Source organism: Episyrphus balteatus, chromosome 1 (assembly GCF_945859705.1).
Source record: "Episyrphus balteatus chromosome 1, idEpiBalt1.1, whole genome shotgun sequence".
NCBI classification, from domain to species: domain Eukaryota; kingdom Metazoa; phylum Arthropoda; class Insecta; order Diptera; family Syrphidae; genus Episyrphus; species Episyrphus balteatus.
The window spans coordinates 56,683,355-56,755,443 of record NC_079134.1 but is presented as its reverse complement, the minus strand read 5'-3'; the positions used below and the strand labels follow the sequence as shown (position 1 = coordinate 56,755,443).

The 72,089-nt window shown below is 33.5% G+C and overlaps 1 protein-coding gene across 1 annotated transcript; it reads left to right on the top strand.

The window, feature by feature from the left end:
* The first annotated feature begins 31,200 nt into the window (after positions 1–31,200).
* Positions 31,201–46,625, top strand: LOC129921140 (uncharacterized). Its single transcript, XM_056002832.1, has 2 exons — positions 31,201–34,121; positions 46,397–46,625. Exons 1-2 carry the CDS (start codon positions 31,354–31,356, stop codon positions 46,623–46,625), a joined length of 2,997 nt encoding a protein of 998 aa, XP_055858807.1. The 5' UTR covers positions 31,201–31,353.
* The last annotated feature ends 25,464 nt before the right edge of the window (positions 46,626–72,089 follow it).

Here is a 72,089-nt window from a genome sequence, read left to right as displayed (position 1 = left end):
TTTACAAATGGTTAATTTATTAAACCAATTGTTTGTCTTTCTTTAAGATCTCCATCGTGAGAAAGATAACATAATTTTGAATTGCATTGAATTCTTTATTGAGACTTAAAATTCTATTACAAAGTGTGTTCTTATCTATATCTTAAGTACTACTGCGGCTATAATGTTTTGCCTGCTTTGACAATTTATTTGAATTTTGAAATGCCTCGTGGTCGTGGCTGTCTTTTACATATGGTTTGACTACTCTTGCTCATGGGAGTATATTATTCGTTTGGATTGACGGAGGGTCATTTAACAATATATATACGTACATACAAAAGACTAAAGGGCCCAACCCATAGAATCCGTTGCGTCCGTTCCGTCGAAGTTTTTGACTGACAGCTCGATAAAATACTCACGTTCTTATGGGAAGCGACCCATAAGCGACGGATCGGACGGAGACGGACGGTTTCGACGGAAGAAGTTGCCCAACTTTCTACTTTTTCATCCGTCGTATGGTTTGACATTGGTTGTCAACAATAGATCTGTTCAATTTTCTGTTTTAGAGTGCACACCGGGGAATTTCAGAACTAAATGAACTGCGCTCTTTTCTTCTCCGATTTTATGAGTTGTGAACTTTCAGTATTCATTAGTGAATTAATTGTTATAAAAGTAACATTTAATGATATATCTAATAAATTATATCAATTAAATACTAAAATTCTGTTGTAGAGTTCAATTTTACTATGCCAAAGTCATATCTACAAATGATAATCTGTTATTAAAAATTGTTTTTAACTGAAGAGCAAGTACCTACATGAAATCTAGTCGCGCATTTTATTTTATTAAAAAAAAGAACAACAATAATAGTTAAAAATTTCTTGCATCAGAACTTCCTTAGTGCATATTCAGCGATAAAATATCGAACACACCTCGGAATTTGAAGTGAGCTGTCAAAAAGCAATCCGTCGTATGACGTATTCTATGGGTCACCCCCTTCTGTCCCAAACTTCAACTTCAACGGATGGATTGACGGAACGGACGCAACGGATTCTATGGGCTGGGGCCTTAATACTAATATAAAACTAAAGGACCCGACCCATAGAATCCGTTGCGTCCGTTCCGTCAATCAATCCGTTGAAGTTGACGGATGAGACAGAAAGGGGTGACCCATAGAATACGTCATATGACGGATTGCTTTTTGACAGCTCACTTCAAATTCCAAGGTGTGTTCGATATTTAATCGCTGAATGTGCACTAAGGAAGTTCTGATTCAAGAAATTTTTAAATATTATTGTTGTTCTTTTTTTTTTTATAAAATAAAATGCACGACTGGATTTCCTGTAGATACTTGCTCTTCAGTTGAAAACAATTTTTTATAACAAATTATGAGTTGTAGGTATGACTTTGGCTTAGTAAAATTGAACTCTACAACAGAATTTGAGTATTTAATTGGTATAATTTATTAGATATATCATTAAATGTTACTTTTATTACATTTTCTTCACAAATATACAATTAAAGTTCACAATTCATAAAATCGGAGAAGAAACGAACACAGTTCTTAGTTCTGAAATTCCCTGGTGTGCGCTCAGAAACAGAAAATCGAACAGATCTGTTGTTGACAACCAATGTCAAAGGATACGACGGATGAAAAAGTAGAAAGTTGGGCTACTTCTTCCTTCGAATCCGTCCGTCTCCGTCCGATCCGTCGCTTATGGGTCGCTTCCCATAAGAACGTGTGTATTTTATCGAGCTGTCAGTCAAAAACTTCGACGCAACGGACGCAACGGATTCTATGGGTCGGGCCCTTCAATAACGAAGACAAAGAGATGCCAGAAATGTATATTTGATGTCGTTTTGCAAGAGTTAAAGCGAGAGTTAAAGCGAGAGCGCACTAACAATATTATTTTAATTCTCATTTGGAAAAAATTTACATTAGGCGTGTTTTTTTGGCATCGCTATCTGCAGCCAAATTCGATTTTCCAAAAAAACGTATCCGCAGTTGCCCATCCGCAGCTGTCTAGCTGTCAGATAATAAAACAACAACAATAAAACACACATTTTGTTCAAGATTATTTTTGAGTAGTTTTTACGCATAATTAATTTATTTTTTGAAACGTTAGAAATAAAACAAAATAAATTAAATTGCTAAAAATGGTTTTTCCTAATTTTCAATTTGTACATCCTTCTGCATTTGTTCAAAGTTTGATTTTTTATTTTGGTTTTGCTTTCGGATAAGTTTTTGACATATTAGGGGGGTTCACATTGACCAACTTACCGGACAGACCGGTTGTCATTTGGCCTGATGGCCGAATTATATTTTTCGTTCACACTCATCAGACAATTTTCATCAAAACCCATTTTTCAGCTTATTTTTATTATATCTTCACCCTATTCTGCTCTCAAATAAGAGAGAATGGATTATCACTGTCTGCCGGACAGACATGTCGTTTAATTGACTAACATGTCCGTCCGACCAACAAAAAATCAAAATTTTTTGAAAACCATCCGGCAAACCGGACAGGCCGTCGGAAGGGTGTTCACATTATCAAAACAGCATCAGATCAGACCAAATGGCGGCTGGTCTGTCCGGTAAGTTAGTCAATGTGAACCCCCCTATTGGGATATTTTCGTAGATTTGGGGTCAGTCGTCGTTCATGAAATTGAAGTTTTTATAGGTGGCCCGTTTATATGCAGAGTCGAAAGATCGAAGTTGAAATTCGTATGTGAAATGTGGAAGACTTGTTTTAATTTTGGCAATAAGGGTCAAAATTTGTATAAATAACTTTAACTTAACTACAACGGCCACTTTTGGCAAAAAGTGGGAAATTTATTTACACAATTATTGTTTTTCTTGCGCCATTTATATTTGAAAAAAAAAAACTACAAAAATTGTTTTTGACATCAAGAAATAAGCTTTCTGCATTATGGTTTTTAAGGATTGGGGACAAAATCCCGAAAACCGAAATCCCGAAAACCCAAAATCCCGAAAACCCAAAATCCCGAAAACCCAAAATCCCGAAAACCCAGAATCCCGAAAACCCAAAATCCCGAAAACCCAAAATCCCGAAAACCCAAAATCCCGAAAACCCAGAATCCCGAAAACCCAGAATCCCGAAAACCCAAAATCCCGAATGGGATCCCGAATGCCGAATGGGATCCCGAAATCCCGAAAAATTATATAAAATGAAAAATTTGCGCAAATTTTTCATTTTATATAATTTTTCGGGATTTCGGTTTCGAAAACAATCCTAAATGTGAAATTGAGTTGTTAATACGTAAAAAACAATATAAGTGTATGATTCCGTTAGTATGTATCTCTTTTTTACATGATTTCATATTCTTATTGTTCTCTCAGCAGTGTTTTGTTATGATTGAGTAAAGTTGGAAAAATCGTTGAACTAAAATCAAAAGAATTATGAGTGTTAATATTTAACTTATAATAATTGTATGGTTAAAATGCTTTATAATTGGTTTTCATTTTATGTTTCAGTTAAAATTTCAGTGAAACACAAGTTTTTTAATTTTTCTGTTTTAGTTTCGGGATTTTGGCCTTTCTGGATTTTGGGTTTTCGGGATTTTGGTTTTTCGGGATTCTGGGTTTTCGGGATTTTGGGTTTTCGGGATTCTAGGTTTTCGGGATTTTGGGTTTTCGGGATTTTGGTTTTTCGGGATTCTGGGTTTTCGGGATTTTGGGTTTTCGGGATTGAGGGTTTTCTGGATTTTGGTCTTTCTGGATTTTGGATTTCGGGATTCTGTCCGTCTCCCGGTTTTTAATTTTGTGGTCAGGAAAACTTAAAAAATATTTAACTTATGTCGTTTTCTAATTATATTTGTGTAAAACTCCCAGAGTTTTCCTATTAAATAGTAGATGAAATCTAGTTCTGTAATTGTAAAACAATAACAAATGTTCAGCAAATGTTAAACAGAGAAGTGTGTTTGAAGTGCTTGTACCTACCTATCTGTGAATCTTGATAAAAATCGAGGTTCAGATTTTTGAATCTCGAATCCATATGATCCGATGCAACTGGTCTAGTATCATTGCAAAAGTGTAAAATCTTACAACACAACAACAACAAAATATATGGATTGAAATTTTACAATGGTCTTGCACTTTTGCTATACCCTAATCCTATTGCAAAATAAAAATACAATGAAGTAAAATTATTTTTGACAGATGGCAGCTCACCGTCGCACTAAGGAGCATTTGACCTCAAAAACCGGTCAAAATTATTTAAGACTTTTTTTTAGTTGGAAACTAATAAAAACACATACTTAAACATAAAAAAGTATATTTATCGAAAAAATAATGTAAAAAACACAAAAATATCATAACAGGGAAATAAAAAGTCTGGTATTTGGCTTAGTTTGAGTGACCAGAATGTGCTAGTGTATAGATTTCTCCTAAACGGCTTTTCCGATTTCAACAATTTTTTTTACACAAAATCTACTTATATATCTTAACTTAATTAAGTACAAAATTTTTCAAAAAAGTGTTGTTTTGGGTTTAAAAAAAAAAAATTGTGAGTTACTAAAAAAATTTTTTTTTTTATAAGTATTTTATGTACTAAAATTTTTAAAAACTTAAATAACAAAACAGTTAAATTAAAAGTATGATATTTTAGTCAGTCTGATTCATCACTGTGGTCCAGTCTTATCGTTTCTTCTATTTCTTCATTATCTGGTTCTTCTGGCTCAAAAAGCTCTATGGTTTCAGTTAAAAAGAGTTGGCTTTTGCTGCGTTTCCTTTGGTGATTAGAACTCAGGAGTGGATCGGATGTGAGCAGAACCCTATTCAAAACATCTTGATTGCACTGAGTCCTTGAAAATTTTCTTGCAAAATCATGGCGGTATGAGCGAAAATGCTTATTACGGGCTTCGGCAGCTTCTTCTGATAACTGGCCGATAGGTAGGATAGCGTATTTTATTACTGTTGATCCATGTACAAGGATCTTATGAAGAGTTGGCGTCATTGGATGCCAACCGTAAAGTTGTACATACATTCTTGCAGTATCCTTGCAAAATTCTTCAAATTTCCTTTCATTAATCTTGTGACCAGATGACATCGCTTCAAGGATAATTTTGAGTTTCACAATGAAATCTTTGTTTATGCCTGTTATTTCAGCAGCTAAATCCGGATCGGCGAAAAATCTTCGAGACGTATTCCCAGAGTTTGAATTTCCAAAACCAGCTTTTGGCATATCAATTATCAGTCCAGTCCTTTCCCTGTATTCCTTTTGAATTCTTGCTTTAATTTCTTTAACAGATTGTTTTTCTTCTGTAGTTCGGGCTTGCCATTTTTTTAGAGGAAGTTTATATGAAAGATGTAGTATCGTTTCAAATAAACGAATTCTGGAATGCAGAATCGACAAGCCGAATCTTAATGACTGCGGATCCTCTTCATTTGTGTTTTCAAAATCATTGAAGCTTTTGGACGTTTTTCCACAAATGTAACATCTCATAGTAGATGTTGTTCCAGTTGCTGCGTAGCAAACCTTCCCATTAACCATGGTAGGAAGTAATGTATGTCGCACGAAAGCGGCTGCCTTTGGATGCATTATTTTCGTCCTCCGCAGTTGAGTTACTTGGTCTTCAACGTACTTTATTTCTTCATTCGTAATGTCAACAGTTTCGTGAAGAAATCGAATGCGGATTGGCCGGCAAAAACGGGTGGATGATGGTGTGGGATTTTGCCATAAAACCTTTTTTCTGTCTGCAATGTGTGACTGCAACCTTAAGGGAACCAAGGAGCTTTGGAATATGTTAGAGTCATCTTGAGTGCTATCTTGGAACTTTTGCTGATAAGCAGATTGGTGGGAGCCATCACAACCCCATTTTGAAATAAGTTCCAGGTTTTTTAATTCTTCTTCAGTACAGTTTTGGAGAACATCCTCAAGAAAGAGGCAAAGTCTTGAAACAGTGTGATCAAGTAAATCTTGCAGAACAACTTCAGCACACGTTTCCGTAACTCGTACTGACTCCGGTTTTGGATAGCATAGTTTTTTCGCTTCTCTTATAAGAGTATAGCATGGAAAAACACTCCTGTTGGACTCGTGCAATAAATCCCACTGCCTTCTTGAAAAGTCACCTGCGACAAAGAGGTTTAAAGATTCTTCAGGTGTGTTCTTTGTAATTCTTGGTTTCTGAGCAGCATCTATCAACTTCCTGTACTTTGTGGCTCTGCTTGGTGTTACAGTTGATTCCTTTATGAGCTTAGATGCCGAAACATTTCCAGACATCCGTTGACTTACGCTTGCTGCAAAGGTAAGCTCTTCGACAGGTACCTGCTCACGGATTTCTTTTGTTTTTCGTCGTTTACTGCGATCACTCAAATCCTGAAATTCCTTGCTTGGTCGCCCCGGTTTGATAATTGATATCCATTTATGTATGTGTATTGAAGAATTAAGCCACTCTCGATTTTTTTGAAAAAACCTTTCTTCATTGTATTGGGCGGATCTCCATTTTTCCTTTAAATCATATTTAAAATTCTTTAAATCGTGATGTAATGTTTGAAACTCGTTTTGGGGGCAATTCATCAGGTCTTGGAGTTTTTGTTCCATAAATATCACCTTATCGTCCAACTTTCGGGCTGAACTTTCCTTAAACAACAAATATAACGATTCTCGAGACATCTCAATCAAATTAGCTGACAAATAAAAAAAAAAAATATAAGTTTAAAAATAAGCAAAAATGATGAAAAAAAATGAAAACTTTAAAGTGTGTGTGTTTTTTTTTTTGGAGGAAACATGAGGAAAAGGTTTTTCATTCCGCAACATCTATAAACCCTATAGCTTAGCACCACATAAAAATGTCAGCCCGACATTGCCCGAGGCTCAACAAAAACACCTTTTTAAAAAAAACACACACCCAAAGTCATACTTTTTTTCCGTACATCACATTTAGCATGATAAAACATAAAATAGTTGAAGAATTCAAACAAACTGTAATATTAAATTAATTACATACCTTGTACTTCAGTATCCATAATTAAAATCCACAACAATTCACTTTTAATTAAATATAACAACAACTTGAAAAACTCACAAAATTAGCCGTTTTCACAAAGTATACTTCTGTATTTCACAAGGTCTAACTTTCAACTGCCCTCCCTCAAAATTGGATGGGCTTAAGTACTTTTTAAAAGCAGATTATGATAGCTTATCTATTCAGGTAAAAAAAAAATTAATTACATGGGATTCCCCAAAATTTGTAATTAGGACTTTTGACCGGTTTTTGAGGTCAAATGATCCTTAGTGCGTCGCATCGCCCATGATAAATAGTTTGTCTTTTTTATTCTGTTTATAATGGTTGTCGCTACTCATGTCCCGTAATTTAGTTTCTTTTGATGTAAAATAATTAGTGAAAATTAATTAACCCGAACAAAACAAAGAACTGAATTATAAAAAATGGAAAAAAAGAAGAAGCAACGGTGGAGGAAAAAAAAACATCATTCATGCTTCAATATTTACTATAGATAAGAAGAGGGGCGTTCACGATCTATTGTAAAAAAATAAAATTTTACATTTTTACTAGGACTGTTGCACCAGATCGTGAATACCGCTACTATTTTTGAATCTCAAGTCTCAAATAGATCATGAAATCTGAGTTTTTTTCCACTTTTTCCTCACTGTTCCACCTCTTTTAGCTGTCAGATTCACAAATTCGAAAATTTTGCACCCCAAAATTAAAAGCAATGATGCAGACAACTTATTTCTTGATGTCAAAAACAATTTTTGTAGCTTTTTTTCAAAAATAAAAGGCACTAGAAAGAATAAAACAAATTACTTTTACATATTTCACTAAAAAGCAATTAAAGAGTAGAGTATGTTGTTTCAATCAACGGTAAATATATATATAAATGAAAATGTAGAAATAATTTTATGTGTGCGTTCCAATATTAATTCAAAACAAATTAAAATAAAAGAACGCACTTAGTGGATTGCACATTGCACTCTGCGAACATAGCATCTTCTTATCCGCAGCCAGATTTAAGTTTTAGTTTTATCCGCAGCCTTTCTCCAAGAACAGAAGGGCTACAATGGGAGAGTCGTGGCTCGAGTAAACGATGGTGTCATCGGCACACAATAGTCCTGGTGAGAGCAGGTTATTTCATGCAATTTGACGTGGGAAGTCATTTATAAAGACATTGTAGAGGTGTGGCCCCAAAATGGAGCCTTGAGGAACACCGCTATTGCACTCGCACAAGTTGCTCTTGGAACCTTGGATTTGAATAAAGAAAGATCTATCAGTCAGAAAGCTATGAAGGATGTTCAGGGTATGTGTAGGGATACTGAGGGAGGACAACTTAGCAAGAAGCCCCACCCTCCAAACGCTGTCAAATGCTTTTTACACATGTAATGAACAGGCAACAGTGCATTTTTTTTCTCTAAGATTAACAACTGCATCATTTTGGAATTTGAGAAGCGCGTGGAGGGTGGAGTGTCCCCTTCTGAAACCAAACTGAAAATCAGGGATGGGATCAATCGGGTTTTCGATAGGTGAGCATAAGGTGTTAAAAATAAAATTATTTTCTTGAGGATTTTGCCTGTGTTTGATAAAAGGGAGATGGGTCTGAAATTGTTTATCTCGAAGTCGTTTTGCTTTTTCTGGATAGGTAGCAATCTGGCTGTTTTCCAGGTTTTAGGGAAATGTGCATTATTGATGCAGTGGTTGTAAATGATCGTAAGAAATTCAGCACCCAGCTCTGAAATTTTTTTTAAAGCTAAATTGAATATTTAGTCTGCACCGGTGGACTTTTTGGGCTTAAGTTGTTTGACCAATTCTTTGACTGCATCATTGTCTGTGAATATAGGATTGAGAGCACTATTAACCGAGTCAAATAAGAAAATATGTTCAGGAATATTTTGTGAAGCAGCCCTATTGCCTCCTGAGAGGAAGATGGATTGAAAGATGGTATTTTTTCCTGAAATAGCTATTTCCTTGAAATGGGTTTCAAAAGCCGATATCACACTTGTTTCGCTATAAAAAGATTGATCATTCACAGTCACTGTATTGCAGAAGAATTTTTTTATTACCCACTAATCTGAAGGCTTCTTTAAATGCCAGTGGCCCAGGAGTGATTTTAGAAAGTCTATTGCTGAGAGAGTTGTTAAGCCAGATATTAACTTTATCTCTTATAATATTATTAAGAAGAGAGATTTGAGAGGACAATTCTTTATAGGTTGTGTTTATTCTGTTGTATGAGTTGTGAAAAATATGTTTCAGGCGTCTTTGTCATTGATGTTTAATTTTGTAAAGATTTTCGATATCTTTGGGGAAATTTTTATATTTCTTAAACGAAACAGTTGAGGTTTCTGAATTTTCATTCAACGTTGTCCGAAAAGAACCATTAAAATGAAGAATGTGTGCATCGATTGCTTCGTTTGTGATACAATTAGCTGAGGGAGGGAAGAAATTATGAAGACGTTGATCCAGTTGATTTCGAAACGACTGCCTGTTAGTATTTTTATATGATCTTGAGGAATGCTGTTCCAGAAGACTGATGTTTGCTTCTCTGAGACGGATCTCTAAAAGAAGTGGGCAGTGATCCGAAAATGTAGGGAGTGTTGCAAGAGAAAAGTTTGGATCAAAATTATTGATCAGGTGGTTCGAGATAAGAAAATGATCGAGGAATGAATGGCTCCTCGGAAAGGTGGGAGTATCCGATGAGACCATTGTTAGTAAAGGATTAAAGTTTTGAAGCCAAGCTTCGAATGTTTTCCCATTTATATTATATGAATGGTTTTTCCAATTGGGGCTCCTTGCATTAAGGTCTCCGCCTATAATGGCTCCGTCGAACCCAATAGCCATTTGATCAATTCTGTTTAGCTCAGAAGTGAGTACAGAAACAGGGGAAGAGGAAGGAATGTATACTGAACCGAGCAGGAAATTCTTCGGATTGTTGTCGGAGATGTATTTTATACTAAAAAATGAAAACGGAAGGAAAGTCATTGGACGCGAAATTTACAAGCTCATACTTAATGTTATTTTTTAAAAATAACGCTACGCCTTGATTTTTGTCGTTGAGAATGATGTTGTAATTGTCAAGAAGAACTTTATGCCTCCTAGACAAGTGTTTTTCTTGAACGAAGGCAAATGTACAGTTTTTTTTCTTGGAGAATTTTTAAAAGCTCAATTCTCCGAGAATGTGCAATTAACGACGAAATGTTGTATTGTAATATTTTTAAAAACATCATGGCGAGCAGGAGAGAAGTTCACTGAACAAATCAAGATATGCCAGTCAATTGAGTTGAAATTTCCAAGGTTGGACATAAACTTTTCTATTTTACCTAAAAGGGTTCTCATGTCATAACCGAAAAGGTCGTTGGAGAGTGCCATGAAACTATTCACGATATTATCACCAGACCTTCTAATCGATGGGCCCGAAGAAGCTGGATCATTATTCACAATGGGACTTTGAGTTTTAAAAAGACTTGCATAAGAAACCCCAGGAGCAACCGAGGCACCATTTGAGGGAGCAAGAGAGAGACTCTTTGCGTTAACTTTCTTTTCAGATGCTTCTTGAAGAAGAAGTTTCCTTCTGGCTTCGTATTGTTTAAACAGTTTGCACCCTCTTAAGTTATCAGGGTGATCTTCTCCGCAGTTAACACAAACAGCCTTACTCCCTTGCTCCCTCACCACTGGGCAAGAACCCGTTTCGTGTCTGTTAGTACATTTAACGCATTTATAAGCAAAGGCACAATTTTTTGCCAAATGCCCGAACTGTTGGCACCTTCTGTACTGAAGCGGCCCTCGGTTACCCCTAGGCTTCTTCCAGTATACCCTAGTATGAAATAAATTTTTGGTTTGGTCAACTCTTTAGCACTTGTGCCCGGTTGTAACCGCACTAAGAATAGATTGTAATTAATCTTTTCTTGTTTCGACCTCAAAGTCTCGAATATAGAGACGCTTGAAACATTAGGAAATTTTGGTTTTAATTCGTTAAGAATTTTAGTCGTCGGGTAATCAGACGTAAGTCCTCGAAGGACAACGTTGGTTGTCTTATCCTCCTTAAGGGTGAATGAATATGCTTGAGCATCACCTGAATTTCTTAGCATGCTCATCAACTCCCTGTGAGCATCACTATTGTCGATATATAATTTACTAATTCTACCTTTGTTCACAATTCTATACGAAAAATCTACTGAATTTGCTTGAAAATCCATAACCAACTTTCTAACATTACATTTTTAAGAATTATAAGTGGACAGCACTTACCTGAGTACAAATTAGATTCTACTTCTACAATTTTGTTGATTGAAGCTGCGTCTGTTGAGGTTCCCGCGCCGACAGGATCATCATCGTCATTGATGGATTTTTTTGAAAGCTGTTTGGCCAAGATGTTGCTTTGCTTTCTGTTTTTGACGGTGTGTATATTCACATTGGCAAGTGAAGTAAATTTGTTTTGGTCTTGTTGAACATCCATGGGTTGAAGTTGAGGCGAAGTCACTGCAGCAGCGGGTGGAGTAAATTTTTTGTTCGGCTTGAGGAATCAAGAAGGGATTCATCATCGGAATCCCCTGGAAGTTGTTGGGACGGTTGCATAGCAGATGAATTGTCATCTTTGTTGCTTTGGCTTAAGTTGCCAATATCATTAGAACCATTTGCATCCAAAGATTCACTGTTTGGGATGGAGCCGGACGGCGCACAGTGTTGCCAATATTATTAGAACCATTTGCAACCAATGATTCACTGTTTGGGATGGAGCCGGACGGCGCACAGTGGGGAACCTTGTATGGGAGAGTGGAAAAAACTCCGTAAAATCTAAACTACTGGACCGTTTTTGATGAAATTTTCAGGAATAATAGGAAATAAGAAGATAAATCAACACCAGTAATTTCCGCCCACTGCCCCGCCCACTAAAGTGAAAAATGGCTATTTAAGTTGAAAAAAGTACTTTTGTATGAAATTTATCGAAGACAACGTGACTTGCAGTAACCAAAATATACTTTTCTGAAGGTTTTCGATATTTTGAACTCGAATCTGAAGTCATAAAAATTAATCAGCTCCTGTTTTTGAAATATTACCGTTAGAAAATGCAAAAAAAGTTTTTTTTTAAACTATTTCGGACCTTATTCTTTTATATAAGTAAAATTGTCTGAACATATTTAGTAACGGTTTATATAATAACTGATTTCCTTCTTTCAAGACCTGTTTAAATCTTTTCGATATCTTTTTTACTGCCTGAGATATCTTGAGTTGTTTGGCATGGTATACCTACTATATAAATTATACCGTCACTTTCTCCTTTATGATATATGAAGCCGAACCCACTTACTACATTTTAAGATATCTCGGGAAATAAAAAAGATATCGAAAAGATTTAAACAAATCTTGAAAGAAGGAAAATAGTTCTAATAGAAACCGTTATTCACGTTGTATGGGGAACTGGAAAAAACTCAGTTAAACCTTAACTGAACCGATTTTCATGAAATTTTCAGGCAAGATTATTAAAAGCAAGGGGAACCAACTCCAGAAATTACCGCCCACTGCCACGCCATCAAAAAGAGAAAATAGGTTTGAACACTACTTATGTTTTTTTTTTCATAAATCCAACTTTAAAAAAGGTAGACACAATAGTGTTGAAAATTATTCAAATTTATTTTGAAATTTATTTGTTAATTTGTTGCTTGTTGGAATATCTAAAAATAAAAAAAATAAAAGGTATTCTCTTTTTTATTGAATTGAAAACAAAACAGACCAATATTCACGCTGAATTCAATCGAAACTTTGAATAATCATCACCATTGACTAGAAAGATAACAGTTTGCATCAACTTAAAAAATCTTGTTAAACAAAGAAAAATCATTCGATCAAAATTCTAACGGTTTGGGTTTGAGATATAATAGAGAAAAATAAATATGAAAAATTAGACTGAACTGTACTCAGAAATGAGTATAATTTACTAACCCCTCTCTTTCTCATAAATTTTCAGGAAATAAGATTTTCTTGCAAGCTTAATTGTTTAAGACTTAGGATGAAATTTAAGAAACAATTTGTAGGTTTTAATTTAATTCATATCTTTATTTTAGTTTTTTTCTGCTCTGAGGTCCATTTGCTGAAACGAAACTTAAATAATTTAAGTTGAACATAAGCTCCTATTCTCTACTTTTTCCTCTGCGTAAACTGCCACATAAGAGTTTATTTAGAACATAAATGGTTAAGTTTCGATCCAGCAAACGGCTGTGAATCTAATATTCGTAAACCCCAGAAAGTTTTAAATAAATTGCACAAAACGTTGAAAACCGTGCATTTTTTATGTATTTTTCGATTTTTTTTTTAATATGTACATAGGTATTTTCAAACTAACGTCAGATTTGAATTCATCGGATCAAAATACATATTAAAACATGATTTTTTAAAAAATCCATTTTCATTTTTTATTATAATCTGCTTTTTAGAAAATACGTTTTTCACATTTGCTTAGCTTCAAATTGCTCTAAAAAGTTTATTAGGACGAACTAGGATGAGATTTTTGGTGCCAAATGTTGCTGAGATTCAACACTATCATATGATATGAGTTCACCCACAGAGGCAAACACAGGAAGTAGTTAAAACAATTTTTGAACTCAAAATTCCGGAAAATTATAAGTATTCCGCTAAACTTGTAACTGATATTGTTAAACTGTTTATTTTTAATATATTTACAAAAAAAAGAATTTTTGAAAAGTCAAAATTTAACTGATTTTATACCATTTAAAAAATACTCGTATTTACACAGATTTCAACTTTAAATACAAATTTCTAAATCTAGAAAGTAGACACCATCCAACAAAATAGTTTTTTTTAAAAACGTTTTACAAAGAATAATTTAACTTTCTAAATATTTCTTTTTTGAAAAACTGTGCTTTTTAGCACACAAAATTTAATTAAAAACTTTTTAGGTTGGAGCAGCTTTGTCAGAGTATAAAAAAAAAATCAACCAGTCAGCACGAGAGTCAGCGCCTTTTTTCAAGATAACATAAATCAGAATATAGATAAAGGCCCCAACGCATAGAATCCGTTGCGGCCGTTCCGTCAATCCATCCGTTGAAGTTGAAGGTTGGGACAGAAAGGGGTGGCCCATAGAATACGTCGTATGACGGATTGCTTTTTGACAGCTCACTTCAAATTCCAAGGTGTGTTCGATAATTTATCGCTGAATGTGCACTAAGGAAATTCTGATGGAGGAAATTTTTAACTATTATTGTTGTTCTTTTTTTAATATAATTAAATGCGCGACTAGATTTCATGTAGGTACTTGCTTTTCAGTTAAAAACAATTTTTTATAACAAATTATGAGTTGTAGGTATGACTTTGGTATAGTAAAATTGAATTCTATAACAGAATTTGAGTATTTAATTGATATAATTTATTAGATATATCATTAAATGTTACTTTTATTACATTTTTTTTCACAAATATACAATTAAAGTTGACAATTCATAAAATCGGAGAAGAAAAGAACACAGTTCTTAGTTCTGAAATTCCCCGGTGTACACTCAGAAACAGAAAATCGAACTGGTCTATTGTTGACAACCAATGTCAAAGGATACGACGGATGAAAAATTGAAAAGGTAGAAAGTTGGGCTACTTCTTCCGTCGAATCCGTCCGTCTCCGTCCGATCCGTCGCTTATGAGTCGCTTCCCATAAGAAGGTGTGTATTTTATCGAGCTGTCAGTTGAAAACTTCGACGGAACGGACGCAACGGATTCTATGGGTTGGGCCCTTAAGTCATTGGAAGCCATTTTGAGTGAGGAAGAGAGCGAGAAAGAGAGTGAGAAAACAGATGATGCAAATAATGAAAGAGATAATATACATGAATGACATTTTGAAGATTTTGGGAATAGATAAAAGTGAATCCACTGTAAAGAACATTAAACACCCCCACAATTAAAAGAAACTTGGTTGGAGTGGAAGAAGAAAGGACTACCTGAGAAAAATAAGAAAGATATTTTGTAGGCCCATAATAGAAAAGGGAGTTTCATACAGAGGCTCCAAAAATAAACCCTGAAATCGTTCCTTTGCTGACAGATATTGCCAAAAAGAGAGACCAACATTTTATAAACACCCAAAACTGTGTCGGGACTGCAATATCGGCGTTGGGAGCAGCAGTTTCATTGCTTTTAGATCCACCGAAAGGGGGGTTGGATGAAGACCTGTTTACTGATTACATCAGTCACGCAGGGCAAATCTTAACCAATGTTTTCTTTCAACAGACTGAAGCACGGAAGTTATATATTACTCCACAGCTGAGTAAAAATATTAAACCGATAATTGACTCTATGATTTCCGATGAATGGCTCTACGGCGATAAACTCAAGGAGACAGTAAGGGACGCAAAGGAAATTGAGAAGGCTTGCAGTGACATTAAAGTAAAAGTTTTTCCTAAATCAACAACACGATTCCATGTCTCGGAAAACTACAAGTACCCACCGGTCAGTCAACGTCCGGTGGGTCAGCAGTCCAAACACCTGTTAAAATTCAAACCAAGGACGTACAAGAATCCTAGAGGATCGTCGAAGACATCATCTCGGTCGATGACCCAAATATCGTCAAGAAAGTATTAAATGTAAATAAAACAGCTGGTCGTTTGTCTTTCTAAGTGGAGAGATGGAAGAAAATTACAAGCTACAAATTCATACTAAATTGTCTTAGTGGTTATAAAATACCATTTACTGAGACGCCAACTAAAAATCGGTGTTAAAAGAAAATTTGGTGAGGAATGCGAAGACTGCAAAGGACAGTTCATCTCACCATATTTTTTGGTACCGAAGCCTGATGGTTCCAATAGGTTTATTTTGAATTGATTAGAACTTAATGAATTCATTGAAGCTCCACACTTCAAATTAAAAACATTCGCTCAGCGATAGGCTCAATCTCTTGTGGAGATTTTTTAGGATATATAGATCTTAAAGATGCAAATTTTATTATACCTATTTTTGTAGGTTACAGAAAATGTGTCAGATTTAGATTAAAAGAAAAAACTTATCAGTTTTTATGTTTGACATTTGGTCTATGTAGGTACTAAAGATAACTGTGAAAAGAATATAAATGAAGCAATAAAGTTGTTAGAATACCTGGGCCCTTTAATTTTTTTTCGGACTCATCCTTATCTGGTTGGGGTTGTTATTGTTATGCTAAGGAAGCTTTTGGGTTCTGGAACAAACAAAAAAGAAAGAACCATATAAACTATCTTGAATTGTTGGCGGCGTTTTTTGTAATAAAATGTTTCGCGTCAAAATTATCAAGCTGTGAAATATTACTTCGTTTAGATAACACGACGGCTATTGCGTATACTAATAACGCTGCAGGTGTTCAATATCCACAACTTAGTGAACTCTCAAGGAAGATCTGGGAGTGGTGTTAAAAAAGACAACTATGGTTATAGGCATCATACATAGCATCGGCGTAATATATATATATATAGATTCATCGCGTAATATATAAATATATAGATTCAGAATGGGAACTTAATCAGACAGTTTCTTTTGATCAAATTGAACAAAGATTTGGTCCATTTTCTGTGGATTTATTTGCGTCTAGGCTGAACAATAAATGCAAAGAATTTTCCTCTAGATATCCTGACTCCGAAGCAAAGTTAGTAGACGCTTTAACTACTTCATGGACGAACCAATATTTGTTCAAAGAAAAGGAAGGTACAATAGAGATTGCAATCCCGGGATGATTTTCCGATCCCGGGATTTCGGGATTTAAAAAATTCAATCCCGGGATAATCCCGGGATTTGAAAAATATTTTCAGACTCAACTTGGGAGGCACAAACACAAGTTTTATACATTAATTTTTATTATTAACAACGGACAAAGAACACAAAAAATAATATTCTTCATTAAAACAAACAAAACAAGTAAAACAAAAAAATATAGCTTTTAACAAAAACTAAAAAATATTCCTAACGGAATAAACTATATATTCTAAACATTAATTCATAATTAATTCAGTCTGTAAGTTTAGTTAAGAAGTAATTAAAAAAATAAATTAATATTAAATTAAATTAAATTGGAATTATTTTTATGATAAAATCGAATAAAAAGCAAAGGATCCAATGTTTTGGATCATGTCTGCTTCTGAATTTGGTTCCAAAACTCTTGCAGTTAAAAATGCACGCTCGGGTTCAATACTCGTTGGAGGGATGGACATTAAATATTTATGTGCCTGCAATAAGTATTTTCCTCTTATCCCGTCTTCAAAAAGCAACATCCCTCTTTTGATAGCTTAATTAAAGTCGTTTCATCAGCTACAAGTAAAAACTTGTATTTAGGCCGTGTGTGAATTGCGTTAAATAGTTAACACCGTGTACAATTTTTGACACTATTGGGGTGAATAAAAAAATTTCAAATTGTTTAATATTTGTCTCTGCCTATTTTCTGCCATGAAACTCCTTTTTAATAAAAAAAAAAACAAAACGAAACCATCTGCAAAAAAAATTTAACTCAAATTTAACCAGGTCCCGGAGCCCAGAAAATTTTGTATTCACCTCAATAGTGTCAAAAATTTAACACGGATTTAACTATCTAACGCAATTCACACACGGCCTTAGTACTTGAATAAAGTATTTAAACTGTTGATTTCAATGAAAACATTTCTCTTCCAAAACCAGTTTTTGATTAAACAAAAAAGTGTCAAGAATGGCCCCAAATGGTCTATTAAATCGCTTATAAATGGAGTCTTATTAATGGTATCTCCAAGATAGAGGTCTTAAAATTTAGAAAAATTATAAGGAATCAGGTTCTGTAATTCAAGAAATTGAATCTGTAATTCAAGAAATTGAATCTGAAACTTAAAATATGGATGCATGAAAAAAAGGTAAGTATTTTAAAAAACCTAAAACGTTTTTAAGGGGGCAAATGTGTCGAAGCTGCACTTAGTTGCAATTTTTTTTTGCAGATTCAATTAGATACGAGTTAAACCTTTAGAAAACATAAAATTTTATCACACAATAATGTGAAATAGTATAACTTATCTCCTTATACCAACACAAAAAGAAAACTATTTTTACGTTTAATTTATATTAAGATTCAACTTATTATTTTTTATTTAGTAGACAGTTTCGTATCTCTTTATCAATATTTCATAAAAACATTTTTCTATAGCCACTTAAAAAAAAGTACTTACTTAAGCACTGTCGCTAAATTATAAAAAAAAATATTTTTTTCTTTGGGCTGAAAACTTTGAACTCTAGACCACTGCTGTTAGTCACCTGGAGTTGTAATTAATTTTAAAACTATAAGAAAATGCTAAGGAAGTTATCTACTTTGAGTAGGATATTAATTTTTTACGTTTGTATCAGTTTAAAATTTCGTGTTTTGTCCGCCTAAATTGATTAAATACCCCTATGTGCGCCGCAAGCTCAAGCTATTAATAAAAGCTGTCCTCAGTTTGTTAAAGTTTTCGGCTCTAACTGCTTAAAAAGAAATTTAAGACCACCATCAGCTGTACACAAGTTAGAATCAGAACGGCAAAGAGATTCAACTGTTCATTTAGTGGAGCCAGTACTTCAATAATCTCATTTACCTATAAAATTAAAATCTGTTTCTTCAAACCTTATAGGTTGATTGAGATCGATAAGCGATTTTTGAATGCTTTGTTTAAAAAGTGCAAAGCGTTCAATCATAGTAAGAAGGCTATTCCACAATCAACTAGTAAGGAAATTTCTTTCCATTTTTACATATTTTTTTTGCAGAATTGTGTCTTTTTGTATGCGAATAATTAGCCACCAATCCCGAAAATTCCGGGATTGGAGAGCTATACTGCCGTGCTAAGCAAAAAGGGCGCATATCCATTTTTGTAGTTTTGAGATAGAGATAAATGCATTTTACTGAAAAAGGAAAGAGTTTGTATATGTGCTCAGTTTCAAAAGTTATTTTGAGCAACTTGTAGTAGGAAATATAAACATTTTTTTTTACACAATAATAATATAATATTCAAGCTTCCCAAATGCGTAAAAAAATGTTTTTTTCTTAATTCATAATGTTAGAAAAAAAATGCAATTTTCTATTAGGGTATACAGCGGAGTAATATCGTTGTGCTCATCTTCATTGAATATTTTGAACCACTTGGAATTGGAAATGCGATGTTTTTAGTTTACATATAAATGAGGCATTGTTTCAGGAAGTCAAATATACCCTTAACTCAATTTTGGATTTTTGGCTCATACGCCCTTTTTGCTTAGTACGGCAGTATAATCCCGGGATTTTCGGGATCAAAAAATTGGGCCGGGATCCCGAATCCCGGGATTGCAATCTCTAGGTACAAGCTACTCCACTCTTAACAGTATTAGGTCCGCAATACCTATCACTAATATCAGCTGGAGATATTAACACCGATGGCTAGGTACCTCGCTTCTTAAAAAATGTTTTCAAGCAAAGACCTTCAAAGCCAAAATATACTTCAACGTGGGATGTGGATCCGGTTCTTAAATACATGGAAAAGCTGCATCCCCTTGCTTAACTGAAATTAAAAGAAGCCGCAGAAAAGCTTTCAACGTTATTGGCACTAGCTACGGCTCAAAGACTCCAGACACTAGCATTGGTGGAGATTGATAATATAGAGAAAACTGACACAGAAATAAAAATAACAAGCTTGATTAAAACAACAAAACCTGGTTCATTTTATCCAGAATTGGTATTACCATTTCAAAAAGATAAATCAGAATTATGCGTGGTTTCAGCGGTCTTAGAGTATATGTATGTGTAGATATAACTAAGAATTTAAGAAGTAATGAGGCAAAGACCTTATTTATTGGAACTACAAAACCGTTTGCAAGTGTGTCATCGCAAACAATAGGCCATCGGATAAAATCACTCCTGGTAGATACCAGTCAATTCACCGCATATAGCACGCGTCACGCAGCAGTATCAAATGCATACAAACAAGGTGTAGACATTTCAACAATTAGACGGTGCGCTGGATGGACACCTAATTCCCAAACCTTTTTCAAGTTTTATAAGAGACCTATTCAGGCTTCTTAGTGTAGCGGCTTAGCATTAAAAAAGAACTCCATTGTGTACTTTGTGAAAAAAGCATGAAATTTATATCATTGGTAGTACTCAATATAAGAGTTATTTTGAGATATTGGGTCACCTTGTATTCCATCCAGGAGGATAGATACAAGAGCTTTTCTGTGTTGCACCCGCATTGTTGCATATCATAGTATAGCTAATGAAACCTTTTTATTAATATAATACATGATTTCGAGGTAATTTTTAACGTCCAATCGAATAAAGCCAATACCAATATGCCTGGACCATCATGTTAAAAGTTATTGCACTCTTTATAAATAGCCATTTACTTAAAGAACAAGAGCCAAAATATAACCAAGTGCTCCTTGAAAATAAGTGGTAGGCTGAAGAAATTTTGTATGCACGTTTACTATACCATAGATAAAAATAATAAAATAAGCTCATCAAAATATTTCGGGTTAAAGGGTTTTTTTTTTTTAGTGAGAAAGAACACTTTCGAAATGGTACCATTGCACCACATGGAAATTTTTTGCATTTTTTCGAACCGCATATATATTTTATACATCGTATTAGAATCAAAGATAACCAAAAAATGAATTACATTTAAGATGGAAAATTGAATTTTCTTGCAAAACTTAAATTGCTTGCTTTTATTTTTTATTAAATTTTCATACAAATTAATGTTTTGAAGGAGTGAAGTGCAAAAGTAAAAGTATAAAAAATAATTGTGCAGTTTGTGATAAAAGGATCAAATTGATAGGATTGTTAGTACAATATGTAACCCTCATTTTAAGATATTGGGCCACTTAAAATTTTACCTAGGAGGACATATGTGCCCATGATTATGAAAGTGGACTAAGTCACTTTTTGCATTGTTTAAAGAAAAACTTACATAATAATTTTCTTTTAACGACTTAATTATACAGGGTGTCCCACAGTCACCGCCCCAACCCGAATAGCACAAAACACGATTTGCAACAAGATTTTTGTTGCATTTGTATCATACTGAGGTTATCTGAAACGAATGCCGTTTTAACTCAGTTTTATTTTTGTACCCAAAAAATTTATTGAAACATTTTTGCTCGAAATGCTGTTTAAAGGTTTTAATTAAGTTCAAACTTGTTCCTCTAAAAACGCAGATGTTGTTAATTTATTATAAACAAGTATCTAAGTTAAAAGTTGGTAAAATGTTATATTTACTCTTATTCAATTTCGATTTTGGTTTCTTTCAACTAAAATATTGATAAAACCTTTATGCAGCATACTCTTATTACAAGTTAGTAACTTAATTAAAATGTTTAGTTGCGAATAATTTGAAATACACCAAAAACGGTTAAACAACATCACACAAACTAAGGTAGTGATTAGAATATTTAAGGATAGAACAAATTATTTATGTATATAACATTGGAATGATTCAAGTACCTATAGTTGGTTAAAGACAAATTAAAATCATTTTGTGTATCTACAATACAAATTTTAACAAAGCTTGAATTTTTCAATTTGCCTTTATGATTATACACAATCTACATTTTGTTCGATGACTTTTTTAGATACTTCCTTATTGCGCGTAATGTGGATCGATGTTACTTTTGTTTTTTTATTTTTTGGATCTCGGTCATTTATAGAAAGTTGTCACAGAGTGTGAAATATCTAAAAAAGTTATATTTTACTTTTAATTCTTTCTCTTGCAAAAATCTGAACAAATGCGTTATGTGATGTTTCACACTCAGTTAAACATACATTTTTCGTAACATTCTATCAATGGTTGATATCAAAAATATTAAAAACAGAAATATAACCGATCCACCCGTACCTTGTACCTATACATGCATATCACTTCTTAAGTGGTTTTTTTCTTTTGTTTTGGTTATTGTTATTGTTTCACACTTAAATGAAACAAAACAACCAACATACAACACATAAACGAATTGAATGCTTAATAATTGTTATAATATAATATTTATAACTTTTTACTGACATTGACTGTAGCTCAACTGTTTTGTTTTTCGTTCAAGAGTTTTTATTACATTTAAGTTTTTGAAAGTTTGGTTTAACAAATATAGAACTAGAATTACAACATTTTTTCATGTATTGACGTTGAAACAACAACGAGTTCCAAATGATATTATAGTTATGTTTCTGAGCTCCGATTATTAGTTTTTAATACTTTCATTTTGACAGATGATGCTAATTGTAGTACTTAGTTGAAAATCCATGGAAGCAAAACGAAATGTTATTATATGCCAGAGTTGCCTAAGACAATCAAACAAATTTACAGGCCACAAAACAAAAATCGTAGATTTCTGGATGGACAAAAAAATATTTTAATAATAATACAAATACCAACATAATACAAAATTTAATTTTCACATATAAAAGTCATATCTAATTTTATAATTTTTTTCACAATTCGATCCATATTTCAATAGATGCCTAGGCTAGAAGTCAGAGGTTTTTTAATCGAAAGGGATTGTAGCCATTTTTTTTATTAATTTCATATGTATGGCATTTAAAAAAAAAAAAAGATGGCAATTAGCATTTCGTCGCCTGAGAATTGTTTTGTCGTATACGCCAATTTTGGAATTTTGGGAAATCGCATTTTAAGGTTTGAGCTTCTATAAAAAAAAAACTGGCCGATAGATTTTTTTCAATTTTTAATAGAATATTTTGTGCGATATCTTCTTTATATTTATGTTGTCAAAATTGTCACATCTAGTTTGGCTTTCAAATTATCGGGGTTTTTACCCAAAATCAGTTTGTCGTAAACGCCACCAAAATCAACTTTTTTTCCATCCCATACACGTACGACAAAGTAGGCGCACGTACGACATTCCAATACCAAGACAAATAAAAAAGTAAATTTTCAAATTTCACAGTTCGTTTTTATTTATTAATTAAACATTTAAAAAATAGTTTCTTATTACATAGTAGTAAAATAAATAGATTAAAAACAAAGAATAAAACAATAAATATGACCATAAACATGGAAAAAAAAAATTAAAAAAATTTTTTTTTAACAAAAACTAAAAGCCATTCTATGACTATGAAACATGAAAGAAACAACAAATAAAACAATAAAACCGCGACCTTTTTTCACTTCAAGACAGCGCGCTAGAACGAAGCGCCGCCCGCGACCGACGGTCGACTTGTTGTTCTTTTGTGCTCGATACAAAATCAATAAGTGTACAGCAATAAAACAATAAAACAGCGACCTTTTTTTCGCGAAGAACAATGGCGCCTTAAAAAAATAATTTTCGACCAGCAGGTGTTTTTGCGAGCGGGTGCAATAACAAAACTCACAGCAACCCTTTTTCGCTTCGTTCACGACAGCGCGCGTGAACAAAGAGGCGCCACGGCGAGGCGCCCATGACCTTTGTATATATAATCTATAGTACTATCATGAAGAAAAACAGCGCCACCAAAAAAGTAAGCGAGCGAACGAACTAAAATATGACGTTTGCAGATTTGCAGGGAGGGGAAAAATATGGGAAAAAATGAGTAAATAACAGAAAAGAAGACAACTGCCGACGAAATGAGATAGGTATATATTTTTTATTTAGGTAGTAGGAGGGGTATTTGTGAGGGTGATTTTTTGTGCAATATGAACGACCTTTAAGGAAATGAAAAAAAATATATGTCAACACAGCTGATGTGCTTTAAGGAGAATTTAACGGTACTTTGCGTTGAATTGCTTGAGTATATTAAGAAGGAGTATATTATTGTATTAAATAGATTTTTGGCGCGTATTTGATTTCAGGAGTAGATATTTGAATGATTTAAAATCAGAAAATCTGTGATTTTATTGAGTGCGGTCGTAATCTTGATTTTTTATTCTTGATATTTTGATTGTGTTCAAAGTAAAATCAGTGCCTGTGTTTTCCAAATAGTTTTTCTTAAAACTAATTAATAATAAAAACCTTTTTTGATAATTATTAAGTGAGTTTACGGACTTCGGTAATTTTGATATAAAGGGTGTTCCAGTTCTTTACAGAACAAATTTTTTCATTGCTCTATTTTCACTTTTTGATTTATTTGCTTTTATTATTTGATTTTTATTTAAACCTATTACTTCTTTTTATTGGTCTGGATCTTATTTATTTTATTTTTATTTCTTTTTATCTTGCTTGCTCTTAGTATTTGCTTTTTATTTAATTTATTTTTTATCTTGCTTGCTTTCAGTATTTGCTTTTTATTTTTTGTGCATTAAAACTTATTTAAACCTATTGGTAATACTATTGGTATCTTTATAATTTATTTTATTGCTTACTCTTGGATATTATTTATTTTATTTTTATTTCTTTTTATCTTGCTTGCTCTTAGTATTTGCTTTTTATTTATTTTTATTTTTTTATCTTGCTTGCTCTTAGTATTTGCTTTTTATTTATTTTTATTTTTTTATCTTGCTTGCTTTCAGTATTTGCTTTTTATTTTTTGTGCATTAAAACTTATTTGTAGTTTTTTCTCGACTACTCTTTTTTCTCTTTTTTAATTTTTAACTTTTTACTTATTTATTTTATTGCTTTTTCGTTATTCTTACTACAATTTTTTGATTGCTATATATTCATATTCATTCATTGCTTAATATTCATATTTATTCGTTCGCTTGCCTACTTTTTTGCTCTTTTATTATATTGATACATATTCATATTAATTTATTTCTTTATATTTATATTCATTATTCATTTTTATTATATATATTATTATTATATTGATAATTATTTTAATATATTGTTTTTTCATAAACATTTATTTATTTTTAAAATTCTTGAATATATAATTTCGAATAAATATATATTCAATATTTATATTTTTATTTAAAACAACATTATAAAATCTGGTTCAGTTTCACGTCGCGTAGTCACAAACGTTATTTTTTCAACTTCTTACTCATTCGGGTTTTCCCTTAAATAAATAATTTTTTTTCAATATGGTGCATTGCTCTTACGCGGGGTGTGAAGGAAAAAAACAGCCACGAGGTGGAGATTCCTTCTTTCTTTTCCCACCACCAGATGAAAGGAGGTCACTTTGGATTAGGCATGGAAGTTGTACCAACTTACCGAATTGGCCTATAAAATCATATATGTGTCACAAGCATTTCTATGCTAAGGACATAAGACACAGATCTGGGCGAAAATGTCTTGTCGATGATGCTTTGCCAATATCGCTCGTCTGTAATTGTACAGAACTTGTGAATGACAAATCGTGCAGTCGATTAATGGATGAATGGAGGCTCAAAAAATTGGCTTCGAAAACAACTGCCAAAGCCCCTCGACCACCACGAACAAGAAAACAACCAGCACCAACTACACCAGAACTACCACCATCTGACCAATCGCCCTCGACACCAGCCATTCCGTCTAGCCCATCTTCATCGGACAATTTAGCAAGTACTTCCGCCCAAACATATGTTAGGCCCCGTGTTTCGCTACCATATGTTTCCCCTTCTGTCCCCATAACTCAGGAACAGTTCCCATCCCCACCTCCTCGTCCCAAAGTAGAGCCCAAAAAAATTATTAAACGTCCGCCTCCACGAAAGATTTTTCGCACCCCAATAAAAATAAAAAGAAGTCGCGAGTATAAGTTAGGTGAAGATTTAGAACAGCATATGAAAAACTTCAGCCCGCAACTGAAGACTTTTATTAAAGCACAGCTTTTCCATAAAAGTCATGCACCCTGGGCACCTAAACAAAAAGATTTATTTTTAAATCTTTTTTATAAGTCCCCAGCGTGTTATACTTTTATGCTGAGCGCGGGATTCAAGCTGCCATCGGTAAGTAGCGTTTACCGATGGCATTCGGAAATTCGACTTAAAACCGGACTTAACGAAAGCATAACCGATATGCTTTCGAAAAAATCAAAAGAAATGACGGACATGGATAAAAAATGTGTACTCCTCTTTGATGAAATGGCCATCAAACCTGAGCTCGAGTACAACATAAAAGATGACATCATATACGGATTTAATGATTTTGGAGAGTATGGTGGAAGAGAAGACAAAATAGCCTCCAAGGCCATGGTTTTTACATTAAGAGGTTTGAATAAAAATTGGAAACAAACAATAGCATATTTCATCGGATCACCAAAAGGAGATATGTTATGCGAAATGATAAAAGGGATAATAACAGGTATCATGAAATGCGATCTCAACATTGTGGCAACAAGTTGCGACCAGGGAGGTAACAATCTAAAGGCGTATAGATTGTTGAATGGAACTAATACCCTAGAGGAGAAACCCTGGGTGGAAATAGGTAACAAGAAGATCTTTCTGCTGTATGATTATCCGCATATGTTTAAAAGCGTCCGAAACAACCTGCTCAAACATCAAATATGCTATGGAGAAGACATTGTTGATTGGAAGATCATTACAAAGTTGTATAGAGAAGACGTAAAAGGAACATTTAGAGTTTTCCACAAGCTGACGGACGCCCATATAAACCCAGCAAGTTTCCAAAAATTAAGCGTAAGATTAGCCACACAGGTTTTTAGCGCTAATGTTGCCTCTGGCATTAACTATGCCATCACTTCAGGCTGCTTCCAATCCGAAGCAGAGAAGAAAGTTGCGAGAGATACGGCCAATTTCCTCCAAAGAATGAACAATCTCTTCGACAATCTAAACAGTGGTCATCTTTATTCGAGAAATCCAAACAACAAGGCATTATCGGATTCCAACGAAATTTTAAGCAATATAATTAATGCCAGAAAATGGATATCCACTTGGACATTGGTGGGTACAAAATTTATTCCACCTTGCTTTAGAGGATTAAAGCAAACTTTGCTAGGCATAGAAATGATGTGGAATCATCATAAGAGTGAAGAGCAAAGTTACTTCTTATTAAGCCACCTAAATACGGATGCTGCCGAAAATGTCTTCTCCATGTTGCGGAATAATAGAGGGTCTTATGAACAAAACCCATCAGCCTGGAGACTCATCAGAAACCTGAAACAAATAATCTTCCAGCATTTATGTTCAGCGGAACATTCGGGGTATAAAGATGCTGCAGCCGAACCCTTACTAAAGGCAGCTGAATTTGAAGAGCAAAACGACATAGAACTAGAAAAACTCAATGAAGAGTATTCGTTAAAAGAGCAAGTGGCAGAAAAGCTTTTTAGAAAAAAATTAAAGTATGTGGTGGACAATGTGGATGTTGGCCACACGGACGGTGGTCACATCAACATAGAAAAATTGAAAAAGGTAATAAGGCGGGATCACAATTATTGCAAAAAAATGCCTTTGACTGCTGCGGAAGAAGAAGAGGATGCTGCTTTGGCTGCTGCGGAAGAAGAAGAAAATCCAGCTTCGCCAGCTGAGGGGGGAGAAGAAGAAAATCCAGCTTCGCCAGCTGAGGGGGGAGAAGAAGAAAATCCAGCTTCGCCAGCTGAGGGGGGAGAAGAAAAAAAACCAGCTTCGCCAGCTGAGGGGGGAGAAAAAGAAAATGCAGATTCGACTGTTGCGGAGAAACTGCAGAATGCAGCTGCTGCTTATTACGCAGGATTTGCAGCATATAAATTGAAAGATAAGCTCAAGAGCTGCGAGGTTTGCACTCGGTTTATGATTGAAGTGTCGGACGTAGAAAGAATTAATACAGTGTTGATCGGATTTAGAGCGTTTGAGACTATCACCAGTACTTCGAAGAGTGGAAAACTAACAGTTCCTTCAATAGTTTTTGAAGAAACTGTTAGGAGAGTACAATCAAGGTTCGAAGCAGAATTTTCAAAAAAACAAACTATGAGCAACATCGTACGCAGTTTTTCGTCAGACATAATGAAAGAAGTGCACATGAGTTTACCGGGCTGCAAACCGGACGAAAATACACCAGCACACAAGGAGACAGTCTTAAAATTTATACTAACCGGGCTTGTAATTTTTTCAGTGAAAAACGCCAACAAACAATTGATCGCGGACAAGAAAAAAAAATATCTATAAACTTACTTTTAAGAATAGTATTTAATATTGACATGTATCTATAATGTGATGTAAATTTTATAATATAATAGAAATATATGTAATTTATATTTTTTTTGAACGTGGAGTTTTATTAAATTATTTATCTTTGTAATGCATGTTGTAAATATTTTAAAATAATTAAATTTGTCTTTTTTATCTCTAAAACAAAAATATATATATATGAATTTTCAAAAATTATTTATTTACTACATTATTTACTTAATTTTTTTTATTTATTTATTTATTTGTTTATTTATTACTATAAAGTAGTTAAAACGAGGAATAGGCCTACTGGGGAAACCTCGATAAAAAAAACGCATCTAGTATTCTACCTCTCTGGGTGATGTGGAAAAGAATACTTTTATTTACTTGAGTTACCTTTTTTTAATTTGGCATCATTTCATTAAAATATTATGTTATTGAAGAGCATTTCCCTCTTTTTATTATAAAATCCCAATTCTCAAATTCTAATTTTTTTTTGTACTTTTATTTAATAAAATGATGTCAAAGTAAAAACAATATGAGAAAAAACAGTAAGATAAAGGCACCCTGTATATCTGGATCTAGTACTACAATATAATCTTCTGCACTAGAAGTTGAATATGTAGTATGGTGGTACTAGATTACCATTTTCATCTACTTAGTAAACAATGGGGCTTTTCCAAGTGGAAAAGTACTAGAACAACATCTTTCTCATTGGTGCTAATTGGGCTTTTAAGCCAAACGTCAGTGTCGAAGAAAAAAAAAACAGAAAAAAAACTTTTGACATTTCAATTATGAGGAAAAGAGTGGCGTATGTTTTCCGTGTGTGAATGTGTGTTAATATTTCTACCTTGGTTAAATATGACACTAGCGTGGTTAAATAAAATGGTTTAAAATTAACCGAGGCGTGGAGCAGGTTAAAATGGGTTAAAATTTGATGTTTCTAAAATAGTATTAAAAAATATTAATTTTAGGTTGTTTTGTAGACTCATAAATGTTTTATTGTATTGTTTTCTAAATTTTGTTTTTATTTTCGATTTTTAGCCCTTTATTGAATGGAAATGTAACATTGTTAATTGTAAAAAAATGAGGATAAATATTTGTTCCTGCAGTGGGATAAATTTCTGACAGTTTCACATTTATCTTTTGGTAGAAACATTTATTCTCGGTTTTATATTAATGGCAATTCAATTTCTTATAACGTACCTATGTTGTTTTTATCAATTTAATGTTTTCAAAAAAACACACTTTTTTGCTAAAGGTAGTACGAAGATCGCCCAAAATTTTTGGTAACATTTTTGTTTTTTTATTTTCCGTGTGCTTTGTCAAAAATTATTTTTTTTTAGGAAATATCAGTATTAATATAAGAGGTACTTTTTTGGTTAATTTATGTTTAACTGCTGGTCACAATTTTCAACATGCTTATACTTTCATTTAAAATATCATTTTATAATTTTTATTCAACGTGGCAGAACAACAGTGTCACCCTGTAGTAAAATTTCAACACAGAAAAATTGAAACGTTGCAACGTGGAATTCACAATTTTCATCCATCTAAACCTAAGTGACTAACACTGTCTTAAATCTATAATAAACATAGCATACATGCATAGTAATTTCTCATTCTCTCATTCCATCAGTTAAGAATGTAGAAAACGAAAAAATATAATCTATTTACTTCAACTTCTCCTCCTTTTTTTCTTTTCTGTCAAATTTCAAACAGAAATGTATATCTGATCTCCTTACTTTCATTATTATTGTCAGAATAAATTAATATAACCTTCTCTTTCATACAAAAAGTCCATATTGTAAAGTCTGCACAAAGTCGACTGAAGCGCCCTCGCAAAACCACTCAGGTAGCGAACAAACTAAAAAATCTTCCCTCATGATAGTACTATAGATTATATATACAAAGGTCGTGTGCTTTGTATATATAATCTATAGTACTATCATGAAGAAAAACAGCGCCACCAAAAAAGTAAGCGAGCGAACGAACTAAAATATGACGTTTGCAGATTTGCAGGGAGGGGAAAAATATGGGAAAAAATGAGTAAATAACAGAAAAGAAGACAACTGCCGACGAAATGAGATAGGTATATATTTTTTATTTAGGTAGTAGGAGGGGTATTTGTGAGGGTGATTTTTTGTGCAATATGAACGACCTTTAAGGAAATGAAAAAAAATATATGTCAACACAGCTGATGTGCTTTAAGGAGAATTTAACGGTACTTTGCGTTGAATTGCTTGAGTATATTAAGAAGGAGTATATTATTGTATTAAATAGATTTTTGGCGCGTATTTGATTTCAGGAGTAGATATTTGAATGATTTAAAATCAGAAAATCTGTGATTTTATTGAGTGCGGTCGTAATCTTGATTTTTTATTCTTGATATTTTGATTGTGTTCAAAGTAAAATCAGTGCCTGTGTTTTCCAAATAGTTTTTCTTAAAACTAATTAATAATAAAAACCTTTTTTGATAATTATTAAGTGAGTTTACGGACTTCGGTAATTTTGATATAAAGGGTGTTCCAGTTCTTTACAGAACAAATTTTTTCATTGCTCTATTTTCACTTTTTGATTTATTTGCTTTTATTATTTGATTTTTATTTAAACCTATTACTTCTTTTTATTGGTCTGGATCTTATTTATTTTATTTTTATTTCTTTTTATCTTGCTTGCTCTTAGTATTTGCTTTTTATTTAATTTATTTTTTATCTTGCTTGCTTTCAGTATTTGCTTTTTATTTTTTGTGCATTAAAACTTATTTAAACCTATTGGTAATACTATTGGTATCTTTATAATTTATTTTATTGCTTACTCTTGGATATTATTTATTTTATTTTTATTTCTTTTTATCTTGCTTGCTCTTAGTATTTGCTTTTTATTTATTTTTATTTTTTTATCTTGCTTGCTCTTAGTATTTGCTTTTTATTTATTTTTATTTTTTTATCTTGCTTGCTTTCAGTATTTGCTTTTTATTTTTTGTGCATTAAAACTTATTTGTAGTTTTTTCTCGACTACTCTTTTTTCTCTTTTTTAATTTTTAACTTTTTACTTATTTATTTTATTGCTTTTTCGTTATTCTTACTACAATTTTTTGATTGCTATATATTCATATTCATTCATTGCTTAATATTCATATTTATTCGTTCGCTTGCCTACTTTTTTGCTCTTTTATTATATTGATACATATTCATATTAATTTATTTCTTTATATTTATATTCATTATTCATTTTTATTATATATATTATTATTATATTGATAATTATTTTAATATATTGTTTTTTCATAAACATTTATTTATTTTTAAAATTCTTGAATATATAATTTCGAATAAATATATATTCAATATTTATATTTTTATTTAAAACAACATTATAAAATCTGGTTCAGTTTCACGTCGCGTAGTCACAAACGTTATTTTTTCAACTTCTTACTCATTCGGGTTTTCCCTTAAATAAATAATTTTTTTTCAATATGGTGCATTGCTCTTACGCGGGGTGTGAAGGAAAAAAACAGCCACGAGGTGGAGATTCCTTCTTTCTTTTCCCACCACCAGATGAAAGGAGGTCACTTTGGATTAGGCATGGAAGTTGTACCAACTTACCGAATTGGCCTATAAAATCATATATGTGTCACAAGCATTTCTATGCTAAGGACATAAGACACAGATCTGGGCGAAAATGTCTTGTCGATGATGCTTTGCCAATATCGCTCGTCTGTAATTGTACAGAACTTGTGAATGACAAATCGTGCAGTCGATTAATGGATGAATGGAGGCTCAAAAAATTGGCTTCGAAAACAACTGCCAAAGCCCCTCGACCACCACGAACAAGAAAACAACCAGCACCAACTACACCAGAACTACCACCATCTGACCAATCGCCCTCGACACCAGCCATTCCGTCTAGCCCATCTTCATCGGACAATTTAGCAAGTACTTCCGCCCAAACATATGTTAGGCCCCGTGTTTCGCTACCATATGTTTCCCCTTCTGTCCCCATAACTCAGGAACAGTTCCCATCCCCACCTCCTCGTCCCAAAGTAGAGCCCAAAAAAATTATTAAACGTCCGCCTCCACGAAAGATTTTTCGCACCCCAATAAAAATAAAAAGAAGTCGCGAGTATAAGTTAGGTGAAGATTTAGAACAGCATATGAAAAACTTCAGCCCGCAACTGAAGACTTTTATTAAAGCACAGCTTTTCCATAAAAGTCATGCACCCTGGGCACCTAAACAAAAAGATTTATTTTTAAATCTTTTTTATAAGTCCCCAGCGTGTTATACTTTTATGCTGAGCGCGGGATTCAAGCTGCCATCGGTAAGTAGCGTTTACCGATGGCATTCGGAAATTCGACTTAAAACCGGACTTAACGAAAGCATAACCGATATGCTTTCGAAAAAATCAAAAGAAATGACGGACATGGATAAAAAATGTGTACTCCTCTTTGATGAAATGGCCATCAAACCTGAGCTCGAGTACAACATAAAAGATGACATCATATACGGATTTAATGATTTTGGAGAGTATGGTGGAAGAGAAGACAAAATAGCCTCCAAGGCCATGGTTTTTACATTAAGAGGTTTGAATAAAAATTGGAAACAAACAATAGCATATTTCATCGGATCACCAAAAGGAGATATGTTATGCGAAATGATAAAAGGGATAATAACAGGTATCATGAAATGCGATCTCAACATTGTGGCAACAAGTTGCGACCAGGGAGGTAACAATCTAAAGGCGTATAGATTGTTGAATGGAACTAATACCCTAGAGGAGAAACCCTGGGTGGAAATAGGTAACAAGAAGATCTTTCTGCTGTATGATTATCCGCATATGTTTAAAAGCGTCCGAAACAACCTGCTCAAACATCAAATATGCTATGGAGAAGACATTGTTGATTGGAAGATCATTACAAAGTTGTATAGAGAAGACGTAAAAGGAACATTTAGAGTTTTCCACAAGCTGACGGACGCCCATATAAACCCAGCAAGTTTCCAAAAATTAAGCGTAAGATTAGCCACACAGGTTTTTAGCGCTAATGTTGCCTCTGGCATTAACTATGCCATCACTTCAGGCTGCTTCCAATCCGAAGCAGAGAAGAAAGTTGCGAGAGATACGGCCAATTTCCTCCAAAGAATGAACAATCTCTTCGACAATCTAAACAGTGGTCATCTTTATTCGAGAAATCCAAACAACAAGGCATTATCGGATTCCAACGAAATTTTAAGCAATATAATTAATGCCAGAAAATGGATATCCACTTGGACATTGGTGGGTACAAAATTTATTCCACCTTGCTTTAGAGGATTAAAGCAAACTTTGCTAGGCATAGAAATGATGTGGAATCATCATAAGAGTGAAGAGCAAAGTTACTTCTTATTAAGCCACCTAAATACGGATGCTGCCGAAAATGTCTTCTCCATGTTGCGGAATAATAGAGGGTCTTATGAACAAAACCCATCAGCCTGGAGACTCATCAGAAACCTGAAACAAATAATCTTCCAGCATTTATGTTCAGCGGAACATTCGGGGTATAAAGATGCTGCAGCCGAACCCTTACTAAAGGCAGCTGAATTTGAAGAGCAAAACGACATAGAACTAGAAAAACTCAATGAAGAGTATTCGTTAAAAGAGCAAGTGGCAGAAAAGCTTTTTAGAAAAAAATTAAAGTATGTGGTGGACAATGTGGATGTTGGCCACACGGACGGTGGTCACATCAACATAGAAAAATTGAAAAAGGTAATAAGGCGGGATCACAATTATTGCAAAAAAATGCCTTTGACTGCTGCGGAAGAAGAAGAGGATGCTGCTTTGGCTGCTGCGGAAGAAGAAGAAAATCCAGCTTCGCCAGCTGAGGGGGGAGAAGAAGAAAATCCAGCTTCGCCAGCTGAGGGGGGAGAAGAAGAAAATCCAGCTTCGCCAGCTGAGGGGGGAGAAGAAAAAAAACCAGCTTCGCCAGCTGAGGGGGGAGAAAAAGAAAATGCAGATTCGACTGTTGCGGAGAAACTGCAGAATGCAGCTGCTGCTTATTACGCAGGATTTGCAGCATATAAATTGAAAGATAAGCTCAAGAGCTGCGAGGTTTGCACTCGGTTTATGATTGAAGTGTCGGACGTAGAAAGAATTAATACAGTGTTGATCGGATTTAGAGCGTTTGAGACTATCACCAGTACTTCGAAGAGTGGAAAACTAACAGTTCCTTCAATAGTTTTTGAAGAAACTGTTAGGAGAGTACAATCAAGGTTCGAAGCAGAATTTTCAAAAAAACAAACTATGAGCAACATCGTACGCAGTTTTTCGTCAGACATAATGAAAGAAGTGCACATGAGTTTACCGGGCTGCAAACCGGACGAAAATACACCAGCACACAAGGAGACAGTCTTAAAATTTATACTAACCGGGCTTGTAATTTTTTCAGTGAAAAACGCCAACAAACAATTGATCGCGGACAAGAAAAAAAAATATCTATAAACTTACTTTTAAGAATAGTATTTAATATTGACATGTATCTATAATGTGATGTAAATTTTATAATATAATAGAAATATATGTAATTTATATTTTTTTTGAACGTGGAGTTTTATTAAATTATTTATCTTTGTAATGCATGTTGTAAATATTTTAAAATAATTAAATTTGTCTTTTTTATCTCTAAAACAAAAATATATATATATATGAATTTTCAAAAATTATTTATTTACTACATTATTTACTTAATTTTTTTTATTTATTTATTTATTTGTTTATTTATTACTATAAAGTAGTTAAAACGAGGAATAGGCCTACTGGGGAAACCTCGATAAAAAAAACGCATCTAGTATTCTACCTCTCTGGGTGATGTGGAAAAGAATACTTTTATTTACTTGAGTTACCTTTTTTTAATTTGGCATCATTTCATTAAAATATTATGTTATTGAAGAGCATTTCCCTCTTTTTATTATAAAATCCCAATTCTCAAATTCTAATTTTTTTTTGTACTTTTATTTAATAAAATGATGTCAAAGTAAAAACAATATGAGAAAAAACAGTAAGATAAAGGCACCCTGTATATCTGGATCTAGTACTACAATATAATCTTCTGCACTAGAAGTTGAATATGTAGTATGGTGGTACTAGATTACCATTTTCATCTACTTAGTAAACAATGGGGCTTTTCCAAGTGGAAAAGTACTAGAACAACATCTTTCTCATTGGTGCTAATTGGGCTTTTAAGCCAAACGTCAGTGTCGAAGAAAAAAAAAACAGAAAAAAAACTTTTGACATTTCAATTATGAGGAAAAGAGTGGCGTATGTTTTCCGTGTGTGAATGTGTGTTAATATTTCTACCTTGGTTAAATATGACACTAGCGTGGTTAAATAAAATGGTTTAAAATTAACCGAGGCGTGGAGCAGGTTAAAATGGGTTAAAATTTGATGTTTCTAAAATAGTATTAAAAAATATTAATTTTAGGTTGTTTTGTAGACTCATAAATGTTTTATTGTATTGTTTTCTAAATTTTGTTTTTATTTTCGATTTTTAGCCCTTTATTGAATGGAAATGTAACATTGTTAATTGTAAAAAAAATGAGGATAAATATTTGTTCCTGCAGTGGGATAAATTTCTGACAGTTTCACATTTATCTTTTGGTAGAAACATTTATTCTCGGTTTTATATTAATGGCAATTCAATTTCTTATAACGTACCTATGTTGTTTTTATCAATTTAATGTTTTCAAAAAAACACACTTTTTTGCTAAAGGTAGTACGAAGATCGCCCAAAATTTTTGGTAACATTTTTGTTTTTTTATTTTCCGTGTGCTTTGTCAAAAATTATTTTTTTTTAGGAAATATCAGTATTAATATAAGAGGTACTTTTTTGGTTAATTTATGTTTAACTGCTGGTCACAATTTTCAACATGCTTATACTTTCATTTAAAATATCATTTTATAATTTTTATTCAACGTGGCAGAACAACAGTGTCACCCTGTAGTAAAATTTCAACACAGAAAAATTGAAACGTTGCAACGTGGAATTCACAATTTTCATCCATCTAAACCTAAGTGACTAACACTGTCTTAAATCTATAATAAACATAGCATACATGCATAGTAATTTCTCATTCTCTCATTCCATCAGTTAAGAATGTAGAAAACGAAAAAATATAATCTATTTACTTCAACTTCTCCTCCTTTTTTTCTTTTCTGTCAAATTTCAAACAGAAATGTATATCTGATCTCCTTACTTTCATTATTATTGTCAGAATAAATTAATATAACCTTCTCTTTCATACAAAAAGTCCATATTGTAAAGTCTGCACAAAGTCGACTAAAGCGCCCTCGCAAAACCACTCAGGTAGCGAACAAACTAAAAAATCTTCCCTCATGATAGTACTATAGATTATATATACAAAGCCCATGACTACAGTCGACTTGTTGATCTTGTGTGATCGATACAAGAGCAATAAAACAATAAAACAGCGACCTTTTTTTCACTTCACTTCGTTGAAGACAGCGCTCGTGAACGAAGCGACAAGATCAATAAGTGTACAAAAATAAAACAATAAAACCGCAACCTTTTTTCACTTCTTTCAAGACAGCGCGCTTGAACGAAGTGGCGCCCGCGACCGACGGTCGACTTGTTGATCTTGTGTTTTTGATAGAAGATCAACAAGTGTACATATTTATGAGCCACACCCACTTCCATATTGTGTCAGATCGGTTCTTGCGACCGAGGATGAGGTCAAGATACTTGCGGCAGGAACAAACGACAAGAACCATTAATTAAACACAACATTTGAGATGTCTCTGAAATGCACTTTTTTCTTCCTTGCACCTCTAGGAATAAAGCAAAACCTCAAGTAGCGCAGAGCTTAATGCAGCCCATAGTTTTTAAAGTCGTTGTCCCTATAGCACATGAAGTCCTTATTTTCAATAAATACTTTTCTAGTAGGTATATTATATCTGTTTACATTCTATTTCGGATATATACAAACATGTAAGAAAAAACAATTTTAAAATTTCTTTCGAAATTTTCTACCGTATCGGTTTTGTACGACGTACGACAAACCAATACTGAAGAAAAAAAAGCTGAAAAATACATAGAATTTTTGTCGTAAACGCCAAAAGTTGGCGCTTACGACAAACCAACGCTAATCCAATGCTTATTTTGTGGATATACGACAAAATGCACACTAATTATCTCAGTAACGGTAAACGATAGGACAAATCTGATAACAGAAATGAAAAGAGATAGTGCCGATCTGCCTCCCATCGGCATCGCACGTATTAAGTCTTGTCCCGTCGGAAAAGAAAAGTTGTCTCGTGTCACTAATTGTTTATAGTCCAATAGTGTTTTTTCTGTGTCAACTAATTTTTTTAATAAAATTCCCTGAAAAAATAATATAATACAAAAAAAAAATCAATAGCCCTATTCAAATTAAAAAAACAAAATAAATAAATGCAAAAATAAAATTAATTCTCTCAAATCCATCGCGAGTGTAACAAAAAAAGAAAATATCCAACAACAACAACACCGAAATACCTCTCCCGAAATAAAAGAAAAAAAAATAACAACAAATGCCCACTTTGCAAATACCTAGTGTTAAATACAACAAAAAAAAATCATATACCCACCAAGTGCAAAAACAATAGAAACAACCACTGCAATAGCATCACACAACAACAGCTTATCAAAAAAAAAAACAAAAACTCTCGCGTCTCCCAAATTGCCTTCAGTGTTCAGTGCATACGAGTAATCCTTTCTTTTCCTTCCCCCCATCCTTCTTGCAGTCTGACTTGATAACGTTTGTGGTTTCGCGAGTGGAACCTCTTCTCAAAATGCCGTAATCGTTATCAGTTTGATTTCCAGATAGATTATTGTGTGTGTTGATAAATAACCAGGGGCGGATCGATACAAATTATCACTAAGGCATAACACTAGTGATAATTTTGTTTTGTTGAAGCCCAAATTGGAATTTATATAACATATTCAATATAGTTTATTGTCGGATAAGGTTTTCAAAAGTTTTGGTATATTTAAATGGTAGGTACATTCAGGGTCGATTATGCCAACATTCGTGGGCTTAGATCGAACTTCTGTGATGTGTACATTTACACTGTACAAAACAGGCCAGCTGTTTTGGCATTAGGTGAGACTCAAATAAGTGAAAATTCAGATTGTTCTGAATTTAATTTAAATGGGTATTGCTTGGTGCCATTATTCTTCTCTCATCACGGTCTCGCCATATATATTAGAAATGATGTAGCTTATCAACTCCAACCACAATACGGCCTGTGTGTAAACACAAATTTTAATTTCATGTGGTTAAAATTCACGGTTAATAAGCGCATCATTCATACGTGTTTTATTTATCGGAGCCCCAACCTGGACAGTAATTCAACTTCTAACGAATTTGATGCTCTGTCCGACTCCATCCAAAGGATTGTTTCCCTGTATCCTCACACTGAAATCGTCATTACGGGCGATTTCAATGTACACAATTCTTCGTGGCTTCGCTATTCTGGCCAGACAACACCCGAAGGAAGGTATGTTGAGATCTTCGCTGAGTTAAACCATCTAACTCAGCTTGTCGACGAGCCAACTCGAATTTCGGACGTTGTGGGCCAAGCTGAAAACACCCTAGACCTGTTTCTTACCTCGGACCCAGATAAATACACTGTTAGTGTATTATCGCCTCTAGGCAAGTCAGACCATTGTGTCATATCTGCAAATTTCTCATGTCTCAAAAATCCAGTTAAAGAAAAATCACCAAAGAGAACTGTTTGGCAATACGAGAAAGCCAACTGGGAGGGACTCAACGGTTTCTTTAAAAACTTTAACTGGTCGCTATGCTTCCTCGATAGTGACGTTGATTCCAGTGCAGATATGATCACAAATTTAATTCTCTCCGGAATGAGAAATTTTATCCCGAATAGGGTTAAAACAATCAAACCGAAAGAGAATGCATGGTTTGACTCGAGCTGTAAAGAGGTTATCAGGAATAAAGAGGTAAGTTTCCGTTGTTATAAAGCCAATCCCACTGAGGAAAACCGGAAAAAGTTCAAACAGGCTAGAAAGGTCAGCAACGCCCATATCCGACGAACCAAATTCCTGCATGATCAAAAATTAAGACAAAAAATACTTCAATGTCCCACAGGGAGTAAAAATTTTTGGTCATTTGCTAAAAACATTAAAAACTCTTCGTCATCTGCGGTTCCAACGCTTGTCTTCAATGACACTCCCTTTGTAAGCTCTGTTGAGAAAGCTAATCTCCTAGCAAAGCAGTTCGCTGCCAACTCTACACTGCCAGATAGTGTCATGACTCCTCCAGTACTTGAGTGTGTAAACGGTTCCATGGGACGAATCTTCTTTCGCACTCGTACAGTGGCAAGAGTCCTGAAAGACCTTGACATACACAAATCCGCTGGCCCGGATAGTATCCCTCCCATCGTTCTGAAGAGGTGTTCTTCCACGCTGGCAAAACCACTGCGTAAGCTTTTTCATCTGTCCTACTCTACTGGACTCGTTCCGAGTGGATGGAAAACCGCATTTGTCCAGCCTGTCCCTAAAAAAGGCGAATCCTCCTCACCCTCCAACTATCGACCAATTGCACTCACGTCCCTTCTTTCCAAGGTCATGGAAACGCTGATTAATTTCCAGCTTAAGAAATATCTTGAAGAACGGAAGCTTCTTAATGACCGGCAGTACGGCTTTCGTAGCAATAGGTCCACTGGTGATCTGATGGTATATCTCACCGAACAGTGGAACAAATCTTTGCATCGTTTTGGAGAAAGCAAGATTATTGCGCTTGATATTTCAAAGGCATTTGATAGAGTTTGGCATCAAGCTCTCTTATCGAAAATGCATGCATTCGGTATCGATGATTCTCTTCTTCATTGGATTAGAAATAACCTTTCGGGCCGTTCAATACAAGTCGTATTGGATGGTTTCAAGTCTGAAACCCACAAAATAAACGCTGGTGTGCCCCAGGGCTCCGTTTTGTCTCCGACTCTCTTTCTCATTTTCATTAATGATTTGCTCTCTGAAACTTCTAATCCATTAAATTGTTTCGCAGATGATAGTACCCTCAGCTTTTCATATTCGTTTGAAGATTCACACCCATGTCCTTCGGATGTGGATTTTCAACGACAAAATATGATAAGCTCATTAAATTCTGACCTTGACAGCATTGTTCAATGGGGAATAAGAAATCGTGTAGAATTTAATGCATCAAAAACACAATGCTGCTTACTATCATTAAAACGGAACCTTCCACCCATGCCACTATCAATGAGTGGCACTTGCATCGAGGAAACTGAGAAACTTTCCATTCTCGGTATGAGTGTAACAAACCACCTTCTGTGGAACGAACACATATTCGATGTCGCCAAAAACGCTGCGAAATGTTTAGGTTTTCTCCGAAGATGCAAGAAATTCTTCTCATCTTCTGATCTAGCTGTAATCTATAAAGCTTACATTCGACCAAAACTTGAATACAATTGTCACATCTGGGCAGGTGCTCCGATAACGTATTTGAGTTTCTTGGACAGAATACAAAAACGTGCTTTCAAAATGATAGATCGATAACTGAGACAATTGCGTCCCTAGACCACCGACGTAATGTGTCATGTCTCTCCTTGTTTTATCGCTATTTTTATAAACAATGTTCAGATGAAATAGCTAGTTGCATTCCTCCCCTGAAAAAATTTAACCGTAATACTCGCGCTTCTAGGAATGCTCATCAGTTTACCCTTGAGCCCAACTTCGGACGTACCGTCAAATACAGAGATTCTTTGTTTAGCCGCACCACACGAATGTGGAATATATTACCCGCCTCTGTTTTTCCCTGCCATTTTAATGTCCAGAGCTTTAAAACTAATGTGCATCGGTTTCTCCTTTTAAATCCCTCCCTATTTTCCTGAAGCTCGCACTGTGTTTAACATATTAAGGGTATTTAACTCCCTTTAGTGCGCGTTAATTAAAAAAAAAAAAAAAAAAAAGAGAACGTTATAAAACCTATTACTACATATCCAATTTAAAAAAGTCCATTTTGGCGTTTACGACAAAACAACTCTCGGGCGACGATTTGGAGGTTTAATGTGACATAAAATAAAAACACACTTAAAGTGCAAAATAGGAAAAATGTAAACAAAAAAATACCCATGGCAAGCCTGACAAAGTAGATTAAAAGTGAATGATAGGTAGTTTGTTGTTTATTTTATTTTTCCGTCTGAATCGTTTTCGTTGCTGCTAGGATTTCTTAGTACTAAAACTTATGTTTCAGTAACAGAATGTACATTTTATTATAAACTAGCATATTTCTCTGTTGCACCAAAATTGTTAAATGGTTGAAAGGGATTGTTTTATAACAATAAGTTTCTATTTTGTTCAAGTTATATGTTTAATAACATGAAAGTTTTAATTTGAAATTCTTTTGTTTTAGTGTGGTTTCATGCAACAAGCGCCATTTTAACTTCCATAAAAATTCGAATTTGATTTAATATGATGAATTTAAAATGATTTTTCATAAATTCTTATTACCGTTTCCTATTAAATTTCAGTGGAAAAGGGTGTATATTCCATTTTCTAACATCTGCCAAATTAAAACCCAGCTGTGCTATTCGGGAAATGAAAACCATGAATTCCTGAGGTAATTTTAAGTCGAAAAACTTAAGTGGTAATTTTCTCGTTTTCGTCTCGTCTCGTTTTTCGAGTTACCACGGTTTTTATGATTTTTGCTCTCTTGTCCTTTAACTGGCCTTATCTTTGCCAAACGACGTTTGATTTAAAAGATTTTTTTTACAACCAATCAAGAATTTATTACAGTTTAAGTTTGTCTCAAAACTTTTTTTTCTGCGGCCAACCGTTTCTCCACAATTTTGCATCGAACACAATTTTCTTCGTTTTTTAAGTTGTTTTTTACACTTTCATATCATTTAAGTCAAAAAAACACGTTAATGAGTATTGATTTTTTGTGCTTTTTATTAAAGCCCAGTTTATTTTTATAAAACAAATAAGTTTTATTTCATAAAAAAGGCTACTGAAAGTAATTAAAATAAATAAACAAACTGAGTGAATTAAAAAAAAAATAATTTTTAAATAAAAAATTAATTTAAACGAATTAAAAACTTTTTCTGAGCTTTATCTATTTGTTCTTTTCTTAACCACAATAGCTCAGAAAAACATTGATGTTATCTCAAAAACCACTAAAAAAAGAGCAAAACACAATATAGAGAGTTACTATCCCTTTTAAAAGGTTTGAGACAGTCATAGGAAAAAAACCGTTATTTTAAAAACTGTCCATTTTTCGACTTTCTGCCCATGTCGACTTTTGATCAAGGGCTTCAAGAGAATAATATACTAAGATTTCAGACAATTTCATCGAGGGCCACTTCCCAGTATTATGCAAGAAGAGAGCAGAGTGTTCATGATAAGTTTGACATTATGGGTTTAAATTTTGCATTATGAGTTTCACTTTTGTTGCCGGTCAAAGCTTTAGCACCACTACAAGAGTATGTGGTACAAACACTGGTTAGTAGTGTGAGCAGGAAGAGCTAACCAAAATAAAATGTTCAACACGAAAAAAATTTCCCATCGAATAAGTAAAAATTTATGCAATTAGATCGAATTTTGAACGGGTACAGTTAATACAGCTTTTAACAATACTGACACAGGTCAAAACAGACGTGCAGTTTTTTCCCTGCAGCAAAATAAAATAACAAGGGCTCTTATGGGAGAAAAATCTGCATGCAGCGCAGAGCTGCAACCTGTCTCTATTTCTAAATTTAATGCCAAGTTTCAACAAAAATACAAAATACTTGCTATTTGGCATTACTGATATTGCCAGTTGACACAATCTATCACTCAAAAATTCAAATAACGTTCGTTTTGATTTTCTTAAAATGGAAGAACTAATTGAATTCATAAAAAAAAACTTAACCATCTTGTTTTGTTTTATAAATTCAATTATTTCTTCCATTTTAACCGCCTTTTTTGACAGAAATCGGCATCAATAATTTAAAAAGTGATGCACATGTATTTTGGGTTGAGCGCTGCATGCAGCGGTGCGTGCAGATGTGCCGCACATCTCTTTTAGCCATTATAGTGTGAGGGGGTCGCCAAAATATTTTTCTTTCAAGGCGGTCGCGAACTCAAAAAGTTTGAAAAACCCTGATATAGAAATTTGTAAAAGTTCGGGGCGCCTTCGGTGCCCCTGAATTCTTTCACCCCTGGGCGACGGCCCATCCAGCCCCCCCTAAAACCGGTCCTGGTTAGTACTCAAATCGGTACCGAGTGATTTCTTCACAAAAGTACTAAGCCCTAGTACTGTCAAATTGGTACCGAGTATTAGTTAGGACTCGGTATTTGTTAGGATCTCAAAATCGGTAGTCTAACGTGTAGTACTCGAATAAAAACAATGGATTTCAATCGCTTTAAGAGAAATCTGCAAGATTTATTAATTTCTTGGGTGTTGACAAGTGCTTTTTTGTGATTTGAATGATTTTTAAAAATTTACTAAAAATACCCGAAATGACAAGTACAATGTCGGAACGGGAAGAATGGACAAAAGAAGACTTCTTGATGTAGGGTATGGTTTGTTTCGCTTTTCTTATTTCGGTTTTGGTTGTTTCGTCTAAGTCAATTCGCTATTTTATTGTTACGTATTTTTGTTGTTTCGTATTTTTGTTGTTTTGTTTTTTATTTATTTCGTTTTTTCTTATTTCGATAAACTTTTACTCCGTTTTCTTATGACTTAAGGCCCCAGCCCATAGAATCCGTTGCGTCCGTTCCGTCGAAGTTTTTGACTGACAGCTCGATAAAATACACACGTTCTTATGGGAAGCGACCCATAAGCGACGGATCGGACGGAGACGGACGGTTTCGACGGAAGAAGTTGCCCAACTTTCTACTTTTTCATCCGTCGTATGGTTTGACATTGGTTGTCAACAATAGATCTGTTCATTTTTCTGTTTGAGAGTGCACACCGGGGAATTTCAGAACTAAATGAACTGCGTTCTTTTCTTCTCCGATTTTATGAGTTGTGAAATTTCAGTATTCATTAGTGAATTAATTGTAATAAAAGTAACATTTAACTCCCTATTTTATTTCTGAATTTAATTAGATATGTGAATTCACCATGAATACCCTTAAAATGTTAAAACAAAAATATTTAAACCTTTTGTTTTAAGGAATATATTATATGAAGAGCTTGTGCAAATTTAAACGTAAAGCCTATAGTACTCAGCTGAAGTGAAACGAAAAATTTTTAAGTCTCTAGAGTCAACAGCGAACATTTTAACGAAAAAATAACATCGGATATTATAGCAAAGTAAAAATTATAAAAGTACAAAACAAAAAATTCGAGAAAAAACATCAGAAAATAACTTTGGGAGCAAAAACAAAACAAATTTAACTCTTAAAAGTTGTTTACATCAGAAAATATCAGAAATTCTCTTTTATTTTACAAAAAAAGAGCAACGATAATTCTTAAAAATTGTTTCAGAACTTCCTAAGAGCACATTCAGCGAAAAAAAATCGAACACACCTAGGAATTTGAAGTGAGCTGGCAAAAAGCAATCCGTCGTACGACGGTGACGACGTACGGGTCACCCCTTTCTGTCCCAAACTTCAACTTCAACGGATGGATTGATGGAACGGACGCAACGGATTCTATGGGCTGGGGCCTTTAGTTTTTAGTTTATTTTGTTATTGATTACTTCATTTTTTCATTATTTAGTTTTGGAATTAAGTCGCCTTTAGTTCACTTGGACTTTAATTAATTCGCCACCATTTGTTTCGCCCATTTTTTTGTGGATGTTAATAGCCTAAGGGCGTTAAAATTCGCGCGAATTTTAACGCCCTTTGTTTATTAACATCCAAAAAAAAAAAGGCGAAACAAATTTTGGCGAATAATTCGCGTCATTTTGAGTGCCTGTTAATTTTTAAAATGCTCAAAAAAGAAAAAAAAAACAACGAATTCGTTACAATTTAAGGTAACAGATCTCTTATATTATAAGGATTTGCTTATCTTTAATCCAAAAGTCTTCAAAACCCAAAACAATCCACAAAACTGAATACGGAATAACCAGATGCCAAAATAAACTAAAAGCGAAATGAACCTTGACGAAACAACTCATTGGACTTGTAATGAAAATTCAAAATAAATAAAAATCAAAAAGACACAAGGCGAAGTTATTGTTGGGCGAAGTGATCGAAATACGAAGTAAACGAAAATCCAAATAAAGGATGGCGAACTAATAAAAAAAAACTGTGTCAGAAACGAAATAACAGAAATCGAAGTAAAAAAGGCTAAACAATACGAAGTAGTAAGTTAGCAACTGTTATAATAATATTGGTTGACAGATGAAAAACCGGTATAACTTTTTTCAGAGACGTCAAATTGCCTTGATTTTAGATTTTTTGGAATCAACATTAAAAAGTTCCTTGACATCGGGCACGTTCAGGAAATATTAGAGGCTAGATATTTAGGCAACGTCATTTTCTGAACGGAAATTTGAGTAAATTGACTAAATTAGTTTGGATGCGATGCTATTGTCAAATTTCGAAATTTATTTAAGAATTTTACCGGTTGCATGGGTAAGACACCAAATTTCACTTAACTGTAATGAATAAATAAAATTAATTATAACCGATAATGCACTTTTTAGTTGTTTTTCACACAAATAAATGTAATTTTTCTAAATTAATTCTTTAATTAAAAACAATCTGCTGTCATGTTGATAAAAAAAACTTTCCTAAACTTTTAGGGAAAATTTTCTTGCCTAACTTTCCAGTCAGCTTTCCAATAAAATTACCTAAATTGGAAGGATTTTTTTTGACAGCTGACCAATCAGAGACCGAGAAATTACCTAAATATTTAGTCCCTAACGTTTCTGAACCTGCCCATCGTGTATCATATGTGTATACAGGGTGATTCAGGAGTAATGCGCCAAAAAGCTAAAAAAAAAATTTTGAACTAATTTTTCTCAAAATTTTATGTAATTAAGTACTAATTTAGTTTCTTAAATTCGATCTGGTTTTCTGATTTTGTTTAAAAACAAATGAGAGCATTTGTTTTTAAACAAAATCAGAAAACCAGATGCAAAAATATCGTTTTTGAGAAATAAAAATAAAACCAACACAACTTTTTTCTAAGAAAAACCCTTTTTTTGATTTTAGGTGGAAGGACCTTTAGGTAAATTGATTTGTAAATCTTAAACCCTTTTTTAATTATTTTTTTTTAACCCGGGAGTTTATTAGGGTACAATAAAGTTACATAGTATTATATGAACATGGATTAGTCCTTTTTTCATTGATAAAGCCTGAAAGACCACTGACCTGTAATTTTTTCTTATTACGACCCCATGGGGTCGCTCGCTGCCGATAGCTTCTACCTGATAGGGCGTTAGGTCAATAAAACCGCAACTTTTCATTAATGAAAAACAAAAAATTTGGGACCCAAAGATAAATAAAAGCCCACACAGTTTGGTTAAGTAACTATTTCCAGTTTAAATTTTTACTCATCAACACGATGTACAGATACTCTTGGGAAGAATTAGCGGACATTCACTTCTGCTATGGTTTAGCTAATGGTCGAGATCGAGAAGCCGAAAGACTCTATGCTGAAAGATTTCCCAACAGGAGGTGTCCTAGTCGTGGGACCTTTTCCAGAACCCACCGAATACTGAGAGAGTACGGAGTGCTAGAACGTCGAAGAAGCGAAAGACCACTTACCGAGGAATCAGTTGCCGCACCAATCCACACATAAAAAAACAAAACAAATCTCAACACCGTTTTAGTTGTAATGTGTGGCTTGGTATAGTTGGAAGAAAAGTGATTGGACCCAGGTTCCTGAATTCTAGTATAAATGGAGAAACATATCTACAGTTCCTACGAGACCTTTTACCGGATTTGATAGACAACGTTCCATTGGCCATAGCAGATGATTTGCACAGCACACTATAGCTTACCGGTAAGAAACTGGATGGATGATCATTTTACTGACCGTTGGGTAGGAAGAAGGGGACCCACGGAATGGCCACCTAGATCACCAGATTTAACTCCCCTAGACTTTTATGCATGGGGATTCATGAAGAATTACGTTAACGAAGTGGAAATAGGATCTATGGAGCAGCTGAAACAACGGATTGAAGTCGCTGGAGTCAAATTGCAGGAAAATTTATCAACCATAAACTTATGTAGCGCCATTAGAAGGAGATATAACCTTTGCCTTTTAAAGAATGGAGATCATATCGAAATTTTTTTATTTTTGAAATTGCGGTTTGTTTGTCTTATTGCCCTAACAGGTAGAAACTATCGGCAGCAGCGAGCGACCCCATGGGGTCGTAATAAGAAAAAAATTACAGGTCAGTGGTCTTTCAGGCTTTATCAATGAAAAAAGGACTAATCCATGTTCATATAATACTATGTAACTTTATTGTACCCTCATAATCTTCCGGGTTAAAAAAAAAATAATTAAAAAGGGGTTAAAGTTTTATAAATCAATTTACCTACAAGTCCTTCCACGTAAAATCAAAAAAAAAAGGTTTTTCTTAGAAAAAAGTTGTGTTGGTTTTATTTTTATTTCTAAAAAACGACAAGATATTTTTGCATCTGGTTTTCTGTTTTTGTTTAAAAACATATGAGAGCATCGAATTTAAGAAACTTAATTAGTACTTATGTAATTACATAAAATTTTGAGAAAAACTAGTTCAAACATTTTTTTTCCATTTTTTTTTCCAAAATTTTGACTTTGGAAATTAATTTTTCAAAAACTATTTCAAAAAACAGCTTTTTTTAAATACCAAATGAAAGACGAGGTATTTGGCTTTACAAAAAAGTATAACACATTGTTGTAGGTATAAACGTTTATTTTTAATATTTTTTTTTCCAAATTAAGTCAATTTTTTAGAAAATCGCCCCTCCCGGCTAAACGGGGCGGAATAGACCCCCCCCTCCCGTACTATTTTTTTCTTTTCTCGACCTAACCTACACGCTATAGCTTTTTGGTGCATTACTCCTGAATCACCCTGTATAATACCATCGTCTTTTTTTGCTAATTTTGAAAACCCCCATTTCGCGCTGTGACCTTGAAAATCGCGACTTGCGGACATGAGATTTTTCTAGACTTTTGATTTGAGGTATGTTATAGAATGCCATTCATTACGAGGTTAAACCCTTATTTGACTTGAATATCAAGAAAGATGGTGAATAGACGCTCTGCATTTCCATTTCTCAAGGGCCGACAATGCTGGCGGCTTTTACGAGTAAAGTTACACTCATACCTGATATATCCCTAGAGCTGGCAATCAATTTCAAACGTCCAGAAAACATTGCAATAACAATTCAGTTTTTGAATTCTGTATGCTTTATGGCAGGCATGTCATGCGGCTCACAACGAATAACTTTGCGGCCCAGTCCACATTTTTATTAATTTTCAGTTTAAGATTTAGATTTTATGTTCACAGCTTTCGACACACATGCACCTCCTTTTTTTCCTAATCAACAAATAAATATGGGACAAAACCAAAAAAAATAACAAATTTTATAAGATCTCGTGGGTTAAATCAGGGTAAGTTATGTGATTTCTTAAAGGGAACTAGGAAGCGAATATTCTGAGTTAAAATAGCAACGATTCAAGGGCTTGGGAATTTTTTAGTTTTAATGATAAAAATCTTTAAACCAGCATGTCTTGCTATCTAAAATGGTTGCAGAGTTTCTAATCCATGATGTAGCAAAAAATGTATCTGAGTTAAACTCAAAACTGCGAGGAAAATTCATAATATAACAAATATGTGAACAAATGCAACATTCAAATGCAAACGTGCATTCAAATGCAACCTAGCTCTTTTGGAACATCAGAAGATAAACTAGGATTTGACGTATCAAAAATACTACGCAAAAAATGTATACTATAAAATTGAATATTTCTTGAAAGACAAGTTCGCTTGATTTTTTTCGATTTGTTCCATAAACATAGAGTTAATGCCGAATCATGTGAAAATGGAGGAAAGCGATTTCTAATTTGCCTCCAAAGTAAGTTCCAAATTCGATGAAAAGCCCGATTTTATAAGTATTTTTGTGCACTTGAAAACTGCCATGTAAAATCGTTTGCCAACTTCCGTCATTAAGAGGAATGAGTTACCTATAAAATCCTGAATAACTAACTTTGGTCTGGGAAAAAAATGGTAAATGAAAAAAAAATAGTTTCACCATTTTTGCTGTTCTTTTTTACAAAATTATTTTGCATATAAAAATTGTAGCTTAACATGTTCTGCGGTCCACAAAAATTATTATCTCGCTGTTTTTGCCCCTTGTAACCATTGAGTTTGACATGCCTGCTTTATGGAATCAAAAAAAAAAAAAAATTGTTGGCACAATAGATTAGAAAAACCATGGCCTATAAAAATATAAATGGAGCCACATGTAAAAAACATTCGCTCAAAGAACGATCTTTCGAGTCCATTTTTCGGGAGGAGGGCAACAATTCTTGAATCCAAAGCTATGGTATCACAAAATTATATCTATTATTTTTACAAATAGTTATGGAGGGTATGTGTAAATTCCTCTACAAGTCGTGGTAAGAGACGTAATAACAAAAAAATTGTTACATATTTTATTGAAATGTAGATACAAAAATCTATACGCAAACTGTCTGTTTTTTTTTTTTTTGAACTGAATATGATTACCCTCCCGTTAGGCGACTGGTAGTTCATCCGTTGTTAGCCCAGATTATTGAGGAAATTCCACATTCCATTTTTGATTGTGACATTTTTTGATTTAACTTTAATTTCTTTTCTTGTTGGGTCTTCTTAAGCTTTATAATATTTCTTCAATGTTGATTTCATTAATTTAAAGTTTTTTGTCTATTTGGTTTTGTTTAATTTGGTGAAATGTCAAAATAAAATATTTCAAAACTAAAAATATTGTCAAAATGACAGTTAGACCAGATTTATACGAATTATTTCTTAGGACCGCGTTGTGAACTTAGATCAGGTCCTATAAATGTGAAGAAATGCTCAGGGGGGTCATTCCGTAATTTTGAAAACGATAATCGAATCGATGATAATCGTTTTACAGTTTGAGAATCTTTAAAGCTATTTTAAGTCAAAACTGATTCAATATTTCCTAAATAGTTTATATAAATAAAATCTTCGTATCCTTAGAAGTCGTATTAGTCTAGGTGATTTAGTAGTTGCCTCTTACTCGGGTTTTCTCAATAATCGTCAATAAATAAACGATAGCTAAATAGGTCTCGTTTTTGGAGAATTTATTCGTTTTTAGATGCTATATTTGATTTTTTAAAAGTGTTTATTAATTTATTCCAATCACCGATTAATTTGCAAACTCCACAAACAAAAAAATATTAATGATTAATTTCTACAAATAACCATAATGTAAGAGGAAATTATTTTAATATTTTTATCGAAAAACTATTCGTTTTTTAATACAAGATATAGGCGGAATGTATGTTGAACGGCGGCCGTTGTTTAAATTAATAGATTCTAATACTAAAACGAACGCTTCTTAGAATAGGCGAAAGTTTTGAAAAAATCTGTGAGAATTATTATCAAAATGGTCATATACACTTACATATGCGTTTGAGGAGACAAAGGATTTGATTTGTCTCTAAGTAGCCTTCTTAATCGTATCGTACCTATATAATTTTTGAAAATTTTCATTTTCCAAAATTAATGCGTTTAAAAGTCGAAAAATTTTGCTTTAGCTGGATCAGTATGAATTTTTTTAATGACCCAAAAGTCAAAACTTACATGTTTTTAAATCGGGCTTTAGGTCAACCTAAAGTCCGATTTAAAAACATATAAATATCAACAAAAGGTCATCACCATCAACATGTCAAAACTTACATACATTGAATACAATTTTGGAAAATGCGTAAAGTGTTTTGTTCCACATATTAAAATTATTTACTCTAACATTATGGTTATTCTTAGATATTAATCATTAATATTTTTTTTGTTAGTGGAGTTTGCAAATTAATCGGTGATTGGAAATAATTAATAAACACTTTAAAAAAATTAAATATTGCATCCAAAAACGAATAAATTCTCCAAAAACGAGACCTATTTAGCTATCGTTTATTCATTGACGATTATTGAGAAAATAAAAAAAAAAAAAAAACAATTTCAATTCCTGGAATCAAACCTCGGACACCCGAGCAAGAGGCAACTACTAAATCACCTAGACTAACACGACTTCTGAGGATACGAAAAATTTTATTTATATAAACTATTTAGGAAATATTGAATCAGAATTGACTTAAAATAGCTTTAAAGATTCTCAAACTGTAAAACGATTATCATCGATTCGATTATCGTTTTCAAAATTACGGAATGACCCCCCAGGTACTAACTTTTTGTTAGGACCGAGTACTAGTGCTAGGACCTGGTCTAGCTAGACCGAGTACTAGGCTGTCTTTGGACTCATGTGAAGAAATTGGCCGAACGGCCGATTTCTTCAAAGAGTCCTAGCGCTAATAACGGTCCTAGTCCCTAAGTTAGTACTCAAATCGGTATCAACTCATTTCTTCACTCAAGTACTAAGTCCTAGAACTGTCAATTTAGGACCGAGTACAAGTTAGGACTCGGTACTAGCTAGCTCCTCAAAATCAGCTAGGACCTGGTTATTATACCAATCGTTAGTACTCAAATTGGTACCAATTGATTTCTTCACACAAGTACTAAGCCCTAGTTCTGTCAAATTGGTACCGAGTATTAGTTAAGACTCGGTATTTGTTAGGACCTCAAAATCGGTAGTCTAGCGGTTAGTACTTGAATCAAATAAATGGATTTCATATTTTTCAAGTGATATTGCAGTTTAATAAAGTAGAAAAAACGTAAAAAAAGAATCATTTTCATTTTTTTGTTCAAATTTAGTGGACTTTGTGAATTTTAATTCCATTTGAAAATTTAAATGATCTGTTGTCCATATTACAGATTTTTTTTAATTACTTAGGTATAGGTGTTGTATCGATTGATAAGTGCGTTTTTAGTAATAATAATTAATATTTATTTTAACTATATGCCTGTAAGACCTAAGGTCTTTTAAATGCATATTCCATCCTAGAAGGAATACAAAGATAGGAAAGAATTTCTGTTGGTACAGTGAATTGAGAATACGATGATTATTATCTCATATAATCCCACGGGTGGGTGGCGTCCAAGTGGGGCTCGAACCCACACCTCCCATGTTAGCAGTCAAACACTACATCCACTGCATCATTTTCACCCGCATTTGGATTTCGAAAGTTTTGTTTTTTAACTTACCAAAAAACACGAGAATTGGACTTTTGGACAAAGCCCGCAGAAAATTTTGGGTGTATTTTTAAATTGTGCTTATGATATGTTCAAGCCTTGTAGTAGAGGCGAATTGCAAGACACTCGCTTCTGGCAACGAGGCTGTACAACCAATGAAAAGACATTACCTAAGCTAATTTGGAGGATCGCATCACAAATTAAAATATCTGTGGGAAGTTCCGTACCATAAACTTCGGAGATTTTAACTCCGATGGGGGTCAATTATGCAATAAAAACATACATAATAATACCAAATCACTAAATACTGCGTTTAAAAAGCTTTTTCTTTTATTGACACAATGAACATATATCTATACAAAATATTTTTTATTCGTTAAATTATTATGGTTTATAATGGTCCTTCTGCCTTTTTGGCAGGCTTTCGTGGCTTCATTCATATTATTGAATGATTCCTCGCCATTTCTGGCTGATTGATTCTGCATTCTTATTATTCTTGTCTTCATTCTTCACTTTTCTTCATAAATGTAAGAATTTTTATTGCTTGTAGCGTGTAGCGTGTCTACACGCCAGTTTTTACCTAGCGTGTAAACACACTACATCCCTGCCTAAGTATTTTGTTCGAAATGTACATAAAATGCATACCATTTTCCTTTTTAACTGTACGTTAAGTTTGACATGCCACCATAGCATTTCCTTATTATTCTTTCTATTCTTGATAACATCGTGGCTTTGGCAAGTTGCCTTTACTTGTGCGCTTAAATCTAAAACTTATAACTAGAAACTAAAACTTTAAACTAACTTAAGAACTAATTAATATTTTTATAAAGATTATTTTATATTTATAATTAATTATTTCGCGTACTGTGCCTACCACAGGGCACAAATTGGTGACCCCGACAGGAAAAATTCTTTTTAATAAAATCGGCACATTGTGCGTGCATATACATATGTGCTAAAGCAAAAAAGTGCATTTTGCCTATCAAGTGGCAAAACATTACAACACCACCCACAGCAGTCAATATCAATCAGCCACCACCAGACATACAAAGTCCCAGTCACATTGTCCACATCAAGGGCATTAAATTTATATGTGTATCTGCGAGACAATCGCCAAGAATTGTCGCATATAGTACATAACATATAACTATATGTATATACCTACATCAAGAACTTAGCGCAATCACCTCATCACTCGTTCAAATTAAAAAAAAAATCGTCATCATCGCCAGCTTCTGCACTTTGTTGAATTTGACATATTTGTGGTATAACAAATTCTCAATATCCACACGCCACTCAAGATCGAGCAACAACAACACAACAGCAATCACCTCAGCAACCACCAAAATCCGGCCGATGATTGTCTATGGATGCCCGGTGTGGTTCAACGTTGCTCCATCTCAAATGGAAAAGTTTCGGGTGTTTGAGAGGCAGTGTCTTAGACGCTGCCTTGGTCTGCACAGAACACCCGAATCTGATGACACGCATTACTATTCCAATGAGGTTTTATTCAATAGGGCCAACATAAATAGAATTGATAACTTTATGCTGAAGCTTGTTCGTGGCCACGTTTCAAGAGCGATGGCCTCCTCAAACAGCTACATTTTTGGGGCTTACTACCCTAACGACGAATACTTCAAGAGTGTGTGTTTAAGCGGCTATATTTCGCCTGAGGCATTCCTCTATTTAGATAGTCGGGGGCTTGTACAGGATAGATTGGCAGTTCCGCTAATCTACCACGTCGGGCGAAGAACCGTGGACAGGCGACTGCTGTATGACAGGGACATCCTCGCATTAGGCGGAGAAGGGCGTCTTCGGTTCAGTAGGACTGTGTCCGATCGGGACCGAAGAGATAGGGTAAAACAGGAGAACCAGTTTTGGTGGCTTAGTAATTTGTAGTTTGAATTGATATGATAAAGTGGTCTTTGTTTTTATGCCTTGGCCGGCTTACATAGTTTTAGGTGTTTAGTTTTAAGAAGGGACAGTCGAGTATTGAAATATTAGTATAAAAATAGTTATAAGGCCGATTGGCATTAGTATTAAGAAAATTGAATTATAACTTAGAGTGCCTGTGTAGGGCCAGTAAGTTAGTTGTAAGTAATTGATAAGTAGGCTAGTTTTTATGAATTTTTGTCTAGCTTTAAGATAGTTTTAAGTTGATGAAAAATAAAATGAATTGAAAATTGAAAAAAAAAAATTGACCATCGATAGCCTAGTGGAAGTGTCACACACCCGACACGCCATAGGTTCCCGGTTCAAATCTCCACCGCGGCATACATTTTTTAAATTTAAATTCCACAATTACCCATAGCGCAGCGGCGCACTGTTGTCCAAAATGACTTATCTCGTTGCAAAAATCATAACTTTTGAACGGATTGAGTTAGCGGTACAATTTTTTTTTTTATTTGAAGGAAATTTCTAGGGCTGTTATACCAATGAATTTCAATAAAATTATTTCACAGGGTGTTTCGGAATCATCGGCCAAAAACAGATTTTCTTAAAAAACGGAATTTACAGAAAAAACAATTGAAGTTAAACTTTAAAAATTGTCTTTAATTTTGGAAATTTTGGTAAAAACAAAATGATGACCCCCTAAGTGTTTATAGGGTGTTCTAAAATAAAATTCATCACAACAGTGGATGCTAAAATTTGGCAAAGAATTTTTTTTTTTGCTTTAATCGGTTAATAATAATGGTTTATACATTTTTAAGTGACATATTTTATGTGAAACAGTAAAGGGAAAAAATAAACGGACCAAAAAATTTAAAAAAAAATCAAGTATAATTGAAAACATATGTATAGGTATAAATGTATAAAATAAAAATATATACATAAAATATCTTAAACAATAATTATAAATTTTCAGTAAAAAGTTCACTGCCATCATCATCACTTTTAATAATGTGGGATCTGGCGTGTCTTAAAGATGAAACAAGTGGATCTGATGATATGGATAGCATATTAAATAAATCTTCATTTTGTCGTTTCCTTGAAACCTTGCAAGTATTAGAGTATCGATATCGCTTGTAATCTTTATTCCTTGCTTCCTGTGCTTCCTCTGAAAGTTCCCCTATTGGTAGAACTTGATGGCTAATTAGTTCTCCACCGTGGTCCAGAATCTTGTGAAGTGTTGGGGTCAAGATTTTGTGACTATATTTGGATTTTAAAAGATCCGAAGTGCTTTTTGTATACTCGTTAAATTTATCTATATTTATAGATTCCATAGATGATAGTGCATTCAAAATCACTTGCAGTTTCTTCAAAAGTTCTTCGTCTACACGGGTTATAGCTGATGTAACTCCTGGATTTTCGAAAAATCTTCTTGAAGTGTTTCCATCATTTGTATTACCGAATCCTTGTTTTGGGGTATCAATAATTAACCCAAGCTGCTCCCTAAATTCCTTTTGTATCTCCAGTTTTCTTCTTTTTTCGGCTTCCTTCTTGTCGGTGGCCTCGTTTTCTTGGTTAAGTCCATATGCTAGTTTAAGTACAAAGTCCATGCATCTTATTCTAGCGTGTAAAGGCGAAATTCCAAACTCGTAGTTTCTTTCATCTGCTTCAGCTAAATCGTCTGCTTCTTTTTGAAAATTTTTTTGGGTTCTTTTGCAGATTGGACATGATAGTGTAGATTTCGTGCTTGTTAGTTCATTCAAAACTTTTCCATCTATCATAGTCAGAAAGAATTCATGTCGAACCATCACATTTTTTTCTTCATTAAGTGTGATTACAGTTACAGTGGAACTAGTGATGCCATAAACATGTTCGCGTCAGATACTACATCACCATCTTCTGAAACTATTCTTTGTTTGTATGCACTTTGCCCAGAAGATCCATCGCATCCCCATTTACTTAACAAATTTAATTGTGTTGGTAGTATTTGTAGTTCCCTGTTGTCTAGGCTGTTTATTATCCTCTTTGCTGTATGGTCCACCAAATCTTGAAGATTCACTTCAACAGAAGTTTCTGTTATTATAAGGTTTGATGGAGTGGCCTCTATCTTAGCTTCCATTAACACATTATAACTTGGAAATACGTCAACGTTATGGCTTCGCAATGATTTTCTCATCAATTTGTATTTTTCCTTAGAAAGTCCCATATCCAAGAACAAGGCAAGTGCAGTCGGACCATCATATTTTATTGGATCCCTTTGAGGTGTAGGAATACTCGCTTTAATCCGCTGCACTCTTAAAGGGCTAGCACTCAGAACTGCTTTTGTGATGTCCGCTTTTGCCTTATTACTATCCTTGTTATATTTCATACTTAGAGCTATTGACACATTTTCCGTCGAAATATTGCTCGTAGTTTCGAGTAGTTTCCTCCTTTTGGTGTATTCCGAACATGCCTGTAAGGATTTCGAAGGCCTTCCTCTTGATGTACTTGGCACGGGACTGTCTTCAATTTCATCCTCTTGTATAGTAAATGTTCTGTTCAAAAATTCTTCATTTTTAGTGAGAAATCTTTCATTGTGTCTACTACTTTGTATCCATTTTTGCTTAAATATCGCATATAACTTTTGAAGTTTCTTTTTAGTTTCTTCATTAACACTAATTTCTGAGTATTGATTCTGAAACAATTGCACAAATTCTTCAGAATTCGAAGCATTGTGAAAATGTTCCAAAAAGACTTTGTTTAAAATATTCATATTCAAATTTAATTAACACGATCCGGTCTTTAGTCAAACGTTTTGAAAACTAATGAAGTTTATCCATAGTCAGAGTTAATATAACAGTAAAACATGCACATGCACAAGGATTATTTTACAGGTAAAATTTAATCTACCCAAAATACATTACTTATTAGCTCTTTTATTGGGTTAGTGAGAGAACTTACTATTTCTCTCTACCTGTTTTATTGGACCATAAAATAAGGATCTATAATTAAACATATCCTTCAACCCTTAATATAATTAGTAGGTAATAAAAAAATTAATCTCTTACTTTTGGGAAGAACCTAGCTTAAGATTTATAATAGGTAATCCTTTTGGCTTAGTAATAGCAGGAATCTACTTAAATAGGAAAATGAAAGTAGCAGATTATAAAAATTGGTAGATATGGTAAAAAATTTTGCAAAAACTATATAAATTTATATTCGTAATAAAATCCAAAATAATTTTTTTTTTCTTAGCCTTTTAAATTAAAAATTAAAATTTCATCCGTTTTCTGGTTTTTACAAGTATCATACAATGTGTGGCTTTTTCGACAACCTTATGAATGACTTTTTTATTCATTATTACTATCATTATAAAAATAAAGTAAGAAAACGTTATGTTTACGACGCATTCTTCGAAAAAAACTGACATCAAAGTCAAAAATTATCACGGACAAGAACAACGGACATCAATCAAAAAATAATATCTGACCAATAACAAAAGATAAAAGAAAATTGTAAACGCAGTTACAATGAATAATATTTCTTCTAAAAATTAAAACCTTAAAATCGTTGTTGGCATTACTATTAACAGAGAACTAAGCGTTTACGTGGGTCAAGGTATGCCAAAGTAAGCGTTTTTTCAAGCCTTTTTTTTTCAAAGTACAAAATCTCGGCAGTGCGCAAGCATGCGCAGCTAAATATTTTTATTTTGGATCAACAATTGGTTGGTACACATACCCTATTCGGCTTAATGGATGGAACCGAATGGATTTTTAACGGTACCTGCCATAAAACCGTTTTTTTTTTTCAAATCCGATATTCTCCGAAACGGCTTATTCGATTTCAACGAAACTTTTTGTGAAGAAGCACTTATATAACTCAAATATAAGCCAAAAATAAAATTTAAAAAAAAATAAATTTTGGATTTTTAAAAAAAGTTTGAAATTTTTTTTTGAAAAATTAAATTTTCGAAAACGGGACATTGTATTTTTTTGAAATTTTGTTTTTAAATGTGGATTAGTGATTTCTACAAAATGGCATACCAATTTTAATTTTAACTTTTTTTTTAAAGAAAATCTGTTTTTGGCCGATGATTCCGAAACACCCTGTGAAATAATTTTATTGAAATTCATTGGTATAACAGCCCTAGAAATTTCCTTCAAATAAAAAAAAAAATTGTACCGCTAACTCAATCCGTTCAAAAGTTATGATTTTTGCAACGAGATAAGTCATTTTGGACAACAGTGCGGCGCCAAGGCGGCCACCTCAAACAAAACACAAACCCATTAAATAACACCGCCGTGACTTCAAACGAATTCAAGGGCATACATCCCATCCAAAATTTTCACACGCCGTGGTCCACCAATACCTACTCTAGGTGAATATCGATTTAGGAATTAAGTTCGCAAACACTTGTTAACTCTTGATAAAGAGTTTTCTGCCCCTAAAGAAGTTTTTCATTGCAATAAATGCCATCTATTACTCTTTTTCCTAATTATAAAAAGTTGCCATTTTTCATGGAATGCCCCTTTTATCAGTTTTTAGGGATATTTTATTATGGCATCCACCCAAGTGATCTGCTTCAACTGATTTTTCGCTTTTTTACTTTTTGACGATATCATACTCACTTGACGTTGCAATTTAAAACATCCCAAAGTGATAACATTTTGTTTTATTTCGGCTTGAAAATGTTCTAACTCAGTAACGAATTTTATGAATATAGTGCGTTTTTTTCGTTATTCAATTAAGGGCTTATTCCAAGGAATAAAAGTTTTTTTTTATATTGACATTTATTCTTCTGATAGTCTAAGTCAGCTATTACATGAAGCCTCAAGAGGCGCGCCTCTTTTCAAAACTAATGAGTGCAAAAGAGAAAGAAGATCAAACAAAAAATTATCCGACCGGAGAGTCGTGTGCCAAAATTCTGAGACTCTTTTTTGACGTTTCTTTTTCCACTCTTTCTTTTTTCAACATTCCCTTTCATTCTTTTTGCTTCTTGGTGGAATACAACAACAATAATACTTAAATCAAAAGAGAAATGTCAAATTTGAGTCTTTGACTCAAGAGGCATCGTGTAATAGTACGCGCCTCACAGAATGATTATCAAAAGAAAATTCGAAAAAAGAGTCAAGCCTCTTGAGGCTTCATGTAATAGCTGACTAACTGACGATTGAAAAAACAGGGCTAAATAATTTATACAATTCATAAAGCTAACAACTTTGTTTCTCACTGGAAATAATTTGACGCTTAAAACCGTTGCCTCAACACCGAGAATCGAAATCCTTGAACAATCCGGTTAGTTTTGCACAAACGAAAATCTGACTTTCCTTTACTTTTCAATTTTTAATGTATTAAAGAATATTATTTTGTGTTCAAATTCCTTAACTGATATATTAACGATCTAGAAAAAATATTTAAACAATATTTTGCTCCAGTTTTGTGTTATAAAATTTCAATTGATGAAAATGACAAAAAAATCCGGAATGTTTTTAGCAGCACTGTAGGTGACTGATCTACTTTTATTTTCCTCATACAAACATGTCTCACCATATTAATCATAACACAAGTCTACAAGATTTTTGGTGCCGAGACTAAGATATACTTTTCTATGGGTTTTTGATGTGCTGAACTCGAATCTTAAATCAGAAATATCCTATCAGCTCCCGTTTTTTAAATATTACCGTTAGAAGATGCAAAAAACGGTTTTTGACTACTTTTGAGGCTATGCTTTTAGGTATGTGAAGACATTTTTTTAAAGAAATTTTTCTGTAAGAACTATTTTCCTTCTTTCAAGCTCTTTTTAAATCTTTTCGATATTTTTTTTAATGTTCGAGATATCTTCTATTGTTTGGCTTATTGTAATATTACGTTTTAATCCCCTTTTTGATAAATTAAGCCAAACTCACTTCATTTGAAGATATCTCCGGTAGTAAAAATAGATACTGAAAAGATTTAAACATTTCTTAGGTTAGGTAGCAGTGGTTGTCAGGCAAGTTACCCGACACACTTAGACCCTTATGGATCCATTGTCATACCACAAATGATTAGCAAGTTGGAGCTCACTAGCCGAATCACTCGGAGCGACTTTTGACGTCCGTTTTCACTAGATCGCTAGTGTATTCATAGAAGAATTCTCCTAGATGGAGTTTTCTTTACTAGAGAGAGCAGGGCAGGTGCACAGAAGATGTTGAACAGTTTCATCTTCTTCTTCATCCAAGCAACTTCTGCAGAAATTGTTAGAGAAAACGCCCATTCTTTTTGCGTGTGTAAGAACACCTATGGTGGAGCTAATATGCATTCTGTTTAAATTCAACAAACCCTTTGAACGTTTCAAGTCTATACAAGGCCATATTTGTTTAGTAGCTAGGCAAGTATTACTCTGAGTTCATCTGAGGTTGGTTTTCTTTAAAGCGTCCTGCTTTAGCATAAGTTTGCATGTAGCGATAGGTGTTCCTATATTGTTCCTTTCTGGTTGTAGAGGAGTGATTGTTTCTTGTTTGGCAAGTTCGTCTGCCCTGCAATTGCCTGGAATGTCTCTATGTCCCGGCACCCATACGAGGTGATTGTTAAACTGCTCAGACATCTCCCTTAAAGATGTCTGACAGTCGAGGACCGTGATTGAATTTGTAGTGACAGAGGCAAGAGATTTAATAGCTGCTTGGCTGTCCGAGAAGATCCGAATATCCGTGTTGGATATTACGTTTCCTCTGAGCCAAGAGAGAACCTCCTTAATCTCCAGAATTTCTGCTTGGAACACTCTACATTGGTCTGGTAGGCGGAAGAAAAGACTGAGATTCAGTTTTTCCGAGAATATACCACTTCCTACTCCTTCGTTGGTTTTTGAACCATCAGTATAGAAGTGTAAAGAGTCATTGTCCAGAGTGCTAAGGTCCTCCCATACAGTTCTGGAGGGAATAGAGTTCTGGAAATTATTATCGAACATCAATTGAGGTGTGGTATGGTCTAAACGATCCGGAATGAATCCGAAGTTGTTTAGAATGTTAGTGCGGCCAATATGATTACTGATCCACTGAAGGGTTGCTTTTGGACGAGTAGCTGAGCTTGCTGCTACTTAATTGCTGAAAATGTCTAGGGGTGTGAGATTTAGTAGTATGTCGAGGTCATCAGAAGGGGTTGACCTTAGCGCACCGCTTATGCACATACTAGCTGACCTTTGGACTTTGATAAGCTCGTTTAAGTTTATCGCTTTGTCCAGTGCAGTCCACCAAACTACCATCCCGTATGTAAGTATTGGTCTTATGACCGATATGTATAGCCAATGTGCAATGTTAGGAGAAAAGCCCCATTTGCCACCAATGGCTTTGTTGCATGAAAAGAGTGCCACATTGGCTTTCTTAACCCTTTCTTCAATATTGAGCTTCCAGGTTAGTTTTTTTTATCAAAAATGAGTCTAATAAATAAATAAATAAATAAATAAATAAATAAATAAATAAATAAATAAATAAATAAAGATATTTAGCTTGATCGGATAGAGTAAGTGTTACATCTTTAATTGTAGGGAGTTTGAAGTCTGGAATCTTGTATTTCCTCGTGAAGAGGACAAGTTCCGTTTTGTGGGAATTAATATCCAATCCACATCCTCTAGCCCAGTGAATTAGCTTGTTTAAAGCTGTTTGTAGCAGTTCTGCAAGTGTCTGTGGGTGTTTGCCCGAAACGGCAATTGCCACGTCATCCGCGTAAGCTATAACCTTAAAACCTTATCCTTCTAGGTCTAGCAGCAGTTCATAGACTACCAAGTTCCATAGGAGAGGTGATAAGACCCCTCCCTGAAGGGTTTCTCTGTTGGCTGCTCTGCGAGTTTTGAAGTTCCCATTTCTGAACTAATATTCCTGCTGCTAAGCATGATGCCTATCATGTTCTTAATCGGGTCTTCTATTTTGAGATTGTCTAGAGCATTGATGATTGGTGAGTTCTTGACATTATTAAACGCACCCTCTTTGTCTAAAAAAGCGACAAGAGTGTACTCTTTGTAGTGTAGGGAATATTCAATGGTGCTAACCAAAGAATGGAGAGCTGTTTCCACCGATTTCCCCTTAGTGTAAGTATGTTGTGCCTTAGAGATCAGACATGGTTCTATTTCCTGTCTTAGATGGATATCTGTTGTAATGAATTACCGAACTACTTTTAAGATAAAAGTCTGAACACACTACCTACTACTGCAAAGGTAGAAATGTGAACTGACCTTTGATAATTAAGAAACTACCTACCCTCTGAACACATCCCAAAATATCCCACTAGACTGGAAGTATGAAGCACCCCTCCCCTTCAAGCAAACAAGTCCGACCTCGGTCCGAATCCGCTACGCCTCAGGCGGATTGCATATGTATTTGTGTGGTGAAAATCTCCACTCCAAGAAAATGGAGCTGAAGTCGTATCCAAGTCGGAGTTGCGTTTTTTTTTTGTGCCCTTGTCTTTCCTACGTTCCTTTTTCCTCTTCACTCTTTTTCACCACGCTTCTCCTTCAACTTTGTGTTCATACACAAAAAGTTGCAAGTGTGTGAGTGCAACTCCGTTTTTCTCTGTGGGAGGTCGGAGTGTCTTTTCTGAACTCCGTTTTCTTGCTTGAAGGGTCCTGGAAAGGAAGTTTCGAGAAGCAAAGACGAGAACCTTCGAAGACATTCTCGAATCTCGAAATTCTCGACATTCTCGACATTCTCGAATCTCGAAATTCCGGTATAAAAGGGCGGCGTAGACACCGACCGGAGACAGTTTAATCTTGAAAGTGAAAGAGTACAGTACAAAGTGAAATAAAGTGTTGCGAATTGTAAGTAGTAAATAAAGTGATTTAAAAGTGTGTTTGTTTGATCGAATAATGAAAGTAAATTGAGTTGAAATAAAGTGTGTTCTTATTTGAACGGAAATATAAGTGGAAATTAAATAAGTTTTATTGTGAACCCGGAATAAAACATTACATTGGTGTCAGAAGTGGGATAAAACTTATTTATTTGTGCGAATCAGATAATTTCGCGAATAAAATAAAAAGTGCGCATGTGTTTTAACAATAAACAAAGTGTAAAACATTTTCAAATAAGTGAAAATGCTCGCGTTTTGAAAAGTTAAAATCGGTAAAACACTAAATCAGTTAAGTTTTACTGAGCTGAAGGCGGAATTAACTAAGCGAGGTCTTCCTACTGCTGGATCGAAAAATGATCTCATTTTTCGTCTACAGGATTCTTTAACCCAGAAAAACGAAGATTTGGATACATTTCAATTCGAAGTTGAAATGATAGAAGAACGAGTAAGTACTAATTCCGATATGTCATCCATGATGGCTGTTCTCCTTGCAAAATTTGAAGAACAGAAAGATCAAATGGAACAACAACGTAAAGAACAAAAGGATGAACAGAAGAATCGTCTCGAACAAATTGAGACACAACGCAAAGAACAGAGAGAACAAATTTAAAAACAACGCACAGAGCAAAAGAATGAACAGAAGAATCTTCTCGAAACCCAAAAGAACCTTCTAGATGAACAGAAAAACCTCATCGAAGGTAAGCTTGATGCTATCGAGAACAAGTTCGTTGCTCTTGATGCTTCCATCAAAGGTGTTGAAAAACAATCTCAAGAAAAGTTCGAGAAAGTTGAAGAAAAACTCGAGAAAGTAGAAATAAAATTCGATGACAAATTGAAAGGAATGGAAGTTAAAATGCAAAGTTTTACCGAAGAACTTGACAAGGTTCGAAAAATTAAGGTGCGAGAAAGTTCTGGTGAGTATTTAAAGAAAAAAGAAATGCATCCACCAACCTTTGATGGACAAAGTTCTTGGTCGATCTACAAGAAACGGTTTGAGGCAGCTGCCACAACAAATGGCTGGGAAATGTATAGCGCTGACTCTTGCTCTTAGAGGTCCTGCTGCTGAGTTGTTACAAACTTTACCACCAGAAAAGAATGGTAACTTTAACGCTTTTGTCCAGGTTATTGAAAAACGCTTTGGAGATGGCCATATGCAGGAGGTCTTCCGCGTCCAACTCAATACAAGAGTCCAGAAAAGAGGAGAAACTCTGTAACAACTCCAAGCTGATATTGAAAGGTTAGCTCCCCAACTAACAATTTTACTTCCACAAGGGTCTAACGAAGCTGTTTCGATTTTAGAAATATTGCTTGTATACGACCATAGAGAAGCCCTTTTGGCCCACCCGAGAAGCTTGATAGGCTTTAGAAGAGTCATATGCAAGTTGATTGGAGAGACTCAAAACATGTGTTTAATGCCTTATAGAAACAAGCAACATTCAAGTTTTGAAAATCTGTATTACTGCTACAGGCTTTTAATTTTATTTAGAAGCTCGGAACAGACTTGTCGAAGGCTTGTGAAAGTCTAAACGAGGTATATTCCAAATAGAACAAAGAAAAAAAATTTTTTTTTTCATTTTAATTTTTTATATTTTAATTTTATTCTTTTTATTTTTTTGTTTGTTTTCCCATCCAGTCAAAGTTTTCTTCTGAAATTAAATTTCCAAATTCAATTATATTGAGAAAAAAACTTCTTACTTACTTGACGCATTTTGCTGGATTTGAACCTCGTACATCCTGATTGATAGTCCGGTACCTTACCCATCGAGCTACTCAGGTATATAATAGAAGAGTTCCAAATTTGGACTAGTTGAAACCAGAACTTCCTAAGGGCTTCGACTTAATTTCCTGATGAGTTGCACTATCTTAAAGAATATGGTGACCATTTGTGTTTTTTTTTCAAAGTTATTATTTTTGGTTTTTTTCTGTTTTTTTTTTTTATCTTGTAAAAAATTATTTAATAAAGACTTAATAATATTATATTCTGATTGTCAAACCATATCATTATTGAGAAGATGAAAAAGAATAACTTTTTACTCAAGAACAATTTTTCTGGAGCAGAAAAAAATATCTGAAAAATTCGGTTTTCTTAGACTTCAGAGGTTTCACCCGGATGCCGTCAACCCGCATTTTTCCGAAGCAGAAACAATTTTTTAATTTTTTGGGCTTTTGGCTTTTTCTTAAAAATTAGAGAATTAACTTTGTTTTGAACTTAGATAAAAATCTAAAATGTCTATCACTATTTTTTATTTAAATAAGTGGAGAAGATTAAAATCTTGTTTTCCTTTCTTCTCTACTTACTTGAATATGAACTCCAAATTGGTCAGTAAACCATTTTTAATATCACTATTTTAAACCAATTACCGATATGAAAAGATTCACTTTTTTATTTATTTCTTTATAACAATGAATACAAAAAACCAAAAATGGTCACCATAATGGCACTTATCCAAATATTTCTTATTGTCATGAGTTTGCCTGACAGTTTAAAAAATTTAGCTTGTACTCACTTTCACAGGGCTTCTAGAAATAAAATTAGTTCGCTTAGGCAAACTTATAAAATTAAATGCTTTTTACAATGTTTTGCTTGTACTTAAAGGATCTCTACAAATATAAATAAATATCCCCTAACTTCGCTAAGGCAAACACATAAAACTAAAAGCTTTTCGCGCATGCGCCTGAAATTGAACTTCTTTTTTTCTCATACAGAGATACAAAACAAACATTTATGTAAGTCGTTATAATTGAAAGTAATATAAAACATAATTTGTAATATTTTCAATCAAAAACAATGATTCAACAATTTTTTAATTCAAATATTAGAAGAGAATGCAGTACTTATAACACATCTATTTTGTGGAATATTTGTTTAAAAAGTCAAAACCGTTTAATGCGGTTCATTTGATTATTTGAAATTCAACGTAATGTTTTTTTTTTTTAATGAATATCACGACTCATATACTATTGACATAATTTCGGTAATATAGAATTATAATAATAAATGCATTTAAGGCAATTGTATAAGTTGTAGGTACTTCAACCATACTTAAATACCTACCTAAGTCATTTTTGGGTCTAATAATTTTCGAATTGGATAAAAAAAGTACAAAGCATTCATAAAGATTTTGTAAGCAGTTCTAACAATTTCTTTTGCAAAGCCATTTAAAAGAAGTCAGTTATTGGCTTTTATTTCTTGTGGTTCTACAATGGAATTTCATGTGGCCATATTGAAATTTAAACGAAATGTTTACATTAATGCTTGTAGAAATTTTAAGATTCCACTTGCACTAGGTTTCTAGGAAGCGGTTAACGAAAGTTAAGCCTCGAAAGTTTGAATTTTCGATTCACAAATTAAATACAAGCCCTGTAGAGATAATAGTTGCAAGAAATTAAAGATCCTAACCTCGTGGAAGTAAAATTGTTAGTTGGGTCATCTGGCATATCCGACAGCAGGAGATGACATTATCAATCAGTTTCCGATAGAAGCCTTCGTTCGTACTGTTTCAGACATAAATCTTCAGCGAGCGATACGAACAGCTGGAAAACGTTCCCTTCCTTAAGCATTAGCGTTAAATTTTCTGTTCGTTTTCAAATTCGTATTCTGTTTAGTTTTAATTTTTAAATAAGTTGTGTTTCTTTTTCTGATTCGAGAAACTTTTGTGCGGGTATCCACTCAAATTTGGGTGATTTTCTTTATTATTTTAATTTTGCTATAAAGGTACCTACTTGAATCCAGCTTGTGCGCACAATGTTAATGGAGACAGGTAGGTATGTGATTTTGTTTTGTTAATTCCCTTTGTATAATTTTAATTACATTAAGTTTGAGTGAGTTTTCTTTTGTAATCTCCTTTCTAAATATATAAATTCGATTAAACTTTATCTGTCCGATTTTCTAAACTAAATTACATATTGACTGAATAATTACTTTTTATTAAATTTCATTAATTTTAATTTCTTTAAATAATTTTAACAAGTTTGAATAAACAATCCTATTTTAATGAATTATTACAAAATAATTGTTTGTAATAAATTAAATTTAAATCCTATGAAAATGAAATGAGCAAGGGCTCATTCAGAAAAAAACATTAGTATGAAGTACTAAATATCATGAGGAGCGACTAGTGATGGATAGGACATAAGAGTCTAAAATTAATTGAGTCTCCGTAGGTGAGGCTTGAGGCCTTATATTAGGGGCTGTCGCATTTTTTTAGTATGAGCACGCAACAGCCAAGGTGTTTCTCTCAGTTATGAGTTAAACAAAGGCGAGGGTGCTCAAGGGTGCCAATTACATCTATGGTGCCCGTGTATTCAAATGACTAGTAGGTTTATTGGAAAGATTTTTCGTTTACCTCCGGCATAATTAATTGTTTTGTGATGTTCAATAACGTAGCTTAATTTTAATGTCCGTTTTGTCAGTCTGTTCAATTATAGTTTTTCCGTCCTAGTATATTCTAACTTTTTAATTTTTGTTGTGTTGTTTAATCTTTTTTTTGAGAAACAGGCATGAATATTTTTAATACGGTTGTCCAATAGGCGGATCAAACGAACCCACCCCACGAGCCGACGAGCTAAGCCCAACAAGCATGCCTGGCCCAGACCTTGTCTACTGGACACCCTTCCATCCACTTTTGACTGTAGGATCTGTACCTACAGGATGGAAGGGTTGACTATATTTTCACCTTAGATGGTGAAACTTGGTCTACACCGTTACAAGGCCTTTGGAATATACGAGAAGCTTATACAGCTTATCATTACAATTTCTAGCTTTCGCAATATGATATCTGAGACGTGTTGTAGTTCGGCGGGTATGATACCATCTGTCCCAGGTGATTTTTATGGATCGAAGATGTTTATTGCCCATATTAGTCTATGCTTGGAAATAACCCAACTAACAATTTTTCTTCCATAAGGTTAGGATCTTTAATTTCTCGCAGGTATTATCTCTACAGGGCTTGTATTTAGTTTGTGAATTGAAAATTAAAACTTTTGAGGCTAAACTTTCGTTAAATGCTTCCTAGAAACCTAGTGCAAGTGGAATTTAAAAATTTGTACAAGCATTAATGTAAACATTTCGTTTAAATTTCAATAAGACCACATGAAATTCCATTGTAGAAGCACAAGAAATAAAAGCCACACGGTTAAAAATTCTGGAGTATTTTTTAATACAGCTCTTGTATTAAAGCAATTTTCAATACAAAAAATATTACAATTTAATACTTCCAAAATATTAAAATTATTTTTAATCTTTTTGGTATTAAATTTCAATATTTAAGTATTAGGTTTACTACCTGTAATACAAAAATTATTAAAAAATAATCTCCGTGGGTTAAATTCTAATCTTTTATTGAATTTTAATACCGCTGTATTGGATTTTAATATTTTTGTATTATATTTGAGTGTATTGTATTTCATTTTAATATAATTATGTTACATTTTAATATAATTGTATTAAAATATAATACAAATTTATTAAAAACTAATATAAAAAGTATTAAATTGTAATACGAGAATATTATATTTTAATCAAACGTCAGCAGCCACAGTACACATAATAAGGTTATTATATTCCGAACGTTGTCAAAATTTGTTTGTCAAAAATGGGCACCAATCTGTCAGGTCGGCCTTTAATATTTATATTTTAATCGCAGTAAACAGGAAATTTGTTTTAGTTTAAATTTATAAAGTGTCATTTGAAAAAATTATAAATTAAAAAATAACAAATTTTCTTCGTGTTTCCTCGCGGAAAACGGTGAATTATTGTAAACAAAAGTCGTGTGCGTGGTTTTTCAGTTTTTGTGCGTTTTCCTTCGCTAAATAAAAGAAATAAGATTTACGGTAGCTGACATTGGTTTGGAAGATATTAGCTTTTATGTGTGTACTGTGGTCAGCAGAAGCCATATTAAAAATGAAAAAAATCCTTTGTTTGAGGTACCTTTTCTAAAAAAAAATTTAATTAAAATTTGCAAATTTTTACTAATTTGAAGGCGCTTTGTGTTTTTTCGAAGCAAAATACATACATTACAGATAAATTTTGATCGGCAATAAGATTTTACATGCCACAGTTTGTGAAACAGGTAAAATAGAGAAAATAATATCACCATTATTATATTATTTATGATTAATATATATTTTCAGTAATGAATTAAGAAAAAGAATATATTTTATTAACTTTAAATACATTTTGTATTGAATTGAAATGTATTTGTATTATCTTTTAATAAAATTATTAGAAATTAATATAAAAAGATTAAATTTTAATATACAATAATTGAAATTTAATACATTTGGTTTTAAATTCTAATAATAAACTGTATTATTTTTTAATACAACTGTATTAGGTATATTTTAATACATTTGGTATTAACTAAAAAATTTTAATATTTGTCTTGTATTAAATTTTAATACATTTCTGGTGTAGACCTATATGTAACCCAAAAAGTATTGAAAAATACTCCAGAATTTTTAACCGTGCATTAAATGACTTCCTTTAAATGGCTTTGCCAATTAAATTGTATTAGAACTGCTTACAACATCTTTATGAATGCTATGTATTTTTTTTTTTAATCCAGTCCGAAAATTATCAGATTCAAAATGACTCAGGTAGGTATTTAAGTATGGTTGAACTACAAATTATACAATTGCCTTAAATGCATTAATTTTTATAATTGTATATAACCGAAACTATCTCAATAATATGTGAGCCATTAAACATACTTATAAAAAAAAAACATTACGTTAAATTTCAAATAAACCGCAGTTAAACAGTTTTGTCTTTTTAAACAAATATTCCACAAAATAGATGTGTTAGTTATAGTTACAACATTTCAATATTTCGAAATAAATTGTTGAAATGTTGTCTTTGATTGAAAATAATACAAAATATGATTTATATCACTTTCAAATATAACGACTTATATTTTGTATCTCTGTATAAGAAAAAAAGAAATTCAATTTCAGGCGCATGCGCGAGAAGCTTTTAGTTTTATATGTTTGCCTTAGAGAAGTTAAGGGTTATCTATTTATATTTGTAGAAGCAAAACATTGAAAAAAGCATTTAGTTTTATGAGTTTGCCTAAGCGAAGTTAGGTTCGCTAATTTTATTTGTAGAAGCCCTGTGAAAGTGAGTACAAGCTAAATTTTGTAAACTGTCAGACAAATACATGAGAATAAGAAATATTTGGATAAGCGCGATTATGGTGACCATTTTTGGTTTTCTTATTCATTGTTATAAATAAATAAATGAAAAAGTGAATCTTTTTATATCGGTAATTGGTTTTTAATAGTGATATTAAAGATGATTTATTTACTAATTTGGAGTATATAAGTGGAGAAGAAAGGTAAACAAGATTTTAATCTTCTCTACTTATTCGAATATAAAATGGACATTTTAGATTTTAAATCTAAGGTCAAAACAAAGCTTGTTCTCTAATTTTTAAGAAAAATACGGTTTGATGGCATCCGTGATGGCAATCAGTATAATTTTATTAAATTTTACTAAGGCCCAATTTATTGACTCTCCATTAAACTTAAATCGCCATTAAAACACCAAATTCGACCTTTTAAGAGGGATTTCAAGAGCAAATGGAGGTTTTAAACAGGATTTCTATTTATTCACTCTCCATTAGCGTCAAATGTCATTTCATTTATTATTTTATTAAAAAAAAATTTCAGTGTCAATTGACAATTAAAAATAAATAAAACGTGGATAAATATGGACAAATAAAATGGTGAAAATGTGTTCAACCAATATCATACGACCAACTTTTGGTAATTGTAATTGGTAATAGTACATACCTCTAATTATTCGAACAGGTGTTGAGCAAAAAAATATAGGAAAGTTTTGAATTAATTCCAAAACTTTATTTCAAATTCCATTCGTGATATTGACTATTGCATTTGCTTTTCGCCTGGCTTTTTCGGCTATAAATCGTTTACGGACCATAGCTTTGATGCACGTAGATCAATCCTTATGAGCTTAGGTTTGCCGCGACTTTAATAAACACAATAGTTACAACATTCCTAAGCGCGTTGTTTTATTTTCAGAGAGCATGTTACGGTTATTACAACAAGTACTAAAATGTATTTATTGAAAATATCCATCTTAAAAGTATCTAAAGACGCACTTTTCAATCGTTAAAACCAAGAAAACAATAAATGAATCTATTTGATATGACAAAATACTAGCTTTTGACAGATTTATTTTTCAAAATAAATTAAAAATCCTTGGGATTTTTTTAACAGAGTTTTAAATATAAAGTTTCCATTAACAACAACGAAATTAACTAAATAAGAGTGAATAAAATGAATATTTAATGGAATGTACTTAATGGCGTTATTAGTTTAACGACGCCGTTAACTAAAGCGATAAAATTCAATATTTAATGGAGACTCAATAAATTGGCCCTAAATAATTTTTTACAAGACAATAAAAAAAAAAAAAACAGAAAATAACCAAGAGTACCTAATACCTTTGAAAAAAAAAACACAAATGGTCACCATATTCTTTAAGATAGTGCAACTCATCAGGAAATTAAATCTAAGCCCTTAGAAAGCTCTGGTTTCAACTAGTTCAAATTTGAAACCATTTAAGTATATACCTAGGTAGCTCGATGGATACGGTACCGGACTATCAATCAGGACGTACGAGGTTCAAATCCCGCAAAATGCGTCAAGTAAGTATGCAAGTTTTTTTCTTAATATAATTGTGTTTGGACATTTAATTTCAGAAGAAAACTTTGACTGGATGTAAAAACAAACAAGAAAATGAAAAAAATAAAATTAAAATATAAAAAATTAAAATGAAAAAAAAAATATTTTTTTCTTTATTCTATTTGGAATATACCTCGTTTAGACTTTCACAAGCCTTCGACAAGTCTGCTCAGAGCTTCTAAATAAAATTAAAAGCCTGCAACAATAATACACATTTTCAAATTTTGAATGTTGCTTGTTTCTATAAGGCATTAAACACATGTTTTGAGTCTCTCCAATCAACTTGCATATGACTCTTCTAAAACCTATCAAGCTTCTCGGGTGGGCCAAATGGGCTTCTCTATGGTCGTATACAAGCAATATTTCTAAAATCGAAACAGCTTCGTTAGACCCTTGTGGAAGTAAAATTGTTAGTTGGGAAGATCTTTACTAATTTGATAAAATTGGTTGGATCGGTGACCAATGTCACTTATAGAGTTCGAGCTACCAGGGAAGTGAGTGTCTAGTAGCAAGTTTAGTGATTCCTCATAGGAGCTAGTCCAGTCGCCATTTGAGTCTTTTAGAGAGCT

What these genes read in the sequence shown, in the direction of transcription:
- LOC129921140 (XM_056002832.1), top strand. Translation starts at nt 31,354, where the DNA reads ATGGTGCATTGCTCTTACGCGGGGTGTGAAGGAAAAAAACAGCCACGA. An exon ending in GTTAGGAGAGTACAATCAAG is followed by an intron (nt 34,122 to 46,396) that starts GTTCGAAGCAGA and finishes CACGATGTACAG; the next exon opens with ATACTCTTGGGAAGAATTAG.